Source organism: Passer domesticus, chromosome 5, assembly GCF_036417665.1.
Source record: "Passer domesticus isolate bPasDom1 chromosome 5, bPasDom1.hap1, whole genome shotgun sequence".
In the NCBI taxonomy this organism is placed as follows: domain Eukaryota; kingdom Metazoa; phylum Chordata; class Aves; order Passeriformes; family Passeridae; genus Passer; species Passer domesticus.
Window position 1 is genome coordinate 55,701,453 of NC_087478.1, and position 52,417 is coordinate 55,753,869.

Here is a 52,417-nt window from a genome sequence, read left to right on the forward strand (position 1 = left end):
ATGTTTTTACAGAATTTGCCCTTTTCTATTTATGCTGGGCCATCAGACATGTGGATAAGAATTTTTTTCTTTCTGCACATGGAAAACTGAATTGTTATAAAACTCCTTGGGCCTGAGCAGCTACATTTTCTGTGAATTCCCCACTCCATTTGTGGTTATGGCATTCCCACCAAGCAGAGCCAGGCCCCATGTTCACAGGAACCACTATCGGGTTGTGTGAAGGACTAATGGACCGAGCAGAGGCCAATTGAAAGCAGTTTAGAAATATTATGTTGTCTTCTGTGGTGTTGCTTTGTTTTGCTTTGTTTTTGCCACCAAAAAAGGAAAGAAAAAGAAGAGGAAAAAAAAAGAACAAGCAGCAAGAAAATAAATCTGCAGGTTCTCTCTTTTCTTAGTAGGTTTATCTTGCCATCTGGGGATGGCTAGATTGTGAAAGGGAGGGAAATCTTTGCTACTGACTGACTTCGGAGGAGGGAGTTTTGGAAGGTGGCATAAGGCTCTGCAAGACAATATTCAGATGAGACTCTGGCAGCCAGTTCCACTGCTGGCTGGCTCTAGGTAAGATTTTCCTTGCGTTCCCTACAAAGGAGATTGTGTTGCCAACAGCTGGAGTTGTGCTAATCCAATACAGCTCTCCACACTCCAGTGTCCCACAGGGAAAGGAGGATGCTGAAAGGGCAGGAGCCTCTGGCATGACCACAGGTGAAGTTGCCTTCTCTGGGAAAGTTGTCCTGCTCCATCCCAGCTACAAAATCTGCTCTAAACAAGGCTTGCCCAGATACCAACCCAAACATGAAATGGCATCAAGGTAAAATGACTTCCTGGAGTCCAGGCTGATGGAAACATCAGATCCTGCTGTATGAGAAGAAGGTTGTCCAGCTTTAGTTTATCCACAATATTTCATGTAACAATAGAAATATCTGGTGTTCACTTACTCCACTGTCCATTCCAATTTCCAGATGAGCTTTCAGCCTTTGTCATCTAAGCCTTTCTTTATCTATTGCTGTCACCTGAAATCTTAACAAAAGAAATCCTGTAAAAGAATGTAATTTATAAGCATCTTACTCTCTTTTGACAGTCATCTTAAAAGCTTTACAAAGAGATGGTTTGGTTTGGTTTGGTTTTTTTTCCCTTTTTTGTTTGCTGAAAATTGGCCCAAGCTTTGCTGCCGCAAAAATAAATTGTAACAGATGTCTCAGCACCCACATGAAGCTATGTGAGCATCACATCCAGGCACACTCCAGAGGTTTTGTGGGGGCTGGAAGCTGAGCAAGGGCTTGGGGCTTTTTTTGGCAGGTATTTGACTTCAGGTAAAGTGAGGCTACTCTGTGTTGGGAAGCTAATTTTGCTGGCAGCACCAGCTATTTTTTTCCCTTCCTGTTTGTGGCACTGCTTATCTTGCAATAGGTGATATGAAGTGGCTCAAGAGGTGCTGTGAGGCACAAATAATGTGTGTTTGTAAAGAACTCCAAGGCACTTGGACTGAAAGCAGGTAGGAAAGTGTCACACCTGGCTACCAGCAGGGTCAGGATCTCCACAGCAGCCTGGCTCTGGTAGCAGTAGTTTCTGCATGATGTTATAGCAGGAGTAATTTATTACATCTCAGGGCTGCTGTCTCACATGCCAGGCATGTGTCATGTCTTTATGTCCTGCTGAGCACAACCCCTGAGAGCAGAAGCATCTTTTGAAAAGTATCACACACCTCGCACCAGAACAACTCTTTAGAAAGAGCTCTTCAGTTTATCCCAGCACTTTGTGCCTCCTCCCGATTTTTTCTCCTCCACAAAGAAGATCTTCGAGTAGGCACAAAGCCCACCCAAACTGACATCAAGACTCCTTCAAGAAATCAAACTCACTGCCCCTAGCCTTGCTGCATATGGATCAGAATTAGTCTTTCTTCATATGATAAAATGATGATAAAACCCAGTGGGACTCAGATGAGTTCTGCATAGGATGAAAACATAACAGACAGGAGACAATTCACTGCATTTCTGTGCATCCACTGTTTTCTGTGCTCTTTAAACTTGTTGTATGTGTGTAAACACTTCACACACTTCACATAAACACACACACACACACACATCTATCACACATATATATATATATGTATGTGGGTGGAAGGGGAAGCAAACTTGCCCTGTCCCAAAAGAGTATTTTTGGGTAAATTAATAAAGCTACTCATAGTTTAGTGTGTTGGTTTCGTAACAGACCAGTTCATCTGTGGTGGGTTAGAACATATTAATTAAGAAGACAAAAATCCATAATTCTGCTTCATAAATTGACTAATTACCATGAAAACTTTGTGACTTAGATGGTCTGAACTGTTCTGCCACAAACAGTATGTGAGTAAATCAATGTTCCAGTTTAAGTTGAAGCTTCCTATGCCTCAGACAGGAAAATATCTAAGCTCTGCTTTGTGTTTGATAAAAATGCCAGCTACATATTTACCAAAATATTTAGAGTAGGGAGCACATGTGTTACATTACACTACTTTAAATGAAATTTGTGTCCTGCTGTGTCCCCCAGTATTTCAGAGGAAAAGAGGGAGGAGACAGGGAGCAGGACCAGGCAGAGCTGAATCCACTCCACAGACTGAAGATATCCAAAATGCCTGGAGGCACTGCTGGAAATCCCCTATGTACACTGAACTCCTTGAGGACCAAGAACAAAGTTCTGAAATATTTCTTCTGTCTTAAATCTTCTCTGCACATGAGGAAGATGCAGGTCCCAGCTCGACAAGTGGGAAAGAACCACTGCAAGGTGCAAGGTGTCTCTGCTAGCCTGGGATGTACCCAGGGCTACAGCAAATAGCAATAGCAAAATCAATGACTCCCTTACAGGAATAGCAGCCATTGCCACCACTGTGACCCAGGATGGAAATTTGGGTGGGGTTCTCCATTCTCACTCTGACATGAAAAAAATCAGTAAGTCTTTGTCTCTTCATTTTAACTGCTGACCCCTTTTAGCCTTCCAGACTGTCTTTTTCAAAACACAGTAGGAGCATTTCCTTTCCCTAAACTTTAAGTGAGGTTATTTTCCCATACAGTCACACAATCTGAGATGCCATGGACTTTAAGAAAAATTCTTTCTATCTATCTATCTATCTATCTATCTATCTATCTATCTATCTATCTATCTATCTATCTATCTCTGTGTTTGTCCTGAAAATTGTGTTGGCATCATTGTCATTTAGAGAACCTGGACTCTTTTTCATGTGAGGACAAAGCTTTATGGCCTTCATCTTTTATTTCACTCCAAACGCAATTCCTCCTTTGTTGGTCACAGAACTAAATAACTACAGCTCCACAGAGTTCAGCATGTCCTTTATTTTAATTTTCAGGGCAGAGTCTGTTCACAAATAAGATTTTGCCTCTTACAATCAGTTCACCAAAAGCTTAAATACAGTCTGTGTCATGGGGAAAAGAATTGGCAAGGCTGGAGACCTCTGCTCCGGTTATATCTGGATACCAGCTGTCAGATATCATCATCCTTGGGATTGCAGTGTGCATTTTCCATCACAAATGCCATTAGGAGCATCAGAACAGAGCCTTTGATAACAAATGAAATAGCTATATGAATCACATGAATCACAAAATAGCTAAAGAGAAAAGCCTATGAGAGTCACCCAGAAAATCACAAGAGCTACTGTTCCCTTAGAAGAATCAAAAAGGTCCTTGTTGGTAGCAGAGTATCAAGGCACATCAAAGATTAGAAGACAGGTTGAGGGAAAAAAGGCAGAGCTGTGCCTACACAACTAAGATGTGAATTAGGAGCACAGGCAAAGGAGAGAGAAGCTCATCTGTGGAACAAATGACAACTCAGATGGGACCAACTCAGTTAAAATCCTTGCAGTCACACCTGTATAGAGGTGCTTCAACCTTCCATGCACTTTACAGACTCAGCTACTCAGCAACCTCAGCTCTCCATTTAGAGTTATTTGGATGGATGTGTCTCCATAAGGAAATCCTGCCAAAGCAATGTCTGATACATTAGATGGTGATAGAGGGAGACAAAAATTACTGTAAATGGACTTAAAATAAATAAAATAACTGTTCCTGTTTTCAACTTTTATAGTTCTTTCCACTTGTCCCATTTTACTTTTGCTGGTGTGGGTAACACTGTGCTGATATTTTCATGACAACTCTTGAAGAAAATCTCTTCTGGAGCTGATTTCATAGCTGGAGCTGATTTCATAACTGGAGCTAAAGCACTTTATGGAAGAAAAAGTGCTTTGCTGAGTGCTGTTAAAACTCCTGCAGAACTGAGGATGGTCACATCCAAAATTGTTCCCACTGAGCCAGAAAGGCCAAGCTTGCACCTCCCCTGCTCCAGCAGCTCCCAGAAAGAGAGGGAGGAATTCTCCCAGCAGCCAAGGGCAGCCCACAGCTAACACACCTCCTGAATCTGCTTGGAAAGCATTGACAAGGAGGCCTGGTTTCGTCTGGGATGGAGTTAACTTTCTTGTTAACAGCTGGTACAGCGCTGTGTTTGGGATTTAGGATGAGAATAATACTGATAACATTCTGATGTTTTAGTTGCTGCTGAGCAGTGCTTATTTTAAATCAAGGACTTTTCAGTTTCCCAGGCTCTGTCAGCCATCAGGTGGACAAAAAGCTGGGGGGGGGGGGGGTAGGAAACAGTCAGAACAGTTGACCAAAGCTGGCCAAAGGGGTATTCCATACCATAGTACATCATGCTCAGTATAGAAACTGGGGGGAGCTGGCTGGGAGCTGCCAATCCCTGCTCAGGAGCAGGTTGAGCATCGGTCAGCAGGTGTAGAGCAATTGCATTGAACATCCCTTGTTTTTCTTACCTTTGATTCCTTCCTTGCCTCTTTTTACTACCTCTTTTCATTAATATTAATATTATTATTATATTTTAATTTATTTCCATTACATTAAAGTGGTAATGGAAAACAACACACTTTACTTCCTTTTTTCCCCAATTCTCCTCCTCGTCCTAGTATTGGGAAGGAATGAGGGAGCTGTTGCATGGTGCTGATCTGCCATCTGGGGTTAAACCATGACATAATGAAATACACAACACCCTGGCAGGAAGCCTGGGCTGGGTTGGCTGTGACAGGCCACTGGAATTACTTCCTTGCAATTTATCTTATCAAGACCAACACATCACAGAGGAGGAAATGCACAGAGAAGCTTCCAAGGACAAGGTTACCATAACTGCTGGTAGCAAAGGCAGAAATAGGAGCAACACTCCCTTCAGTCCCAACAGCATCATTTTTGTGATCAATTATTTTGTATTTTATAAGTGTCATTAGGACACTGCTGGGGAAAAAATAATATTATGATTAAAATACAGCAACTACTGGAATACAAAGTGGAGATTATATGGAACAGAGTTTTCAGAAAAATACACGGAAATTACAAGTTTAACCACAAGTGAAACAGGAGCCTGGGCAGAACTGATCACACCTCTGAGACCAGGCATCAATGTGAAAGAAAAATCTGCAAGAAGGGAAATCTTAGATGAATGACTCTCATGGTGCTCATTTCAGGCAGGGGAAGTGACAAGCTGAAGTGAGAGCCAGTCACTTTTCTGGCTCCACAGCCATGAATGCAGCACAGCAGGAGACCCCAGACCTCTGGAGAGACTTGGGGGGCTCTGAATGAAGATTTCTACTCTACCACATCCATGACAGATCTCCAAATGCTTGGCAGGACCTCTGGTGTCTATCTGAGCAGTGTAAAGTGAAAGTTGAGAGTGATTTGTGTGTGCACAGCCATGACATAAACCACCCAGCAGCAGTAAGTCTGCAGTAAATAAAAGAAGCAGAGCCAAGAGACTGCGAAATAGGTACCTCTGTCCTCCCTTGCCTTCAGGAGGAGGTCAAATTCTGGTGCAAATGCCTTTGAAGTTAAAGGGACCAGCCGTGTGTTGCGAGTGAGCCCCTCTGACTCCTTTGTTTCTAACTCAGCTCTCAGTGACTTAGCAGCAGTGCAATTTAAGGCATATGAGGAAATCAGAACACTTTTCATTTTCGTGTTGTTTTTTTTCCTTAGGTCACCTGGAATACTCCAGAGATTGTTCATATGAGTGCAGAAAATAGCAGAAAATAGCCACTCATAGAGAATAGGAATATTACACTGTTCTAATGAATGCAAATCATTCAGGTGACTGGAAAGCTGTTCAATGTAAAGGGTCAGTAATTACCAACAATAAGTAATATGAGGAAAAAAATGTTCTCTGTGGTCTGGAGTGTTCAGTCCTCTGCTTCTACCCCTCCTTCACACAACTAAAACTAAATTGACTGATTGCTATGTCCTCTACTAAGAAACTGGAGGTAAAGGAAGAGGCAAGGTAAGGCATAACCCTACAAGTAAATGGAAAATAAACCTGGTGAGGCAAGAGACAACTGTTCTTCACCCCATGCCATACTGCTAACACTGGGATCTGAAGTCTTACAACACATCTGTCAAAAGTAGTCACTTTGCTCTGCATGAACAGGCCCCTAAATGTACCAGGTGTCCCCTCTCCCAGTGCATCCTCAGCAGTCTTCCCACTTTGGAGCAGCTTCAGGTTTCCTCCCCTGATACCACTCAAAGTGATGGTGGGGTGAAATTGTTGCCAGGATTTCCTGACTGCCTGGAGCAGAGGGAGCGCTCAAGGGAGACAAGAATTTGAACAAAAGATTGCTGCTCTAGCCAGTCACCCTCTCCTATCTGTAATTTAGATAATATTCAAAAACTGCACAAAGCCATGGGACTGGTAGAGGTTTTTATTTGCTGAGAGACTCATTAGCAAGTGTCTGTCTTTCCAAGGCCTCTCTTACCTGTGAAGCTGCTTTAGGGTTGTGAGATGGGTGCATTTGTGTATCTTCCTTAACAAAATGCCTCCCACACCCACCACTTGGGTGGTCCAAGGCACTAAACAGCCCCAGGTCAACGGTGCCTTAATGATCAGTTTCTGCAGGGCAAAGCAATGTAACACAAACAGATAGGAGAGGCTTTGATAAACAGCTCATTCCCCTTTCATCTAACTTTCGCAGGAGGACATGCAGAGTGATGGTAGGATTGTGTTTGGGGCATTGCTAGGAAAACAGGCTGGTTTTGCCAAGGCTTCATTCCCCCATGTGCTCCCTATTGCTTTGCTAGTTCCCTTTTCGATTCCAAAGGCAGGAAAGGGAGCTTCCCCATCAGTATTTCACAAAACAGCTGAGGTTACAGGCATTAATGCAAGCCATGACCAACACTGAACTGCTTTGTTTGTGTGGCATCAGACAGTTAATATGAGATAGAACTCTATTTTCTTTCAAACCCACATTATTTCATATGTGCCTAAGATATGATTTAAATTCCAGTTTATAAGTAACATACAAAACCCTTCTTAAACTAGAAACAAAACATAAAATATTGTCCAAGAGAGTAAAGGACTCCTGGAGTTCTTTATCCACACAGTTCTTAGAGATCAGGATGTCCCATGGATTGTCTCCCAACTCAGAGTTTCTTTTACTTCCACCCAACAAATGTCAAGTATTAAAGCCACCAGAGCACTGACTTAGTCCACATTTCATTGCTTGCACTGGAACAAAGGTTTCTGCATAGTCAGTGATCAAAGCAAGCTGCAACCTCTGTCAAATAATTATGGTCACAAGGAGAATTTTCAGGAGGATTTTCCAAGATGTATTAAAAACTATTTATTGATGATAGAAATTAGAAAGCTGCAGCAATAGGAACCAAAATAAAGCCCTAGGAACGTAAATCATTTATAGGAAACTTCATCAAGAGGCAGTCCAGACATGTTTGTGCTGTAGGCCTTAACTGTTTACTTCTTTTTTGTACATCAATGATTCCATCCTTTTTCATGCATGAATAGGCAATTGAAGTGCTAAACTAATTCTGCACAGAGAAAAAAAAAGGTGCTAGGTGGAATGAGATTCTTCTCCTATTAACCATATCAATCACATTTATTTGTAGAATAGGACTTTCACTCTGTTAATTACATGTGCAATAGCAATTCAGGTTATTGACAGGAAAGAACATACAGTAATTGTACAGGAAACTCACATGGGTGCTTTCCAACCTTCTCTCTGAAATGATTTCTAAGTATCATAGATCTTGATTGTGAAAATTACACACTTCAACCACAAAACATGACTGGGTTTTTTCTTCAGTTTAGTCACCTGATGTGTGTCTTGGTATGGAAATGTTACATTTCTTGCCAAAGTTTGCAAAACACAAGCACTGCTTTTGATTCTCAAACAGCCTGTTTTGCTCCCAAATAACAACACATCTCTTCTTTTCAGCTCAGATACCTGATATTAGCAGGTGGGAAAATAAACCCTCAGATATCCTACCAAAGTGCTGCTCTTTTGCTCTTTGGCTCTGCACAGCATCAGAGCACAAAAACAGGTGGTGGAATAAGCATCCACAACTGTTTCAGTGGAACATTTTTTTCAAAGCCACCAGTAGAAGTCGTGGACCTGCTATCATCCCAGCTTATGCTGTGCCATTGCAGGTTCCTACAAAGCAGAGTTAAAATTTGAGGTTCATTTCCCAAGGTTGGGCCTGGAGTTAACTCTGTAATTTGAAATAACCATGCATCACACAGCAACAAAGCTGTTAACAAAGGGAAAGCTGCCAAAGATTAACCTTTCCCCTGGTATTTCTACCCCAGCTTTGCTTGGCTGGAGTTGTCCTTGGGCTGAATTCGACAGGACAATGAGACTATTAAGCAGTTTGGCTTTGTTCTGCATGCTGTGGAAACTCTGATTCCCTTCTGAGAGAGGATCTCTGTAAGAGGAGAAGCTGCTATTAGCATCTGCAAGAGAAAGCAGCCACCTCTCCAGGGATAAGGAGCCTTGCATCCTGAGATTCACACTGCTCAGCTCAGGCAGCTCCTCACCAGTGATGATGGAGAAGCTGGAGTCTTTAAGTTTGGTTGAGTTAAAATGAGTGAATATGAAAACTTTCATATGTGAAATGAAAGGACATTACTTGCAGTGTGTCTAACAAATATTTTGAAAAGAACTAAGTCAGGCTTAGTGGCCAAATGCAAACAAGGTCTGGGCAATACACCCAGCATTGCTCCGGCATTCAAACCTCATGCTGTTCCCAGCCCAGCTGTGACTTCAGGCTGAGTACCAATCCACTGCCTTCCAGGGACTAGAAAAAAACATTCCTCTCCAAAATGTCTGGCCTCAGTAATATTGGGTGGTTACTTTCCTGATTTTTTTTCCACTTTGTAACATCAAACATTTTCTGCTAAGGGAGGCTGGACAACAGCCTGGCTGGAATAACACAATTTAAAGAATCATATTCTTCTGCAGAAGATAAGGAGGATTCCTGCACTTTTGCATGAGCATGTGGATCCTGCATGAAAACAGATGCTGTGAAGAAGGAAAGCCCTGACAGACAATAAAAAGGCACATTCAAGCCACAGCAACAGGTTATCAATTATCACCCCCTGATTAAGGAACTTTTCATCCATCCCCAGGCACAGTTGCATCTTTGGGGCTTGTCTTGCATCATCTTTTTTAGGATCCCCTTCTCTGGACAATGCTGGCTCCCAACCCGATACTCCTTCTTCTGTGTTAAAGGTGGGTGTCACACAGATGATGCCAGGATTTTTCCTCCTGGGAATTTTCTGGTCCTGGCTCATGAGCTGCTGTGCATATGGGTCAGAGCAGAGGTGTGGCTGTGCCCAGGGCAGCTCAGGAGGTTTGCAGAGCCATGTGAGCACAAGGGCTTTGCTGAGTTCATCTCCATTAAGCCCAGACTGCCAGGTGCACAGCCCTGCCTTACACAGCACCTGCTCCCAGAACAAGCCCAGTTGGCCCACTGCAGAGCCAGCCAGCTTCAGATGCTGTGGAGAGGGAACTGAGGATGGACATTGCCACGATCCTTACCTCATATGTGTCCTCAGACCAAGGTAAATCTGACTGTGGCTGGCCACACCAGAATCCTACACATGGAATCCCAGCTCCTCACTTGGCTCAGCCCACATCTTAACTTGCAGCTTTGCCACTTATCTCAGCCCACATCTACCTCTGAAACAGGCTCTCCCTCATTCCCCTGGCATGGGTGCTGCTTCCAGGTCAGTGTCTAAAATCACCTCCCCTCATGGCAGGATGATTCCTAATGGTGTTAAATGAAATGCACACCTGTGGCTGCCATGATGCAAACCAGGTTGCTATGGTGCTGATCCTCCCAATTATTTTTGTACACTTGGCAGGCCTCACCATCCAACTGCAACTGGCATAGCAACATCAAAATCTCATGGAGTAAAGATAAAGCCTCTAGAGGCAAATATAAATTACTAACTAATATTATAAATTGGCTTTTCACAATGCCAGCATGTGCCAGCCAGATATATTAAAGAAAAAGCTCAGGTTGATTCTGCTCCTTCCGCCCCTGTGTCACTTAGGGATTTCCTTCAGCACAAACAATCATGGATATGATTTTACCTCACTAAATCTCACCATGCCCAAGGGCAGCTATTTTTTTTCAATTTACTGAAAGCCAATCCATCTTAGAGCTGCATGAGGGATAGAAAATCTGTTTATCCAGTGCATACAGACAGATGGCACAGTAGACTGAAAACCTGAGTCAAGGATGCTGGTCAGAATTCACCTTGCTAAATATATGTTCATGCTGCAGGCCCTCACACTTAGGCTCAGGTCCATCAGGCACTCCAGTTGTTCTGGCATCCTGACCTCCTAAACAGGATTGGGGGTTTTAAACATTAGAGTGCTCCAAGTGTTTTCTTGTCCATGCAGAAACTGCAGGGTACTGCAAGCCTGAGTTCTCCATATCTGTCACAGCCCAGGGTAATAGCCCTGTGTGATTACCTCTGCATCCATTCCTGCACATACATGGCCTGCATGGAAAGACAGCTGCCGCAGGAACCACAGGCTGGGAGAAAGGCTGACACTGCTGTTATCATTGTGCTTGTGCTGCAAGGGACTAGGTCCTGGCTCTGTCAGACAACTCCAGATGTGCACCCCAGCATGTCCTCCTCGGCACAGCCCTCTCACACCCTTACAAAAAAAGATGCCTCAGAGGGCTCAGTGAAATGCAAATATAGCTGGTTCAAAAAGAAAATGAAATTCTGAGGGTTTCCACAGGAAACAGCTTGAGGGCAGAGAAAGGGCTGGATGCTTTTCATTGAAATGCAGAGAGGAAATTTTCTTTCTCAGGAAGACCAAAAATCCCCCCTCGGGGTGATAATTTTGTTAAGGTAGCAGGAGAGTAACTGGTATCAAAACCTATTCTAAACTGGTCCTGAGAAACCGTACCAATTAAATCATCCCCGGTGTTTTCCACTGCACGACACTTTCTACTTTTTTTGTCACTATGTCTTGAAATACACAGGAGCAGAAAAATTTAAATGCATAGGGGAAGAAAAAGTCTATCAAGTCTTAATGAGAGCAGAAATTATACAAACAGAACCCCCTCAATGTGATGCTAACGTGTCCCAAGCACATTGAGTAAATTACCATCTGCCCATATTTTCTCTTAGCTGAAGTTATTCATCTCTTCAGCTGCCTGTGCTCCTTGGTGGGTGAACCTCTTGCACACAAAACCATCAGACTGCAAAGCTGCTTCACAACCATTCTGCCATCCTTAGAAGCTTTTCACCTTTGTCAGGCTGTACTTGAGTGGATTCATCATACCTAGTACATGAAGAAAAAAATAGGAATCGGTTTGGTAAGCAGAAACTAAAGATTTGGCTTGGTCTGAAAGAGAGGCGCTGATCCAATCTGTGGGAAGCGTTTGCTAGCAGAGGGAGCAGCCAAGAGGAATATGCCTTGGAGGGGATGCTGAATTCAGCAGGAACCAATGCCAGGGAGCAATGGGCTGTCCTGGCACATGGGGTGTCTTGGCATGTGTGCTAGCAGTGGAGGCACAACCCCTGTTCCTGGCTCTTTCAGCGTCACTTGGCACAGGGCACTCGTACTTCTCTTTCAGACTCCCTCGGTCTCCATGCACCGCTGCTGGTGCGCTAACCGGCAATAAATCCTCACACATCAGCCACACCTCCTGCTCTCATCCTCCAGGTTTCATCCCTACCCGACCACCCTGACATTACACATCTGCCTGTCCCTGTGTCACCTGGCTGAAGAACAAACAGACAAGCTGTGTCTGCAATGGTTTTTACTAATCAACAGACTAGTAAACCTTTTTCCCTATGTATTTTCCTCCTTTGTACTCCCACACACCCAGTTTATGCCATGTGCTTCTGCCTGTGTATGTGTGTGCCAGCCCCAACCTTCCCTGTTCCATCCCTGCAATGTCTCCATTGCTGTGCTGTGATGACAAGAGTGACAAATTCTGCCTATTCTTTCATTCCAGCTTGTTCTGAGGACCATGCATGCTGAGAAATGCTGCAGAAGGAATAGAGTCTGTTTTATGAAATATCTCTATCATATGGACTCTTGGATAACTATGAAGAAAGCAAGCTCATAACTTTACACACAAGAAGAAAGCATGAAAAATTCCCATCTCTTCTGGTTCTTTTTCACTGAGTGTGTAAATAGCCAGTGGTTTTGAGAACCCAACTCTTCCCTCATCTGCTACTGAACTGCCCAGGAGCTACTGGTAGTTCTCCAGAGATAACAGAGTGACAGTCACCTACAGGCAGGGCCTGTAAAAATGATCTTATTTGGAGATAATTTGGAGTGATATCTTTTAGGAGGCAGGGTAGAAAATAAAACAAGCAGCCTTGGAGAGGGGGATACAACAACTGGAGCTTTTTTTTTCTCCCAGCTCTAGTCCAGAGTGCTGAAGGAGGAGGTTGGTGCCCTGCTCTGTTTGGAGGAAGAGATAGGGCTTGGGGCAAACAACTTCAGTGCTGCTTTTCTGTTGACTTCAACAAGCAGAGCAATTACAGCCATTCTCTGAAGTGCGGGAGATAAAGGTTATCTCCAGTAAAAAGAATGCTGATATTTCTGGGTAGCCCTTGTTCATAGAGAGGAGTAGCTAAGCAAACCCCCTGTGGACTTTGGGAAACACAAAGGCTCTTCAGAGTTTATGTGCTGAGATAAGGCTCCTGGGAACATTTTAACCTAACCTTTCTCCAGCTCTTTGCTTTCATAGAAAACTCTGTGTGTATCTATGTGAAGAAATCTCAAGAAGAAAATTTTAAATATATATATATATAAAATTTAAAATACATATATACATATATTTTTAATTATTTTTTTTACCCAAGTTTCACTTTCTGCATGGGAAGAAACAGATCCAACTCCACCAGGTAACACCAGGAAGATGACTTGAGTGATTGGGGAAATTAAAATATGATGACATGCCATTTTCTTTTTTTTTTCCTCTGCTGTATTTCATGTGTACTTTAGGCTCTCATTCTGCCCTGTAGAAGATGCAGTTACCAAAGACCGAGTCTACTCACAGTCCCCATGTGGCTGTGTATGTGGAACCACCTGTTGAAAAGAGAAGACAGTTGTAAACACTTAATAATTAGATTTACATATTTCTGGATTACTAATACCTTTGGATACTCTATTTTACTAACACAATACACGAATAGACAGTGCTGTCTTCTAAGCACTGTTGATAATTTCTATTCCTTTTTGAGATGCTGCTTTGAAATCCTTTTCTGGATTCATCAAATCCTGTCTCTGAAGAGGAAGTGCACTGCTTTCTGCAGTTACTTTTTCCTCTTGAATTTCCTGGTTTAAATTCTTTGGAGCGTATTTCTGACTGGCTGGCAGAATATCTAAATTAATAGCTCCTGGCAAAATGTAAACACCTGACACATTAGGGGACAAGTTACTTTAACTGTGAAAACGAGCAGATATTTGTAGAAACAACACTATGACTGTTTTAAGGAAGTAAATACAAGAGTGACTAGCTGTGAAATGCTTTTCATCTGCTAAAGGAATTTCTTGTATTCATTTCAGGCAAAGACTACAGTAAGGATTCCCACTGAGGTAAATGACCTAAATAATGGTAGGTGCTACCCAAGGTAAAGAAGTTTACAAGCCCCTGAGACAAGGTTGAAGAAATGGGATCTTTGTGGGGTCATGTGAGCCAAGAAACATGGATTTACCTTCCAGAAGGGGTGGAAGTTATGCAGGCACTGGAATTGCTTGTTTGTGTCAGTGAGCAGTTCCAAATGCCTGTGGTGATCACACCTCTTCTGTTACTGTATTACAGCAGGACTTTTGGGTTTGCCTAATGGTTACTTCCAAAAGTGTGTTAGTGGAGATGCCCTGCTAAAAAAATTTGAAACAAATTATTTTATACACCTTTCTTTATCTGTAATGTAAAATTACTACAAAGCAGATGTGGACATGAGATGAGATTTTTCCTTCTGAGGAATATGCTTGAATTGAATGTTCCAGGCACTTTCCATGCTGGGATGCCAGAACTGAAGTGATCTAAATGTGTCTGGTTTAGATCTGGAGCTCATTCTGAAACAACTGTGGTCAGATCTTCCCAAGGTTTAACCACTGTCCCATCCTACAGCTGGTGTTGCTTTGGGGACTCCTCCTCAGAGAATCTTTAGGAATTCAGCCATATGAATTCCAGCAAATGACAGATTTAGAACTAAACTCCATCCCTAAGCTACTGACTGCTGGAGGCTTATCTGTGCTCTGATTCTATGATTACCACCCTTTCCTTACTTAGCTCTCTTGCTAGACCTTGAAACTCAGTGGAAATAAATAGTAACAGAGGCTGTCATGCACAATGGTAATTATGCATTAAATGCTTCAGAGGTCCTGAGGGGTTTTCTGCTTCCTGATAACAATCTTGCTTTCTTCCTCATTTGGCAGCAAATCCAATTACATATAAATGATCAACCCTGAAACCTTGACACAACCTTTACAACCCCTTTTATATTGATCCTTGGTCCTGCTGTCTCACAGATGGCCAAGCCTATCTGGAGCAATTTATTTGCTGTTGGTTTATATGCCTGATGTAAAATGCTCTATTCCCTTTTGAAGAAACCTCAAGCTCCACCTCTTAAGTTTGTGCTTTCGAACCATAGTGTCTATAAAACATCCTAGGTTTATGTTCTTCTTGTGCACCTAGTGGATAGACACAATTAAATATTTTAAAAAATACACTTTCAGATAAGAAAAATAGCTGGATCATGAGGGAAAATAACGAGCAGTCAGTGCTTAGGTAAGGTTTCCTAAGGTTATTCCAGGCAGAGAAGTGATGAGCTTGAAGGGTGAACCAAAGGGAACTTAAATCTGGGGGTCTATAGGAATCATTAAAGATGGCAGGCCTTTCATATACATTACTGACACTCTGAGTGAAATAAAAATCTGCTCCATGGTCAAAAGAGTAACTGGATGACAGAAAAGAAATCATCAGCTGAGTTGTGATCATTACAAGTACTTTGCAGCTGGGTATACACAGCACACAAATATTGCCCTGATATTATTTATAAATTATTCATATATATATTATATATTCAGGACAGGGTAGATTTCTCTGAGTACAGGGCAAAATAACTTAGGAGGAAGATAAGATAGGCAGGGTGCAGATGGATTTAACATATGAGACACCATGACATAACATTGTTTGTGCCATGATTGTGCCTGGATACCTGAGTCGGATCCTTTATCCCACAGCATAAAATGCTATGTCAATTTCTCAGAGGCATTTCCCCTAAAAAACTTTAAACCTTCATCAGCAGTAACACTTCCTGTTCCAGTTTGAGTTTCCACTGGCTTTTAGGTTGAAGCTACAAGTAAAACAAAGAGTAAAAAATACCAGTTGGGAGAATAAACATTACCTTGGCCAGTTAAAGAATTTATCATACCAGAGCATAAATACGAGGATGAAAGTTCTCAAAAAATAAGATTCCAAGAAAGCCATCCAACTGTATGGCTCTGATCTTCATTTTCTACGTGAAGAAAACTATAGATAAGTGCAAGCTGGGCATCTCCACTGTGGTCTTCAATCTTCATACCAGCTGGAAAGGGATAAGTATAATCAGGAGGCTCTACATGCTCTGAGGAGGAGTGGCAGGAAAGAAGGGCTTATATGAAACTCAGTTGGAAAGCACCCTTTATTTCCTGACCCAGATACCTGCAATAGGTGTGAGTTATCCCAGAGCCAGTGAGGGCAGCACAACGTAAACATCAGAGAAACAGACATAATTAGTTACATAACTGAACTGCCTCAGTGGTCCATGTACTTCACAATTACTTTTATAAGGGATGTTGCTGTTATTTCACGCTTGAGATAGAAATATCCAGAACCTTTTGCAACACCAAATCACACCTAAAAAAGACATTTCAGCAGTGAAGAAGCACCCTGGTCTAAATAAAACTCCCAGAGCCACTGTCTGAGGCCCTGAACAGCCAGAAGCACTTAGAATTTCTCTTTTCCTATTTCTGTGGTAGCACTAGTGTCATTTTGCATCCTGAGGTGCGATCAGTTCCTTAAGGATGGCCAACCCCAGTGTTACAGAGCAGTCTTTGCAAGGATCCACTGAGTCCCATTCATATGATAACCTGACCTGATTCAATTTTTCACATCTGCTAAGGAGATCATGACAGAATTCATCACAGCAGCAGACCAGAGCGGGCAGCAGAGGGAACCTGAGCTGGAGGTGGCACTCCTAAACCAGCTCCCTTTCCTTTGTTAGCCTGGGCGCTCGGCTAGCTATAAATACACAGCAGTCACTTGACCTTGGCAGTTGTTTTGGCTGCAATAATTCTCCTTTGCAGCTGGCAGGGGTTCAAGAGAAGCACATGCCCTGCTGCCCCAGCTGCTCAGCTGGAAGGAATGACCTTCCTCTTGCTCTGAAGGTGCAGCTTTGGGGCTGCCTTATGCTCAGCTAAGAAGGACTAATCCCAAAACAGTGACCCCCACCTCCTTTTTCCCCCTGCAACACATTCCTACTCACTTTTCGGGCTGAATCAGACTGAAAATCAATCAGATTTCTTTTCCCTCCAACAATTCAGCCCACTTTCAGAGTGAAGGGAAAGAAAATGCACTTTCAGGAATCAACAGATTTTTCCCTTGTGGCAGACACATGGGTTAGAACAGATGAGTCGAAATAACTTGTGTTTTTTCTTTCACTTAAGATGACTAGACAACTATAAATGTATGCTTTGTTTATCTAAAGGTAGATGAGAAAAACCCTATCATCAACCCCATCATTCCTTTTCATAATTCCCCATTGAAAGGTCTTATAAGCCAGCTGACCAGAACCCTCTAAAATTCTACTGGGAGGTGAGCAGCCCTGCAAGCACTTCGTTCTCTCACCTTGTATTTTAGGATTAGTCATTTTGCCCTCAGGATCACATGTCAGGTGCTGATATTCTGCCACTGAATGGCAGATGTCTGTGAGGTGCTGTGTTTTCTCTGGCTACATTCCTGGATCAACAGTTCACTGCTGAGCAAGTCCTGGATGGCTTCTGTCACATCAAGTTTCAGAATCACAGCCTCATGCCTGGCAGATTATTCAATGAAGTATTTTCCTTTGCCAAGGAACCATCCATGGGAGCAAAGGCTGCCCAAGGCCAGTGCTCACAAGCATTTTTCATGGCAAAAACAAACAGAAGAGGGCAGGGCTCTTTCTGCATTCCTTTAACAGCCAGCATCTTATAATGGGAATTTAGATAATATTACAGTTCACAAATGCTACAGTAAAAGGCAGCTGAGACATTTCCCAGAAGTCACAACTGTAATCTTTTTTTTCATTTACAAAAAAATGAAGTAGAGCTCTGGCTGATTCTTAGAAGTGCTGCCACTACAGCTAAAATCAATTTGAATTTTGTCAGAATACCACAGTTACCAGTGGCACTTAATATATGGAGCAATGTAATGATACCATAGTGGAACAGTTCCCTTAGACACATGTCAGGTGTCCAAGGTGGCTGGGCTGATCTCAGCAGGTTTTCTATGCAGAGGTGACATAAACTGTCCCAGAAACATGAACTTGCTCTAAAAGACAAACCTTCCTGGCTGAAATGAAAAGTCTAGCTGGACTGCCAAATCCTTTCTAGCACTGAGGGAGTTTTAGTATGGGCAGAATTAGAGAGGGAGAGTGCAAAGAGAACAGGAATAAGCACTTGATGAGGATAAATCATTCATGCTCATGCGGCTTGTTCAGTTGCTCTCTGGAAGCCAGGAGAGCAAAGACTTGTTTATTGTATTTAAGGTTATTAAAATTACCTTGTACAAACAGGGACAGATGTCAAGTTCCTTCATTCCATGAAGGATGTGGGGCTGTAGATGCCCTCTAAGTGTACTTCCTATCATAGGGCAAGACAGTTTAATGATGCTTTGTGCAACAATGGAACAACTGGAGAGAGAGTGGAATGCAATTACTTTTGTGGGTTTATTTGATTTGAAAGGTGAGCACCATGTCCCCAAGAAGTTCCAGCAGCTGCAATGGTATTGAACATCACTTGTGATATAATGTAGGCAGGCACAATATAATTTGAAATGTATTAAGCATCATCACACTTTCAACAATCTCATTGAGGAATAGGTTTGCAGAAGTGAATGACTACAGGGTGCATCAGGAAAAGTAAACAATAAGTTTAAGAAATCTCATCATTTTAAAGGGTTTTTAATCTACTCACTGATGAAGAAATAGATGCGTGTGATGATCACTGAAGGCAGCAATGAGAAGAGCACCAGTCTGTAAGTAAAGGGATGACTTGGGAAAAAATGGGGGGTTTGACACCTATCCCATAATGTTCATTAATTGTTTGTCTTCAGTTCTCTGAACTTTTCAAAATAGCTCAGATATGTGCCCCTATTTTTGAGGCATAGATCCAGCCCAGCCAGGCAGAGCAGTCACAGTGAAGTTATAAAAGAATAAGACAATTCCTAATCACACAAAATGCAGTTTTTATCTGCTTAGAGGATAGTTTTAATGCCAAATGCTTTACTATTTTTAAAAACATTTAAAATAAACCACTTCTAGCTGTACTTCTGGAAGCTAGAAGCCCCTGCCATCTAACACGCATCCTTTGAAATGTATTAATTTTAATTATTAGTCCAAGTACCGATCAATAAAACTAAAATCCAGGCAGGCAAAATTTCTACCTACTTTCCTTAACGTGCTAAAAAGCAAATCAACAAACTGCAGGAAGCCTGTGACCTTCTGAATGTATCTCAACATTAGCCTGCAAGTTTACAATGACCTGGAGATTTTGGGAATACAATTTACACAGTAAATCTCTGGCACATGTCAAGGAAAAAAATTGTGGTGCTTATCTAGCCAGTGTAGCTCATATCAGTGCTGGGGCTGATTCAAGACAATTTACAACAGGTTACGTGCATGGATTACTATTAATAAGAAGTGTTGGAATTACAACATCGAGCACAGGAAGACGCATTCATGGACACTAAACTGAGCTGAGTGAAGCCAATTCACACCCTCAGCTCCTTCTGCAGTCTGTGGAAATGTAAGCTTCTCTAGAAGGCAGCTCAGAACATGAGCTTAATTTAGACTCAAGTTACAGAGAGGCAGAGAACTGATTTAGTGTTTCTCAGCCATGACACAGAGAAGGGACTCTCCCTGTGCTTCTTTGTCCTGGACCTTCCTGACCTGTGTCTGGCATCTGCTGGGCAGTTCACCAAGCCCAGTCAGTTGGCTAATTAACAAAAAACTGCTTCAAGGAAATAAAAGTGATGGTTTCCTGTTGATCTAATGAGCTGAAATGGCTCAGAAAAAGCTTAGAGAAGCTTGTGGGTCTGAGGGATAAGCAGGGGTGGAGGACAGCCCATTGAGGCTTGCCTAATCCTGCAGAGCTCAGCTTTGGACTCAGCTCTGCTGGGAAACATCACCCTTGGCTCTCTCTTTGTGGAGAGGAATTTTAAGTGGGCACCTGTTAGATCCAAATCAAAGATATTTGTTGAAGTCATCCTAAAGCTCCTGTCTGAGTTGGCTTTGCCTGGAGCATTATAAAGCGAAGTGGAAGCTTGATTGGTTGAATAACTCAGCTATGTTTTATAGTTTAAAGGAGGAGATTCAAAATGTGTCCACAGATATATTCCCTCATCTTTTGTGCATTGTCCTCTAGGACCACTGCTGGAAAACATAACTCTCATCACTTCAAAGGGAACATGCACCTGTCCCCACTTCCAGTAATGATTTCCCCCTCTAAGTCCCTCTAACCAGAGGAACAGATTTGCAGGGTCAGGTGAAACAAGCTGTGACTGAGGACACTCCAGGAGCCTCCCAGCATTCCATGGAGATTGACAGTGCATTTGCCAACAGTTCTCTTCCCCCTCCCCAGGAATCCAACACCATCAAGGGGAGGATGTTCCCTCACACCACCTGATTTAAGGAATTCTGCCAAACTCCATCAAGAAATCCCTGCCATTATAAGTCACTTTTGTGTACAGTGAAAAGCTTGTCTCTAGACAGAGGACTCAGATGCATCAATGGAGATGACGCATCTCATCTGATGATGATGATGATGCAAATCTCCCTCATTAGGGGGAAATGTTAAATAATGCTTTCTGGAAGCTCAGCTGTGTACACAGCTTTTTCCATGGAGCTTGTGCTCTGTGAATGCCAGTGCTGAGGGTCCAGAGTGTAATATGGCAAAGGTTCTTCAGATATCACTGGATGCTTCCCAAGCAGGAGGGCAGTCAGTCAGCCTTGACCCTTAACATCAGCAATCTGCTTCAAAGGCAGTGGCTGCAAGCCTGTCACTGCCCTGGAGAGGTTTATGTAAACCACAGACAGAGGTTTGTGTGTAACAGGCAAAAATGTATTTGGTCTGTCTCCAGAATTACTTTTAACAAGGTAGATTGTGAGATCATGTAAGTAAAAGTCTAGGTTGGGAGTGGGAGTGGTGAATCTGTTCTCCAGCAAAATTCACTGTAAGCAATATCTAGACATGGGGGTTCAAATAACATAACTTGGAGTTCCTTCTCCCAGTACAAGACACATACAAGGAAACATGGATTCAGCTCCTAAAGAGGTAGTAAGTCCTACAGCTGTGGAAATAGTTCAGAAGTCATTAAAGGTACAAGATGTGTTTCTACATTAAGCACTACTGAAAAATCTACTGTAACATTATGTATTATTGTATTACAGGAGGCAATTCTTACTTATTACCTCACTGCTATTACAATAGTGGACTACTACAAAAATCTTTGTACAAAGATCAATTGACGTGCTACATACCAGATATGCTACACTCTGTGTGTGATTACAGGGGGTGATTGCATTGATGTAAAAAACCCTCCAGTATGAATACGATCTTGTATCTGTGTCTGGAGAGGTGTTAGTCTGACAAGGCCATATTCACTCCTTCAGACATACAAATAAAACCACAAAATCCATACATAAAAATTTTAGGACTACTAAGTTTACTGAACAGTTAACCAGTTCAGAGAAAAATCCCCCCATCCTTATTATATGGAAATTAATCTATTGATTAAAAAAAAATCATTGTCTGTCTGTAATTTCAGTTTCATATATTTTTGCTTGCATATGCACTGTTTGCCCCATTTCTGTCTTGTCACTTTTTTTAGAAGCTGTAGTTTCTCCTGAACTTTTTAATGAGCCAGAGATCATTAAATCAACGCAGTTTAGTTCTTACAAACTGAGTGCTACTACTTACCCAATTGTAAAAATTATCACCATTTGTTTCCTCTAGCATCAAAGATACTCATTAAATGAGATCATCACATTTCACTCCTTTTGCACTATAGCCCCCAAGCTCATGATGTGTTTGTTTTTTTTAAACTAACTCCATTATAAAGCACTTAATTATGAGTGTGTTATCTGTTTGTACTGTCTAATCTTTAAACAAAAATTAAACAGAAAGTTGGCTCACTGCCAAAAATAAGGAACCATTCCTTCAAATAAAACCAGGGAAAAAGAAGCTTGCAAAGCTGCCACTCCAAGATAATTTTTCTTTATTGTGTGATGTATTTTTCCTCCAAATGGCAAATCCAGGTGAAGAAGCACAGAATTAAACTAGGTGGACAAGAATTTTAATTCAGCATCTGCGAGAGTGCATGTGACAGCACTTAACAATTTCCAGCAGATTAATTCAGTTCTCTGTATTTTGCAAGGCTGAACATCTGATGCTTTTCCCTCCATTACATCCATGTGCAATAATGCTTAGAACACATTCATCCTGTAGGGCAAGGACCAGATCCACCAGGTCTAACACAGGGAGAGAATCTTTACATTGCCATTACCATCCTGTGGTGTAATGGTTCCTTCCCTTCCTAGGTTAAACTCTGCATGACTTAGGGCTACAGCCGTCATCAGACCATGGCCATCAGAACATCAGCATCTTGCTGTGTGAAACAGTCCCATGAATAGAGTTTTTCAATTGAGATCTCTCTTTTTTTAATCAGGTTTAATGATAGTTTTGGAAGAAAAAAAAAAACCAGCAGGGAAATCCTATCTACTTTCATTTTGGGAAGATAATGGGACAGATGCAAGTAGTGAAGTATTTCAGACTTATCTAATGATACAACTTTGTATACAATCCAAAAGTTGAAGTGATTAAAATGTATACACAAAATACATGTTGTAATTGTATGAAGGTTATCAGGCAAATTTATTTACACTGTGTCCCTTAACATTAGGGTTTGTTTTTCTGGAGAACTGCACTGCATCAAAAATGCCAGTGTTGCCAAACTGGAGCTGAACTTTGAAACTGTGACCTGTCACCAGGAGACTTTCCATGTAACCTTGGGGAGATCTTTTCACCTCTCTGTGCCTCAATCCTCCATCATCTGAAACAAAAAGTAAATAATTAAGAGCAGGGAAAGGGAATAAGCTTCTTTCTTCTACCCATTGTCTTGCTCCTACCTTGTCTATTTAGATTGAAAGGACTTCAGGTAGGGGATTAAATACCCTGTGCTTTTAGCACGGCATGCAAAATGAAGTCTGATCTAAAGAAGAGCAGTTGTAACCTTTGGTAAATGGACGAAGTCTACCTTTTAAAGTTTTAATACCTTGCAAATAGGGATGTGGCATTTCCCTCTCTAATTCTAAATGCTACTGTGATAACTGATTGTCGAAAGTTCATAAGGAGAGAGAAGGATGCTGTCCAAAGAAGACACAATGCAGTGGTGAACGTTCCTCACAACAGGCACTGGCAGGACAAGGACCCTTGTTTATGGCTCAGGAATTAAAGAAAACCTTCCTCTGGTCCTTCCCTAATCTCTCCAGAATCTTTTTATCTCCCTTCCTCCCTATTTCCTTAAATTTCAGCTGTGCATGGTCCTGTTGTGATTATAGAAGACAGATTTTCTGACCCTTACATTTCATTGTGTAATTATTATTTACCTCCAGCTCCCATGGCAGCCGTAATTTCAAAATCTTAAACTGATTTTCTTACAGAAAGCTGCTACCTGAAGTGTCATGTGGATGGCTTAACCCATTTCTTTCCCTGCAGGGGACCTCTTGCAAAGTCAAAAAATGTGTAGAAGCAAAGTAGGCCACGGTTAGACAGTGATTTAAGGCCAGAAAGGATCTGTACTGATCTGCTGCCCAGAAAAGCAGGTTTCATCCTTTGCTCACCACCATGCTCACACATCATTTGTTTGGCTGCTTGGTGAGCCATGGGGAATTAATCCAGTTATTACTAAACCTGGCAAAATATCTGGCAAAAAAAAAAAAAATCAATACAACTTTAAATTAGCAGCAACAACAGAATTAAATTTAAAAAAAAAAAAAGGCAGCCATGCTCATAGGCAGGCAGAGCTAGGCTCTCTGCCTAGTCCCATTTAACCCAGCGACTTATTTGGGAGGACTCTGGAATCCACTGTTCTGTTTTCCCTCTTGTGAGAGAGACTAAATCATGTGTGATGGGAAACCTAAAGCTTTCTGGTTTCTTCCCCACTGGAACTAATTGCATACCATTCCGTGTTGTTCTTCTACTTTCTTCCTTTACAGCTAGGAAGGTATAATGTTACTGCACTAGATGAAACAAACTCGATTAGCTGTTATCCTGTATTTTCCTTGTTTTTGTCCTGGAGGAATTCCAAGAAATCCCTTCCTTCTCTGCTCTGCAGCAGTGGCCGTACACCCAGATTTTCAGTTTGTGTGTTCCGTGGGTCTGAGGAAAAGGCAAATATCATCTCTTATTGTTACTTAGAGTGTCGGATGTGCTTATTACTTTAACAAGGCGTTAAACTACATTCACGCATCTTTAAGGGATGCCCTACTGGGTTACCGCGAAGAGTGAGAGTGCTCGGTCTGGCCGGGACCGAGGGAGAAGGAGGAGGCGCGGTGGTGGTGGCCCTGCTCAGGTTACATTCTTTGTTGGCCTGCCTTAAGTTACATCCCTTATTCCTGCTGAGGCATCGCTCTGTGCCTCCAGGAGGGATTCGTCCAACCACCAAAAATCCCACCGGAGTCAGGACAAGGGCAGAAATCAGAGAGCGCAAAAATCAGATACCCCCAACTGAGGAGACACCCCCAACTTGAGCAAATTGTCCCCGAAAGATCAGGTAAAATGCTTTATTTCGGCCATATTTTAAATCGATTGCAGCGATTCTGGCCAAGCCTGTGGCTCTGTGACACCAGGGACCAACAGGCCCGTTGTTCCCTGTGAAAGTGAAGCTGCCGAGGCCACCCGTGTCCGGTGTCGCATGGCCACCCCCGGCAGCATCGCTGCTCCCGGCCGCGCACCCAGCGGTGTCCTAGGGACTGACACAGCTCCAGAGACGGGCCAGCAAGCACCGGCCCTGCGCCACTGCGGGCCCGGGGCGGAGCAGCGACATCCTTGAGGCTCCGTCCTTGGCGGGGATTGAGCGCGGCGGCCGCCGCCTCCCCTAGGCGTGCCGTCCGGCCCGCCCCTTCCGTTGCGGAGCGGTCATTGCCCGAGCCCGGAGCCCCGCACTCTCCGAGCCTCTCCCGCTTCCCTTCTGTTGCGGAGCGCTCGTTGCCCGAGCCCCGCGCCCCTTCCGCTGCGGAGCGCTCACTGCCTGAGCTCCGCGCTCACCTCGCCGCTTCCGCGCCGCTCCCGCTGCCCGGTGCGTACAGGGAGACCCCGCTCTGGGTCAGGGGTGCTGGGTGACTGACCAGCCAGCCCGTCACTTCTCCCGCAGGCGGCTTGATCCCGCCGTGGTTTGGCCGTTGCCGCGGGCCGAGCATCCCTGCGTGGCCAACGGGTGATGCCTGGGGTGGCCGGAGCCGGGCTGGGCTCCCGAGGGTTCATGTTGGAGTCTGGGATGGCTGGAGCAGAGCTGCGGTTCCCGGAGGTTTGGGGTTGGGGTGGCCGGAGCGGGCTGTGGGCTCCGAGCGTTGGGACGGCCCGAGCTGGGTTCCCGAGGGTTTGGGGTGGCCGGAGCCGGGCAGTGGCTCCGGGCTGGTCCCCGGCCGTGCTCAGGACGCCCGGGTACCGCCGCAGCTCCTGACTGCCCTGGTGCGGCCGTGGGCCTCGGGGAGTCTCGGGGACTCGTGAAGAGGAGCCGGAGAAATCCCAGCCCCGCTCCCTGCGGCCCGTCTGGCTCATGGAGTCCCGTCCCGGAGCCCCGGTGTGCCGAGAGGTGCATGCCCCGGGCCCGGCAGCGCTGATGGAACTCTCCGGCGGGAAGCTCTGGGAACGGCGTTAGCGGGTGTGCTGCCAGCCTCTGGCTGGGCACATGAGGGCTAGGGACCTAGAGTCCCGTGGCCACGGAGTGTGTGGGTGGTGTGTGGTGACTCGTGGCTGGGAAGGAGCCCTGCGAGCACGGGCACCGTGCCCGGAGCTGCCTTACCTAGACCCGGCTGTGGTAGATGACTCCTCCATTCAGAACGTGCCTTCAGCTCCCCCTGGCCTGCTCTGATCCACATCTTTCCGTCTCTCCTCACAGAACACCATGGCCACTGTCAAGGACCAGCTGATCAGCCCCATTGCAGAGGGAGCCAAGCTCCCCAACAACAAGATCACGGTTGTGGGGGTTGGCCAGGTTGGGATGGCCGCTGCCATCAGTGTCCTTGGAAAGGTACGGCTCAAGGACAGTGTGCTCTCCAAGTCTCCGTACTGGCATGCTCTGCACTGCCTGTCTTAGCAAAAGGTGGGACATTTGGGAGGTTGGCACAGGAACGAATCATTAGCAGCTCGGGTAAGCAAGCAGTGACATACAAGCCTGACCTCCACATTCAGCCTCTGCTTGTTCTGTCACCTTTCTGTCTGTGCTTAGCAGTAAATGTCTCATTAGGCAGAATGATTTTCCCTGCTGGGAAAATGTAGGTTAGGAATGACTCTGCAGCCCCTGCCAAACTTCTCATTCTCTTCTTAATTTTTTTATTCTTCTACAACAAAGCTGGAGTTTGCTTGGTGAGGGAGCTCTGCTGGACAAAGAATGGGGACAGAGCAAAAATCTGGGTGAAATACAACATAGCAATCAAGACTGTTTGCTTTTTATTCTTTTAAAGAATATGTGCCCTAGTAGCTGAAAATACTGCTATCCCCTTCAGCAGCTTCTTGATTTCTCTTAAGCCCTTTTTGCATGTTTATATGACATTATTTTTTTCCAGAGAGGTGTTAGCTAGTTTTTAAATAACTAAAAACAGAGGGTTGGACTTGGAGGTTATTAAGACTTTTCCTGCTACTGGTTTTTGGGATATGTTTGTCAAATCTCATGGTGCAGTCTTTGAGCAAAGTAAAGGCTTATTAGTCAACGAGGATATCTTCTACTTTGCACTTTGTTTTTAGAGAATATTGTAAATTCATTAAATTTGAAAAGACAGATTCATTAAATTTGAAAAGAAAGTGCAGACTTTTTTTTTTTTCTTTTTAAAAGAAGGCACCAACAGATATGCCCTGCACCCTTGCAGGGGCAGATCTTAAATCAGGTAGCTCACAGTCTGATGAAAATTCTTGCTTGTACAAATAAACCATCTGTAATTTGTTTGTAGATGACCTACCAATGTATCACCCTGAGGATGCATGTTTTAATGCATGTTTAATTATATATATTTTTAGAAAAATTATATCACTTGCTGATATTCATAACCCTGTGAGCAAAGAAAAACTGACAGAAGGAACAGGCCACAGTGAAACTTAAGTGCGAAACTGATGCAAAAGTGGCAAATTGTTTTTAAAATAAATAAGAAGAAATTTAATGGAAAAACAATGATAGTTGCTTGTGGGTTTTTATATTTATATTTTTAAGCACATGGTTGCCTCTCATGGTCTGAAATCAGTTTTTGATGTAACGTGTGAGGGAGCCAGGTGATGTTACCACCAATTGAACCACAATTCAGCATTCATTCAATGCACTTCTCTAAGCAGGGTCAAACTGTGTTGTCAGATATCTAAGCACAAAGTTTTAGTGTTAATGAACAGTATGCACCAAACCCAGAATAAGAACTGGTTTTGAATTCTTCAAGTATGGATGATGACATTTCAGTTCGGCTTCTGCTTTTACTCTGTCACAACTATAATCTGCAGTATAAAATGTTTTCATAATAAAACCATCTGGTTCTTGTAAACTGAATTGTAATAATGTAATAGAATCATTTGGGCTGGAAAATATCTCTTATGATCATTGAGACCAACCATTAACCCAGAATTGCCAAGTCCAGCATGTTCCCCAAATGCCACATCTAAAAGTTGTATAAACACAACAGCGGATTGTGACCCAGCAGCTTCTCTGGGCAGCCTGACTACCCTTCTGGTGACAAATTTCCTTCTATCCAATCTAAACCTCCCCTGGCACAGTGTATATCCTGTCCCTTGTTCCCTGGGAGCAGAGCCTGACCCCACCTGTCTGCCCTCTCCTGTCAGGGAGTTGTGGAGAGCCAGAAGGTCTTCCCTGAGCCTCCTTTTCTCCAGGCTGAGCCCCCCCAGCTCCCTCAGCCTCTCCTGATGCTCCAGCTCCGTTCCCTTCTCTGGACGTGCTCCAGCCCCTCAATAGGTTTGTAGTGAGAGAATATAGGATTTGAGGTGTGGCCTCACAGCCACTGCTGTGCTCCTGCTGGCCACTCTGTTCCTGATACAGCCGGAATGCCTTTGGCCTTCTTGGCCAGCTGGGCTGGCTCATGTTCAGGCACTGCTGACCAATATGATGTGGGTTTGACTTGTGCAAGATGCTTGGCTCTAATACTGATTTCAGCTTGTTGGTGTGGTATTAAATGTATAAATTTGCATGACTCTAAAACTTCCACGTTGGTTATTTAGCTCCTGCTCAGTTAGAGACAAGTCTTTGATGTTACCATACTGATTTAGAAATGGGAGCTAAATCTATTCTGCAACATGAGTATCTCACAGTAGCTCCTGTAGAGAAAAATAGCTAAAGAATCCTTTTTCTCTCAGTGTTCAGGAAGTCTGTTCCCGTTGTATATTTTTGTGAAATGGATTGACTGATGGCAAAGAGAATACTTACTAGATAATTAGATGGTGTGTTCTTTCAGATATTTAAATATTTAAAACAGGCCTATTTGCTGGATAGATTTAGAGGGTTTGCTGCAATTCTGAAAGATGCAACTTTTTTCCAGAGATAATAACTAAATTAAGATGTGCTTTCCTAGCCAAGGGTTGGCTCAAACTCTCCACAAATGGTAGCTTTTTTGGAAAGTCTGAGTGGGTTTCATGAATCTATGCTATAGTAGCCTCTGACTTTGTGAGATGCATCAGAACACCAAGGTAGTGCTGGTTTCTTTAGAGAAGAGATGCTTTCAGATGGGTAAAACATGTTACTTTAAAATGTAATTTAGTTCTGCTCTGGGTTAACTTTAAAATGCATGTGAACTTCTTCATTGACTCCAAATTTTGTTGTTTTCAGGGTCTTTGTGATGAGCTTGCTCTGGTTGATGTTATGGAAGACAAACTAAAAGGAGAAATGATGGACCTGCAGCATGGGAGCGTGTTCCTTCACACTCACAAGATTGTGGCAGACAAAGGTGCACCTCAGTTTCTTTAACACTGATATTCTGTGACTTTGCTTAATAGTGGAGAATTAGTTGTACAGTCCTGATGAACTCTTAGGATTTGGCATTGAAAAAGGTGAAGTGTGTGAGTTGGGGTGAGTTCAGATGAACATCATAATGGGAGTGGCTCGTAAGCTGGGCTCTCTCTTACATCTCTTTACAATTTGGGGCTTGTTTAGTAAAATTTATTTTAGTGGAACTTTATGTAGAAGAAGTAGTATTATTTTCATAGTGGAAATAAGAGTCAGAATGGCTAAATGGACTCTCAACACCCACATATTGATATATCAGGTAAGTGTGAGGAGATGTTGCTGGCTTTCAAACTGATGTCTTGGGTTTTGGGTTTGAATGCAATGCACAGTGCAGAAGCTGCCTCTAACTCCTGTATTAACACAATGCTACTGGAATTAGTGTAATTATTTTAAACACACTCTGTATCTTCTCCCCTGTGCTCTGGTTAGACTATGCTGTCACTGCCAACTCCAAGATCGTGGTGCTGACTGCAGGAGTCCGTCAGCAGGAGGGGGAGAGTCGACTCAACCTGGTGCAGAGGAATGTGAATGTCTTCAAATTTATTGTTCCTCAGGTCGTCAAGTACAGCCCCAACTGCATCATCCTGGTGGTTTCCAACCCAGGTAATGCAGTCTTCTCCTAAATACTTATGGATTTGGTTTGACAAGATAAAACATTAGTTAGTTCTCAGAAAATCTCTTCAAATACAAATTGCTGAAACTTAATAGCTTTTTGTGGACATTTGAGAGTACAGACAAATACTCTGTACTTTCTGATACTCTCTTTATTCAGAACTTGCTAAGATGTCCATATTTTAGAAGAATGCTTTGTGCTAAATACTTAAGTTCTTTGCATACTTTGGCTTAAGGAGTAGGAAGTTTAAATTTTTTATCTCTAATGGATAGCTTTTGTGTCTGGATAGGATAGGGCTGGTTTTCAGCATGAAGAACTTGCCCTATAGTGGTGGCTATATTTTCAGAAAAAAGAATTTGCATGCTGAAGCCTATGGTGAAACAAGGGCTGTCTGTATTCCACAGTTCAATTAAAACAGAAAAAAATATTTAATTGTGCATATTTGTATATTCACTTGCAAGTATCTCGTTGCACTGAGACAGCTTGGATATTTGGATGTCTAAAGGTGACTGTAAATACTCTGATGTGCTTTGTAGGGTGTCCCTGTAAGGTTGTCTTTGCAATTCAACATCTGAAACCACTACTGAAGATCTGTGGTGATGAAGTGCTGCTTTTAAAGAAAACCTGGCAGAGTGGAACCATTGCATGCTCTGTTGGGGGTTAAGTAATTATCTGGTGTACAGTCAGCCAGTGTTCTAAGCCTTGCAGCAGCTGTAAGCACTTACCTGAAAACCAAACTGAGACAAAGATCAGGCTGTTCTTGTTCTAGCAAGGCTGAATTCAACCTGTCCTTTGTTTTTTCAGTGTGTGGAGTTTTGTCCGCTAGTCTTATACAGTGAACCCATGAGAAGGAACTTTGTGGGGTGTAACCTTGATGCCCTTCCCTGCCCCAGCTGAGGCTGTAGGGAACATGCCACTTGTGAGGTGTGAACTGTACTTTAGTACCTGAGCAGAGCAAATGATGCATTTCAGATCTGTGTACACAAATGTGTTCCCTCCTGAGAAATGCCTGGCTCCTCAGAGTTGGAGTCAATTCCTGCAGCCTGGTTATTGCTGTGGCTATGAGCTGTGAATTAGAGGTTTTTCTCTCTGCTCACATTTTTTTGTCTTCCCTACCTTTGGTTTTTTCCCCGAAACTGTATTTTTAGAAACACATGCAGCTAAAGCACATTGCTCATCTGGCTTTTCATGCTGCAGAGGTGGTAGATGTAGAAAGTGCTTAGTGCACAAATAAAGAAATTAAACTGAAGGAATTACCAGCTACAGAGAGTATGTATATCTCAGGCTTTTGATTGTAAATTGTTTAACCTGTTGTTGTGATGGTAAACTGGAAGGGAGCATTATTCAGGAAATTACTGGAATGTTTTGGCCACGTGACATCAGTCCCAGTTCTGAATACCCTACGGCTTTAAATGTGACCAAAAAAAGCGAGTCCAACTTTAGCTGGTAGAAATCTAATCTCTAAAGACCTTCCTCAAATTTTGTTAGGACCCATCAAGCTACTGTTAAAAATTTCAAGCACTACATCCATTTTCATCCCCCAAGCAGTCAGATACAAAATTCCTTGATCAGTGAGCACAACTGTGTTTTGAGTCCTCCTGGTTGGCCTGCTACACTCAGTAAGGTAATTGTTGGAGCACTGTTGGTGTGAGTGGAGTTTCATTTGCCCTGCATGCTCTTCCTTTCAGTGGATATATTAACCTATGTCACATGGAAGCTGAGTGGGCTGCCAAAAAACCGTGTGATTGGAAGTGGCTGCAATCTGGACACAGCGAGATTCCGTTATCTGATGTCTGAGAGACTTGGGATCCATCCAAGCAGCTGCCACGGCTGGATCTTGGGAGAGCATGGTGATTCCAGTGGTAAGGAACAGTTCTGATCTCCTTGGGAATGAGCCATACCATAGCAGAGGTTGAGGCCTGAGGTTTTTTACAGGATTCTGAAGGAGCAGCTGCAGTTGAGCTCAAGTAACTGGTACTTTGCTGTATTTTTATGAAGGTTAGAGTTGAGAGAAGTACAGGAAATCTATCCACACATATTTAATAAATGTGATTGTGGCTGTATGATTAAAGCCTGAACTGAAAAGGCCAGTTTTGTAAGGCTGTGTTGTGAAGGCTACAGCTTGCTTCTTCTCTTTATCTTGAGTTTTTGGAGTACCATTCCATAGCCTGTAGCACAGTTCTCCTCTGAAAGCAGTATCAGCACTTGCTAGGTCAGTAGCAGAGCTTGTTATTCTAGCAGTCCATATCCAGGGTAACAAAATTATCCCTTACCTTTTGTGACTTTTCTCCTTGCTGTTTAATGCAAAGATAGTTTTAAAAATCAAAGTGAAATCAAAGAAATTTATCTGCCTGAATTCAGTTTGTGTATTCCAAGTCTGAAATGCTGCAGCAGAACATTTATGTAGATTGTTGCTACTTTATATTTTCATGCTGTGTATTTCTAAGGGAGCCACCTCTTCATTGTCCTATTGCATTTGATCAAAGTACAGTGTCTGATCAACAGCAGCTGTTACTGTAGCCAGCCCTATACCAATGAAAGCAGAGTTTGGCTGAGCACATGCAGAGCTTATCCTGTGTCATTGTCACAGCTGCTTTTGCTTTGAAGTAACTCCAAATTTCTGCTTACTTCCCAGAAAAAGAGACTGAACCTGCCTCTGAGCTTCCAGGATGCAGGGAGAGGTGCAAATTCCTGTCTTGATATCCTGAGTTTGCATATTGCTACCCTCTTATTTGTGTAAATAAGAATAGACTTCTTGAAGGCTAATCCTGATACTGATTAGTGAAACTGCAAATGCTGCAGTTTTGAGTAAAATCAGTTCTAAAAAGCCAGGTAGCTAAATATGCCTTTTTACCAGAATTTGATGTTTCTGACTTCAGAAACTTCCAGGCTCTGACTGCTATCACATGTTACAAACGACTTGTTAAAGTGCCAGTACTAAAACAGTCTCATGTTTGACTCCCAGAGTTCTCAGATTTAACTGTAGCTAAATAAAAACGTAAAACCTGCCTCAACTATTGCTGTTCCTCCTTTGTTTCCAATTATTTTGGCTAGGAGAGGTGGAGGGGGAGTTGCCAGGTGCTGTTGGCACTGATGTCCTGCCTCTGTTGCAGTGGCTGTTTGGAGTGGAATAAACGTGGCAGGGGTCTGCCTTCAGGAGCTGAACCCTGCCATGGGAACTGACAAAGATCCTGAGAACTGGAAAGAAATCCACAAGCAAGTGGTTGCAAGGTATGATGACCTGGGGGATATGGTGGATGGATGCCATGCTGACAACAGTTTGTCTGCACTCTGCCTCTGTTCTGGTGCAGCTTTCATGCCCTCTTAAGTAGAGGGTTGCTTCAGTGAGTGTGCTTTTTAAAACACAGAAATGCAGGATTTCTGCTGGTAAGATTTGTTACCCTGCAGTGAGATAGGTTATTGCATAACAAACCTACTCTCAAGTGCTGGAGCACCTAGAACTGTGGGTGCTTGTTTTCCCACATGGAGCTTCTTCAATGGGTAACTGTTCAAAGGGCACAAGTCCAGGGAAAGGTAGCGTCTTTCTGTGAGCAGAGTGTTGGAATGCTGTTCATGGATGCAGGAGAGTTTGTGTACAGCTGACTACATGTTGCTAAGTCTTTTGTGAAATGAGTATACACTCACTGGGATAAACTGTGTGCAGATGTTGGCTAAAAACCTCAGGATGTAGTGGTGCTTTGACTCTAAATGTTTGCTTATTCCATTGTGCCCCTGACTGAAACAGAGAGCTTATCAGGCATTTTGTACTTTGTCGTTTTGTACTTAACACTAGGATCTCTTCTTAGATGGGAGCTAATTTTGTTTTCAGCTAATCCTATGAGAACAACAGGATTCTTTATTTTGCAGAGGGGATAATGTAGATTTTATGCTTTATCCTCTAATGTTGAAACACATAACTTGGATATTTTAATTCCAAAATGTACACTGTGTTTCAGGAGTTTGAAAATTTTTAAATCGCTAACATTCACTGGTTTTAAGACTTGTAATTTGCAAAGACTTGCTTGAAGACATCTTAATGAAGTTATATTTCAATGTTTCCTTAGTGCCTACGAGGTGATCAAACTGAAGGGATACACAAACTGGGCTATTGGTCTTAGTGTGGCTGACCTCTGTGAGACCATCCTGAAGAACCTGTACCGGGTTCATTCAGTTGCAACTCTGGTAAAGGTAAGGACTGGGGGCTGATGGGACACTCTGGCTCTTTTTTGTTCCGGACAAGCTAAATAGCCTCTATTAGCAAGGTGCTGAATGAAGGAAGCTTTGTAAAATACTACTTTGAATTTCAAATGGCAGCTGTTTCTTCTAGGCTGACCTGTTATCCTGCTCTTGTCACAAGTATGGAGCTGGAAAACTAGTTCTCTGTGTAGAACTACCTTTGTGTGAAGCTTTGCCATGTGTAGCATATGGAGATTCCTTGAAAGGAAGTTTCTAGTGTAAAAGTGGAAGACTTATTGGAGGCCCAGCTGTGACTCCAGGAGCCACTGTCCTTTTATAGCTGGTATAACTGGCTGCATGTGGTCTGTACCAGCTCCACAACCTCTGCTGCAGCAAGGGCTTTGAGCAGGGGGAACTGCTCCCTCTGTTGGCCTCTCCTCATTCTGTGTCTGAATCTTTTCAGCTCCTTGCTGAAATGAGAGAGAGGTTTGAAGGTGGGGTTTCTGCCATCAGCTGTTTGGTATTGCCAGGCATTTGGTCTGAAACGGCTCTATACTATTTATTTTCTTGAATTTATTGTGGCTGAAATTTTTCTGCAGGTTGTAAAATGATAGTTTTTGAGCTCTGTTCTGAGGAAGTACCCTGCAACATAAACCAACCACAGATCTATGGTGACAGGCCTGTGTCTGATCTCTTCTGTTTTTGACAGGGCCTGTATGGCATTCAGAATGATGTCTTCTTGAGTCTTCCTTCTGTCCTAAGTGCCTCTGGCCTGACAAGTATCATCAACCAAAAGCTGAAGGACGATGAGGTGGCCCAGCTGAGGAAGAGTGCAGACACACTGTGGAACGTCCAGAAGGATATCAAGGATCTGTAACTCATGAATGTTAGGTTCCAGCAATAGAAAAACAGCATGTTGTTTGCAGATGAGGGCTCTACTCACTATATATCTCAATGGTGAACGTGAAATGTTCTTCCAGACTTTTGTCCATGGTAGCTAAACTTACACTTGCTGTAACGCACAAACCTGGCAAACAAATAAAGCAATTTTCAAGCATCTTTGGTTGTCTTAGTGACTCTTTTAAGTATGTAAATTCTCTGCCTTACTCTGGCATTTTCCTTTAGTGTTTGCCATAGATTGCATGGAAGCATAGACTTGATGTGTCCTTCTAAAAGGTTGGAAACAAAGTAGTTAAGAGTGAATTGGTGGGATTTCACTAGCACCACTTTGCTGTGAGGCTTTTCTCAGTCCAGGTGCTGAGTAAGTGAAGTTCATTCCCAGACCTGTTTCTGATAGAGAACTTCATAGTTTTACTGATGGATAGAGGAAATGGAATGAGCATTTGGCTCTGTGCCACTGGCCAAAAATGTGCCAGCAATAAGGTCCTGTATGCCACTGGCATAGAAAGAGTCCCATAGATTCTTCCCTCTTCTGGATTAATTTCTTTGCTTGTTAATAGTGCCTAGTTCTTGTTATGAATAGAAAGTTGTATTTTATTTTAAGTTTCAGAGTTAAAAAAAAAAAACCAAGCCAGACCGAGTCAGCCTCCTTTAGTTTCACTGCCGAAGGAAAGCTTTTCAAATACCTGTTAATGGCAGGTGATTAACTGATTGTTTCCCTGATGCTGGCTGCATGCCAAGAAGATACCAAGGGAAACCCTCCAGGGTAAAGAGATGAACAGTGACACCAGAGACAACATGCAAATGAGAAACGCAGTGCACCCTGGATTTTTACAGTTTTACAGTTTTTATAAGAAAAACCCCTAAAATCACGAGCCAATAAGTGACTTAGAGTGACGTCTGAGGATGGGAGCATTGTCCCGTACCTGCTTGAATCTTTTTGTTTCTCGCCCTAACCTAAAAAGAAACTGATTAAAGAGACCCCCCGGGTTTCTAAACCAACAAACCAAGGACTCAACGACTCTCCCGTGAGGACAGAGTCCCCAGTTCTGTCTGCAGACCAGCGGACAAAACGGCATCATCCTCCTGCTTCGTGCCACGCCTGGGAGCAGCGGCGGCGAGGGCGCAACCCGTCGATTTCTTCCCACCTGAGCTGATTCTTCTTAATAAAGGCATTAAAAAGGAGAAAGATCTCCTGCCCATTTATTTCAGCTTGGGGGACTCGTCCGGGATAGCCACGCCTGAAGAGGACACCAGGACTGGGACGGCCGCCCACCCTGGACCTGCAGGACAGCTGGCTATCAGGACCAGAAAAGATCGGCTTGGGACAGTGACACGGAGCAGCGTCGGATAGGTGAGAATATCCGGCGGCGGGAAAGGGAGGCGAGCGAGTGTGTGTGAGACGAGGGCCGGCAGCTCGGCCCCTCGAAGCGAGTGAGGACCCCTCAGTACCGCGGTTCCGCACCCCCGCGAGGGGGCCGGCCGGGAACAGGGGGAAACGAGTGGAACTGGTGATTGAGGCGCCTCCAAAGGGGTAAAGAGGACCCCCCTCCGGGCGTGCGGAGGAAATAGCTGTGTGAGTGGCACGCACCCCTCCGGGCGTGCGGAGGAAATAGCTGCGTGAGTGGCACGCACCCCAAAGGCCCTGATACAGGTCCTAACGAAAGAAGTTAGGGTATCAGGCAGTTTGGCCCAGACAAAGGGCGCCTCAGAAGCCAGGGTTTCGAGGTTTGACTGTTTGAACCTTGGCAAGGGAAGGCCAAGGTCTCTCTAAGTCCTGACGAAGGAGGTCAGGCGAACCTCAGAGGTCAAGACCTCGAGGATGTTTTTTTGTATTTTGGTTGTTTGTTGAGTCTTGGCAAGAAAGCCAAGGTCTTAACAAAGTCCTGACGAAAAGGGTCAGTGAAATTGGAGTTTTGGCAGGAGGTCGAGACTTCTTAAATAAGATATATTTCCTTTAGAGAAAAAGACACCTTGTGATTTGTTTAGAGGCAGAAAATAATGGGAGGGTGCGGTAGTAAGAAAAGTGGCCAAAGATTAAAGAATATACCTCCCCACAGTCCCCTAGGTGAACTATTAGAGAGATGGGACTTTATAGAAAGTACAGAAGGATTAGATAAAGTTAAGATGATTCATTACTGTTCAGAAGTGTGGCCAGAATTAGAAGTGCAAGGAGGATGGCCATGGTGTGGGACAAAAGACAAGTGGATATGTCAACAGCTGAGTAACTATCTGACGGCTAGACAAAATACTGATGCTGAGGAACTATTGTATATAGCTTGTTAGTTGAATGCTATACAGAAAGAAGGAGTGCAAATTTGTAAAGTGCAGAGCAAGAAAGAAGGGAATGAAAGAGGAGATGCTGGAATTAAGGAAATTGGTAAAAGGTGGGACCCTCTAGACTACTTGCCTCCTGATGCCCCTCCACCTTATAACCCTCTCCTTCGAGCACCTCAAATAGCAGATCCAGTTCTTCTCCCGGCTGCCATGGGGGCCATTCCCTCACCCCCCCCTTCGACTCCTTCAGCTGCTTCTGCACCACCACTAATACCTACTACACCTGCTGCATGCTCCACCCCTTCTCCAGCTCCACCTAACATGCACCCAAGCTCTTCTCCCCCTCCTACGGCAGTCCCTCCACCTCCTCCTAACTGTGACATAAATACCTCCTTATCTAATAACCCCTTATCACCAGGTATAGCCGTTGACTTACAGCAGGTCCAAGTTAATGCTATTACCCCTCAAGTGAACAATCTTGTGTCTGAAGATGGACCATACTGTAGTACCCGATCCAGGACCTCCAAGGCAGAGAGACTTTTTCCCCTTAGAGAAGTTCCTATGGGAGGAGTAGCAGGAGGTGTTGGTTTTGTAAATGCTCCTCTAACTGCTTCTGAGGTGAGAGGATTCAAGAAGGAGTTAGGGAATCTAGTTGAAGACCCTGTGGGCATTGCTAACCAAGTGGATCAGTTTTTAGGTCCAAATTTCTACACTTGGGGGGAGATGAATTCCATTCTAAATATATTATTTTCCCCAGAAGAGTCCCGAATGATTAGGGCTGCAAGCATAAGAGTTTGGGAAAAAGATAACCGTCCAGGGCCCCAAGTGCCATCAGGAGAAGAAAAATTGCCACTAGTGGATCCCAATTGGAATCCTAACCAGGAGGAAGGGAGGAAGGCCATGATGGAGTACAGGTCCTTGATAATTCGAGGGATAAGAGAATCAATTCCCAAAGGAACCAATACAAAACTGGCATTTGAGGGTATACAGGAGAAAGATGAAACTCCTACCGCTTGGCTTAATCGCCTGAGGCGGAACTTTCAATTGTATTCTAGAACAGACCTGGACACTAGCGAAGGTGAAATGCTACTAAAAGTCCATTTTGTTACTAAATCTTGGCCTGATATACGAAGAAAATTGGAAAAGATTGAGGATTGGCAAGGAAAAGATATTAATGAATTATTGAAGGAAGCATTGAAAGTGTATTTAAGGAGAGAGGAAGAAAAAGCAAAGGCCAAAGCTAAGATCATGGTTGCTGTAGCCAGAGAAAGTGTAGGAGCAAACAACCCTTCCCTGCAGTACAAGGCCACAAAAGAGTGGGGGAGTCCACCACCAGGAGCAGGTAAAGATAAGCCAGTACCATCATATACAGGAGGAACGGAGAGGCCCCAAGTCCCTTTAAGTGAAAGGCGTTGCTATTACTGTGGGAGAACTGGGCACATTAGAAGGTTCTGTAGAAAGCTGACTCTGGATGAAGCAATAGCCAGAGAACAAGAAGCCTTAGAGAAAATGCTTAAAGGCGATGATTAGGGGTGTCAGGGGCTCTATACTTTAGGGGACCCGATGCAACACCTAGAAGAGCCCTTAGTAAACTTTGAAGTAGGACCCCAAAATGAAGAATTTGAATTTTTAGTTGATACAGGAGCAGATAAGTCCTGTCTTAACAAATTACCAGAAGGTATGGTAATTGGTAAAAAATTTTGTGAAGTATTAGGGGCTGAAGGGAAACCATTTAGAGCCTCAGTGATTGAAAATGTAAAAATAATTGGAAATTCAAGACAGTGTGAAGCAGATTTAATCTATCTGCCTAACCTAGAAAAAAGTTTGTTGGGGAGAGATCTACAAGTTCATTTGGGAGTAGGAATTATCCCGAGAAAAGGGAAAATGGTAGTACAAATAATGAAGTTATCCCAAGGTGATGTTGCTGAAATAAGCCCAGAGGTGTGGGCTGAAGGAGGAAAGCAAGGCCTACTGGACATTCCTCCAATAACAATAAAAATGCAAGATGGTACTTCACCCATACAGGTCAAACAGTATCCAATTTCCCTAGAAGGAAAAAAGGGGCTAGCCATAGTTATTGAACAATTGCTGCAAGAGGGAATTTTGGAACCCTGTATGTCACCACATAATACCCCTATACTAGCAGTTAAGAAAGCTGAAGGGAAATACAGGCTGGTACAAGACTTAAGAGAAGTGAACAAAAAGACCATTGCTAGACATCCGGTTGTGCCCAACCCATATAATCTTCTAAGCCAAATTCCAAAGGAACATGCTTGGTTCACTATTATAGACTTAAAAGATGCTTTCTGGGCATGTCCTCTGGCAGCTGAATGTAGAGATTGGTTTGCTTTTGAATGGGAAGACCCAAATACAAAAAGAAAACAACAGCTAAGATGGACCCGATTACCGCAAGGGTTTACTGAGTCACCCCACCTCTTTGGACAAGCCCTAGAGAGTTTGTTAGAACAGTTTGTTCCTGAAGAAGAAGTACAAATCCTGCAGTATGTTGATAACCTGATGGTGTCAGGGAAAGGAAAAGATCAGGTCAGAACAACTAGCATTAAACTTTTGAACTTTCTGGGAGAGAAAGGATTAAAGGTCTCACAAGAGAAGCTACAGTTCGTACAATCAGAAGTAACATACCTTGGGCACATAATAGGAGAAGGATATAAGAAATTGAGCCCTGACAGAATTTCAGGCATCATATCTCTCCCAGCTCCACAAACAAAAAGAGATGTGAGAAAGCTTCTAAGTCTGTTCGGGTACTGCAAGCTATGGCTAGATCAATACTCACAAAGTGTGAAATTTTTATATGATAAGCTGGTAGCCCCAGATCCCATAATTTGGACAGCAGAAGACGATCAACAACTAGAGAACCTAAAAGAGAAGTTGTCTTCTGCTCCAGTCCTAAGCTTACCAGACCTCAAGAAAGGCTTTGATCTGTTTGTAAGTGCTGAAAGAGGTATAGCCTATGGGGTACTAACCCAAGAGTGGGGAGGCTGCAGAAAACCTGTAGCTTACCTCTCCAAATTGTTAGACCCAGTAGCTAGAGGTTGGCCAATTTGTATACAAGCCGTAGCAGCAACTGCTATTCTAATAGAAGAGACCCAAAAATTAACCTGGCAAGGAAAAATTAAAGTACATACCCCTCATGATCTTAAAACAGTGCTGAGCCAAAGAGCTCAACAGTGGCTAACCAATGCAAGAATACTAAAATATGAAATAATACTAACTAACACAGAAAATTTAGAATTCATCACATCAAACGCCCTCAATCCAGCACAATTCCTTATGGGAGAGCCTATAGAGAATCTAGAACATGATTGCCTTGAAGTGATAAGTCTCCAAACCAAAGTAAGAGAGGATTTAGAAGATCAACCTTTAACAGCTGGAAGAATTTTGTTTATAGATGGCTCTTCGAGAGTAGTAGATGGGAAAAGAGCTTCAGGTTATGCCATCATAGACGGAAAAACTTTACAAATTAAAGAAAAAGGAAAACTACCCCAAACCTGGTCAGCCCAAAGTTGTGAAATATATGCCCTGAAAAGAGGATTAGACTTATTAGAGGGGGACCGGGGAACCATTTATACAGATTCCCAATATGCATTTGGAATAGTACACACTTTTGGGAAGATATGGGAAGAGCGTGGATATCTAAGCTCAAAGGGAAAAAACTTAGCTCATGAGAATCTAGTCAAGTCTGTATTAGAATCTCTACAAAAACCAACAGAAATAGCAGTAGTCCATATAAAAGGGCACCAAAAAGGACACAGCTTCGAAGTTAAAGGAAACCGATTGGCTGATCAGATAGCAAAGGAAGCAGCTTTAGAACCAGGAGATCCAGTAAGAGTTTTTAAAGCAGAAACCACACTCAAAGAGAATGAAAGAGAAACCCCCATATTTAGTGAAAAAGAATTAAAGGCTATAAAAGATTTAAAGTTACGCCAAGGGCAACGAGGGGAGTGGTTAACATCAGACGGACGGGTGTTCTTAAACAAAGCACTTGCACGGACAATGCTAACAGAACTACATAAATTAACCCACTGGGGAGTCCAAGGACTATGTGATCATTTCCTAAGAAATAACCTGTGCATAGGTGCATATGACCTAGCAAAGGCAATCACAAAAGGGTGTTTAATTTGCCAAAAAGTAAACCAGAAAGTCATGAGAAAAGTAGCACCTGGAGGGAGAGAACTAACTCTAAGACCTTTCCAGAGCATACAAATAGATTTTACTGAGATGCCACTAGTACAAGGATACAAATATTTACTAGTTATAGTAGATCATCTCACTCACTGGGTAGAAGCTTTCCCAACCAAAAGAGAAACAGCCCAAGTAGTAGCAAAGGTAATCTTAGAAAACATTATCCCCAGATACGGAATGGTGAATACCATAGACTCAGACCGAGGTCCACATTTTGTAGCTCAAACATTGCACAATATAATTGAAGTATTAGGAATAAAATGGAGATTGCATACTCCGTGGCACCCCCAGAGTTCTGGGAGGGTGGAACGAATGAACAAAACTCTCAAAAATGTATTAACTAAATTGATCGAAGAAACAAAAATGAATTGGCTAAAGTGTTTACCCCTAGCGCTCTTGCGCATCAGGACAAGACCCCGGTCTGATATAGGGATTTCACCTTATGAAATGATGTTCGGATTGCCATTCTTGTTAACACCCTATAGCACAGGAGACTACCTGGAAGGAGAAGAAGCTACAAGGAAATATTTAGAAGTAATTGGAAGGACCCTAGAAGGACTTAGAAAAAGAGGATACCTCCCCCAAACCTCCCCTCTGGATACAAAAGCACACGACATCAACCCAGGAGATTGGGTTTTAATAAAATCTTAGAATTATAGACCATTAATACCTAAATTTGAAGGCCCCTTTCAGGTACTCCTCATCGCTAATTCGGCCGTGCAAACCAGAGAAAAAGGTTGGACTCACATTACGAGAATTAAAGGACCAGTCCCACCCCCGAGCATTGGACAAGATTCTTCAGTGTCTGGTATTGGACCAGATTCCACACCACTCTCACCCCCGGGCATTGGACAAGATTTGTCAGTGTCTCCTTCTGGTATTGGACCAGATTCTACACCACCCTCACACTCTAACTCAGGACAAGATTCAACTGCATCAGGAGTTAATTCAGCTGAGTATACTATTATAAAAGGACCAAATGACTTAAAATTGACATTCAAAAAGACTGATGAACTGCGTAAGAAAAAAGTTTAGAATCATAACATGTCTTGAAGTGTTTTAAGAAATTTGTAAAAGTTAAAAATTGTTAATAAGTAATTCTGGTTAAGTCGTCCTAACTTAGTACCAAAGACCCCAGGTTAATCTTCTCCAGAGTGCTCCCCTAGGAGGGACCAAATTAGCAGGGACAGATCAAGAGAGGTTTAACCAGAGGAGCAAGAGACTCTAAAGAACTTGGAGACTTCTTCTCAGTAAAATCCTCAAGAGGCAAGGCCGGGTGGGCAGGCTGTGCAAGATGATCCATACCGGACTCTTGGGAAGGGTAGTAGTGCTGGCTCTGATTGCTGGTGGTGCTCTGGAGAGCCCAGGAGAGCTGTGCAATGAGTACTACCAACCTTTCTATGAGAAAGAAGTAAGCTCCTTGCTGAGAGTCCACAACAATTGTGTTAACCTCTCCCAATTGATCTTTTATCAAGAGAATAAGAAAATATATTGGATGACCCGGAACACCGCCACCTTTAGGCAGCCACTCCTAGGAGAGCACCCTGTAGGAGAAACCTGGTGGTGCTTTGAACGTGATGCTACTGAAGCAAACCTGGTAAATCTAGTAAAAGGAAAAAGTATTTCTAAATATTGGGAAGGCACGACAAAAATTAATATCTTTCAGGAAACCCCTAAACACCTGTTTTGGGTCAATGGTACCACAACATCCACTGAATTGCCAAGAAGCTGGTCTAGTGGTGGCATCATTAGAATTATAAAACAAACTGTCTTTATAATACACAAAGAATCTGGATCAAGTTTAAGAGTTCCTATATATGAGGATTTGAGAAAAACAAAACTGAAGGAACAATATATGTTAAACAAAATTTTGAAACTACAATCAGAATTAGAAGTAATATCTAATCAGACCGCATTGGCTCTTAATCATATTAATGACCAACTCAACCAAACCAAAACAGTAGTTTATCAAATCAAATTAATTGTGGCAGTCATTAGAAATACTTTAAACGAAATAAAAGAACTAGCATATTTACAAAATCAAAAGACTCCTACACTTGATTCCAGTTGGTGGGATAATCTATGGATTTTCAAAAAAAGTTGGAAAACTATAACCTTCACTGTGGGTACACTTGTTAGTCTGTTCTTATTTCCATGTTTAACAAAAATAGTGACATCTGCTGTACAGAATAACCTAAGGATCTCTAAAGGAATTAACCTGAAAAAACCAAAAAAGGTAATGAAGCTTAGTAAATATGATCACCCAAGTGCTGAGGAAATGTATGATCAATACAAAAAATATAGGAAATTCTATGTTAATGAGCCAAAAATTATAAGTTGATGCAAGCTTAAGCTTGATCAAAGAAAAATAGGGGGGAACTGTTATGAATAGAAAGTTGTATTTTTTTTTAAGTTTCAGAGTTAAAAAAAAAAAAACCAAGCCAGACCGAGTCAGCCTCCTTTAGTTTCGCTGCCGAAGGAAAGCTTTTCAAATACCTGTTAATGGCAGGTGATTAACTGATTGTTTCCCTGATGCTGGCTGCATGCCAAGAAGATACCAAGGGAAACCCTCCAGGGTAAAGAGATGAACAGTGACACCAGAGACAACATGCAAATGAGAAACGCAGTGCACCCTGGATTTTTACAGTTTTACAGTTTTTATAAGAAAAACCCCTAAAATCACGAGCCAATAAGTGACTTAGAGTGACGTCTGAGGATGGGAGCATTGTCCCGTACCTGCTTGAATCTTTTTGTTTCTCGCCCTAACCTAAAAAGAAACTGATTAAAGAGACCCCCCGGGTTTCTAAACCAACAAACCAAGGACTCAACGACTCTCCCGTGAGGACAGAGTCCCCAGTTCTGTCTGCAGACCAGCGGACAAAACGGCATCATCCTCCTGCTTCGTGCCACGCCTGGGAGCAGCGGCGGCGAGGGCGCAACCCGTCGATTTCTTCCCACCTGAGCTGATTCTTCTTAATAAAGGCATTAAAAAGGAGAAAGATCTCCTGCCCATTTATTTCAGTTCTTATAATTCAAAAAACAATATTATTTTCTGAAATAAATGGGCAGGAGATCTTTCTCCTTTTTAATGCCTTTATTAAAAAGAATCAGCTCAGGTGGGAAGAAATTGATGGGTCGCACCAGCTGTGTCCACTGGTCTGCAGGCAGAGCTGGGGATTCTGTCCTCACGAGAGATTAGCAGATTCCACCTTTTTGGTCCAACACCCTGGCTCGTCTCTCTAGTTAACATCTTTAGGTTAGGGTGAGAAGCAAAAAGGATCCAAGTAGGCACTGGACTACGCTCCCATCCTTAGACATCACTTAGGTCACTTAGTTCTATGTTGGCTCGTAAGTTTTTAAGGGGTTTTCCTGGAAAACTGCAAAAATTAGTGCAATGCGTTTCTCATCTGCGTACTAGCTCTGATGCCACTCCCATTCTCCTGGTACCTGCAGGATCTCTGACAAGCATCAGGGGGACAATGGTTAATCACCAACCATTAACAGGTAATTGAAGTAGAACTCTTAACAATGAAGCTAACTTAACAGCACTGGTCCAATTTGTTTTAACTCTGCAACCTTAAAAAAAGAGATAACTTTTTTTTCATAACATTTTCTATTTGATTATCCAAAATTCAAGGTTTTTTTCAGGACCTAGATTGGAATGTTGTGGTTTTGGTCTTGTTTATTAGACAAGCCAAGCTGGGTCTTAAATCTCTAAATTTCAGCATGATTGTTAAAGGCTTTATGCACTTGGAAGGGGAGCAAATTAAAAAAAAAAAGTTTATTTCTTAATCACCATTATGGAGTAAATATTAACCTTAAAATATAACTGCTCAACCTAAATGAACAGGGGACAGACAGCATCAAATCCACATGTCTTGTGGGGTGTGTGAGTTTTGTTTCATAAATGGTCTGAGACTATGCTGGAGGAATTTAAAGCTCTTTTCTATCTGCATTAAAATACTCTGAATATTGGACTAAAACTTTCACAAGCAGGTAGCTTAATTTTTGTAGTTCCTTTTAAAAGGGAAGATCATGCAAGTGTTGTTATATTGCAGGTTATCTTCTGTGATTCACTAAGGATCATGTAGTTACTGAAATATGCATGGGATGCTGCTGGCAGCATTATTTACTGTTAGGAATATTAGTAATTTGTGGAGATAAATAGTATATAAAAATATATATGTGAACTGGGGAGAGGAAAGGGGGGGGGGGGGGGAAATCCCTTCGTTCCCTTTTAGGTTAAAAAAATCCAACAGGATGACGAGATCACAAAGCCACAGCAGATGTACATCTCAGTATTTGCATCCGAAAAGAACCCCAGCTGCACCAGGGAGGAACATTCATCAGCACCTACGCCCAAAGACACCAGGTGCTGATGGCCCAGACAAGATGCCTATCTGTGGGGATCAGAACCATCAAACACATTGAATCTGAATGCTAGATTCCGGGAACCAGAGGAATGGACTATTCCACCCCCGGACGAGGCTTTGTCCAGGGAAAGAAACCACCTCGAATATGAAGAACTCAGAAGGAAACAAAGACTTTCTGCCGCAGGCCAAATAAACTGTATAAAAACTGCTACCCTGCAAGCAGTAAGTGTGGATGGGGAGGTCTAGGTACCAGTTGGTCATTTCCTCACGTTCACCCGTATCACTTCCCGGGGGTGGTACGCTAGCTGTTTTGGTGGTGGTCGAGACTGTTTTTATGGTCGCGGAATAAATTTTATTTTTCATATTTTTATTAAAATTGGCTAATTCGCATTTTTTATTTATAACATTTTCAAAGGGTATCCCAGGAAGACCTCGGGAGATATTTTATTCTTAGTTACAGGCTAAATTCCAGACTTCTCTGCCAATAGGAGAGAGAAAATTATATTCTCTGCCTTCCTAGCTTGGTGTGGAGATCTTACTGGAAGACTTTCCACACCTGGATGGAGTAAAGTTCCTGCTAAAAGCTGTTAGTGATCAGCTGATTTAGGAGGTAAATGGCACAAGGTGCTGCTCTTTTCAGGACACACCCATTAGGAAAATTCACCTGAGCACATTTAGTACAGGAACCTTGCACAGTTCTTTCCTGGCTTTGTTCTTACACTGTTATCAGTCAATGAAGTAATTCAAAGTTGTATTCTGGGACCTTGAGAGATTCTTGAGTGATGAAGAGGCATCAGCAATCTCAGGGAACAGGGAATGGGTCCTTTCCCCTTCTGGTGGTGTTATATATTGATTTTTGAAGGTCACCTGGCTAAACAGGATTTCTCACTGATGGATAAAATTGGGACATGGAATTGAAGGCACATTTAAACACTGTGTGTTAAAAAGAACACATAACTGCAGAGGGATGAAAATGTTTTATAAATGTATTTTGAAGACTTGTAGGGCTTATGTGATTTTCATACCAACTAACTTAGAACTGTGATTTATGGCAATTAAGTGACTTCAGTTGCTCACTGAGTTCCTGTTACCTTGTATTTACACACTTCATGTTAGCCTTGTGCTGCAAAAAAAATGCTAATTCCCCTGATTTGCAGGTGTAAGTCAGACCAATTAAGCCACAAACTCTCACTGGAATGTGGATGCTGAGCTCCTTGATGTCAGTGTGTGAGTAATCCAGAAACATTTAGGAGTCAGATCCTTACATTGCGCTTCTGTGGCCTCCCAGGGCAATGTCTAATTTTGGGCATTTATTTCTTCTATAAACAATTCTCCCCTAATGCATGTATGTGAATCCAGCCTTATGCAAGGCAAAACTTCCAAAGCCTTTCAGACTACAGTAGCCAGGGCCTTCCTAAAATCCACACCAGTCCCTGTGGTGTACTACATTTTTATAAATTGCTCCTGAGATACCATTGCTGTGTGAGTTGTTATTCTGTGCCAGCAAGGGAGCTGTGCAAATCATTAACTTAGAATAGTCTGTTGCAGAGGTCAGGCTCAGGACGGCTGGATTTGCTCAATGTCTGAAATGAATGATTTACCTGCAAACAGGTAAAGTAACAGGGACCAGGCAGTGGCTATGCAAAGTAAGATTTCTGAGTAAATACCTTTTTCTTTATGGCCTTCTCTTTAATAGCTCTTCAACATTCTTAGGTATGTTTACACATTCAATACTTGAGGTAAAAAATCCAGAAAATCTATCAAAATAGCATGAAGGTGCTATTCCAACACTGATTTCTGGAAGGAAATATTGATAATTCTTGTTCTGTGAGGTACACTAAATGAATATACAAAAGGAATGGAAAAAAAAAAACAGTTTTGCTTGAGATATGGCTTTCTCTGTGATGCTAATTCCTTATCTTGGGCAATAAGACAGAAATGCAATGATTTCCAAAGTCTCTGTTCACTCAGCAGTCTCCACCAGTACCAGATACTGGAATACTCTCCCAGCATCACTGGAAATCAGTCTAAGAACCACATCAAACTTGGTTTTCCTACCCACAGTAGCAGAGTCCCTGATACTTTGACTGAACATCAGTCTAGAAGAGTATTTGTTGAAGTTCTGTTCATTTTTCTGAGTTTGTTTTTCCCGTAGCAAATTGCTGTGCAGAAGGAAATAACTTTAACGTTATTTCTGTACTGGTTTGATTCTGCGTGTTGCAGGGTTTTGTTTGTTTGTTTGGGTTTTTTTAAAGATAAAAGACAGAAGAACAAGCAGAAATATCTTATTTTTATATATTTCAAGTGCATTCAAGTCAGTAGAGTGGCTCTCAAGGAGGCAGAAGAGATGTTAAGACCACACTGACCTTAGCTCAAGTGCTTTTATTGCACAGAGTAGGATTTATGCTTAAGTGGTTTGTCAAATGGGGTTAAATTTCAGTATGATAAATTTTAATTTTAAGGGTTATCATGGCATAACCTGTTTTTTATAAAGTCCTCACTATACTTCCACAGCTGAATGAATGGAAATGCCTCTTTCAGCACTGCACCTCTGTTTGCAGCATAGTCTTTCAAAGCATAGAAAACTTGGTTTGCCGCCAAAGAGGTAAAATGATGCAGTGGCCACTTGCTGCCAGCCCTGACAACAATTCCTCCAAGGTCACTCACGATAATAGATGTAATAAGAGTTCATAAAATGCTAGTCTGAGCATTTTAACACAAGAAAAAAATGCCAACCCAACAAAAATAATAACCCCAAAAATCATAACAAAAAACCAAACCTGGGAACTGTTGCCTTTGATGTAACAGAAAGGAAAAAGAACTATTGTAAGCAAAGGAGTCAGGAGAAAACCAGAAACTTCCAGAGCATATGTTTACAAGAGCAAATAGTGACAGGACAAGGGGGAATGGCTTCACACCAACAGAGAGGAGGTTTAGACTAGATATTGGGAAGAAATTGTTCCTTGTGAGGGTGCTGAGGCCTTTGTACAGGTTGCCCACAGAAGCTGGGGCTACCCCATCCCTGGAAGTGTCCAAGGCGAGACTGGATGGGACTTGGAGCACCCTGGGACAGTGGAAGGTGCCCCTGCCCAGGGCAGTGGAGTTGGAACTGGGTGATTCTTAAGGTCCCTTCCAACCCAAACCATTCTGTGATTTTATGATATTTAGCAAGTGTTATGAATAAAGAGTTATCTATTTTTTTTAGGTTGCAGAGTTAAAAACAAGTCAGACCAGTTGCTGTAAGCTAGTTTCACTGTTAAAGAGGAGTTCTTCAATTACCTGTTAATGGTTGGTGATTAACCATTGTCCCCCTGATGCTTGCCGCTGGCCAGGGAGGGACACCGACACCCTCCCAAGTACCAGGAGGATAGGAGTGACATCAGAGCCAGTATGCAGATGAGAAATGCATTGCGCCCCGAATTTTTACAGTTTTCCCAGGGAAACCCCTAAAATTACAAACCAACAAGTGACCTAAGTGACGTCTAAGGATGGGAGCGTAGTCCCGTACCTGCTTGGACCCTTTTTGCTTCTCACCCTAACCTGAAAAGATGTTGATTAAAGAGACGCCCCGGGTGTTAGACAAAAAAGGAGGAATCTGCTAATCTCCCATGAGGACGGAATCCCCAGCTCTGCCTGCAGACCAGCGGACAAAGCTGCATCATCCTCCTTCTTCGTGCCATGCCTGGGAGCAGCGGCGGCGTGGGCGTGACCCGTCAATTTCTCCCCACCTGAGCTGATTCTTCTTAATAAAGGCATTAAAAAGGAGAAAGATCCCCTGCCCATTTATTTCAGCAAGTGAGGTTTCTGTCTCTCTGTATTACAACTTTTAGTTAAGGAGAAAATACCACAAGTTACACCAACATACTGACAAATTCCTATGCTAAATATAATACAAACACTGTGCTGACCTCACGAAATTAATCATTATCAAAGCAAATACATGTGTGCATGTCTTTGAAAGTGTTTGTGTCTTTGTACATGAGTCTGAATTATAGGTGGGGGCTTGGCATTGAGCAGTAGAAAAGAGGCAAAACAGTGTATTAGTCTTACATTTTATTTTTCAAGTCACAGCTATGTCAGACATAACACAGAAAGTCTTGGTGTCTCTCAGAAACCGTTTGCATGTATCTGTCCATTTATTTCCTAGTAGAATTAGTGGGATTTTTTTAGTCTTTAATGCCTAGTGCCTACCTGGAGATACAGACAGGGACACTGCTCCCCCTCCAAAAATGTGAGCTGTATGTCCTTCCTTGGTCAGGAGGTCATTTCAGGTGCCTGGGATGAGGTGACTTCAAAAGGCAACACTTCCAAATCTCTGCTCACATGGGAAAATGGCACACATGAATTATAGCATAGATTATGCATTAAGCTGTTCTGTCCCTCAGAGGGATACCTGCTCATCACAGCATTTATTTTAAACTTTAAATAGGATGGTGGTGTTCTGATCTATATCAAAGTTGCAGGATCCAGCTTAGTGGCCAAGCTACTCTGGCATAATTTTCCAAAGCCAATTCCAAAAATAGTAACCTTAAACTTGCGTATGGCAAGCTGGTATTTGCAGGATGGCTCTCATTGTCACTCCTGGATGAGAGGCCAAAATATTATGCAGAGCTGTGAAGGTCTCACTCTCAGACCAGCTGATAAGAATGTCTTTGGTTTGGTGTGTTCTGAAGTCCATGCACTCCCAGATTCCTAATTTCAAACAACACGTACCAGGTATCACTGTGAAAAATCCACTGTGTCCCATCAAATGTTTTGTAGCCCCTTCTGCCTCCTGGCTGTTTCACAGGATTATTCTACATGCCTGTCCTCTACCTGGAAGAAAAATTCTCCACTTGTGGGAGGTTTGGAGCATTTTTTGGCCTTGCACACACAGGGCAGGAGTGACGGCCTTCACTACTCAGCTGGAACGAGATGAACTTTCTGCCAAGCAGGCAATGAGGAGCACTTCTGAGCCCCTCCTTGATCTCCCCTAACCTTTGCAATGACAAAACGACAGGGACACTGGAGAACTCATGTGAATACCATCAGTGCCACCTACTGCTCTCTGTCACAAGTACAGTGTGTGTGGATCAGTGACTGCTACAAACCCCTGTCCTTTCCTCCTCTCTAATTTGACTCAATGTCTATGCATTTTTAACATCCATGTCTGATTTTTCCCCCCACAGTTAATTTAGGCAAACCTGGAAACCACAGCTCTGTTCAGAGCAAGCCAGTCCTAGAAGTAACAGTTTCAAAATGAGATTTAGGTAGGGCAGAATGCACACCATCGTCCCTGCACTGCTCTCTCCTAGAACGCTAGGAAATTTGGGGAAAACAATACACACACTTTGTATATTTCTCTTCAAAGACCTTGCAAACTCAGCCTTCTTATTGTTCAGTATTCTTGCAATGAAAATTATTTTGCTTCTGTGGGCTGAAAAAGAATTTGGTCGGGTAACAACTGCTATGTGGCAGAATCGCAGCACAATGAATAATGTATTACCAAAGGGCATCTGTACAGTTTGTGATAAGAACAATATGAAAAGCTAGGCTGGATTCAAAACCAGTCTCACTGGTTTCCAGATTTCTGGGAAATATTTTAATCAATGTTGTATTTTAAAAACTAGTCTTTCTGGTATGTTTCCATCTCCCCACTTCAGCAACTGGCCTCTGTTTGGTGAAAAAGGAGCAAACTGGATGATCATAGTCACAACCTTTCCCTGCCTCTGTGACAAAAATGACACATTGTTCTAGTGGCAGCAGAGTGTCCCTTTCAGCACTTGCACCTCACATGGAGGACAGCTAAAGGTTGCCCTTCTTAATGTCAGAATACAGCTTTTCTTCTGAAGAGCTTCTATTTTATCTTACTATATGTGCACAGCAACACATGACCCTCTTTATGGCCCTAAACCCAGATAACTCCAGCTGCGCCCCAAATATCCCATAGTTAATCCTTGCAGTCCATAAATATAATTAATAGAGCCCTTTGCCCTCTAGCAATTAAGAGCATTTGCAGGGATGAAAGTTTCTGGACTATCTGTTGGAGCTTGCTTTTTCTGGGTACTTCAAATACTTTTCCCTCACTAACAGAAAAGCAGGAATTTCGGATGGCATTGTGTGAAAAAAACCTCCTTCTTTAAGACATGCAGATTGGATAAAATGAAATATACTCAGAATATGAAGAAATGCTGATGTTCACTGTGCTACTGAGCACTTTATATCAGTTAAAAACTCCATAATCTCCAAACTGCCAAAGGTGAGTTGCTCCCAGGTTCACTCAAGGATGGCATTGCCAGTGCTTGTGGAATTATCTCATGGTATCTGACGATTCTTTCTAACTCCTTCACCAAGGTTTCAGAAATTATATGATGTTTTGTCAAATACAAATAGTAAAAGAATTATCATCTTATTACAAAGGGAAGCTGGAAAAACATGACACTCAAGAACCTGAAAACCACAGACTATGTGAGTGTAGCCATTATATTTTATGAAAAATCCTTTGCTAGGATTTTTCCCTCCTGGGAAGCTGAGGAGGCTCAGGAGACAAATGAAAACAATAACTATCTGCTGCTGTGGAATGCAACAGGTGCATCTTCCATTGGTCCACGTGGATTGTTTTCAATTGATGACCAATCACAGCCACCTGTGTCGAGGCTGTGAACAGTCACAAGATTTTGTTATTCATTCTATTCTTGTTCTTTCTAGCTTTCTGATGAATCTTTTCTCTCTATTCTTTTAGTATAGTTTTTATATAGTATTTTAATAAAATATATATCATAATATAATAAACCAGCCTTCTGAAACATGGAGTCAGAGCTCACGTCTCCACACATGGGGCATCAGACACAACAATGTGAGGAGCTTGAAACATTTGCTGCTGAACTTTAGTTCATTGTTGTAAAATTATTTGCATGTTTTTTCAGGCTTTTGAATGCTTAGGGACATTGGTATGTCAGTGAACCATTGCACTGATTATCTGGCATCACGACTAGAGGGCTTTTTTTAGAGTGATGGAACACCTCTCCTATGAGGAAAGGCTGAGAGAACTGGGAATGTTCAGCCTGGAG

The 52,417-nt window shown here is 42.7% G+C and overlaps 1 protein-coding gene and 2 long non-coding RNA genes across 4 annotated transcripts; 1 reads left to right on the forward strand and 2 right to left on the reverse strand.

Annotated features, from left to right (window-relative positions):
- Positions 1-10,294: 10,294 nt before the first annotated feature.
- Positions 10,295-25,737, reverse strand: LOC135300803 (uncharacterized). 2 transcript variants are annotated; one of them, XR_010362580.1, is made up of 3 exons: positions 25,638-25,737; positions 13,166-13,396; positions 10,295-11,632 (listed from the first exon to the last, which is right to left on the reverse strand). It is a non-coding gene; the product is annotated as an uncharacterized LOC135300803 (long non-coding RNA). The 2 variants fall into 2 exon arrangements; XR_010362581.1 differs by lacking the exon at positions 25,638-25,737 and adding an exon at positions 15,724-15,863.
- LOC135300804 (uncharacterized) lies at positions 22,457-24,132 on the reverse strand. Its single transcript, XR_010362582.1, has 2 exons — positions 23,794-24,132; positions 22,457-22,664 (listed from the first exon to the last, which is right to left on the reverse strand). It is a non-coding gene; the product is annotated as an uncharacterized LOC135300804 (long non-coding RNA).
- A 2-nt stretch (positions 25,738-25,739) lies between the features above and the next one.
- Positions 25,740-34,674, forward strand: LDHB (lactate dehydrogenase B). Its single transcript, XM_064420668.1, has 7 exons — positions 25,740-25,865; positions 28,650-28,767; positions 29,256-29,429; positions 31,128-31,301; positions 32,553-32,670; positions 33,504-33,627; positions 34,325-34,674. The coding sequence occupies exons 1-7, from the start codon at positions 25,740-25,742 to the stop codon at positions 34,490-34,492; spliced, it is 1,002 nt and encodes a 333-aa protein (XP_064276738.1). The 3' UTR covers positions 34,493-34,674.
- Positions 34,675-52,417: the final 17,743 nt, after the last annotated feature.

What these genes read in the sequence shown, in the direction of transcription:
- LDHB (XM_064420668.1), top strand. Translation starts at nt 25,740, where the DNA reads ATGGCCACTGTCAAGGACCAGCTGATCAGCCCCATTGCAGAGGGAGCC. An exon ending in CAAGATTGTGGCAGACAAAG is followed by an intron (nt 28,768 to 29,255) that starts GTGCACCTCAGT and finishes TGCTCTGGTTAG; the next exon opens with ACTATGCTGTCACTGCCAAC. An exon ending in AGAGCATGGTGATTCCAGTG is followed by an intron (nt 31,302 to 32,552) that starts GTAAGGAACAGT and finishes CCTCTGTTGCAG; the next exon opens with TGGCTGTTTGGAGTGGAATA.